The 72089-nt window shown below is 41.0% G+C and overlaps 1 protein-coding gene across 1 annotated transcript; it reads left to right on the top strand.

The window, feature by feature from the left end:
* Positions 1–36383: 36383 nt before the first annotated feature.
* Positions 36384–64062, top strand: LOC311001472 (uncharacterized protein; the record flags this gene model as incomplete). The annotated part of the gene is made up of 7 exons (XM_083992560.1): positions 36384–36466; positions 45855–45894; positions 46319–46511; positions 48505–48676; positions 48778–48852; positions 50573–51298; positions 63920–64062. The coding sequence occupies exons 3-7, from the start codon at positions 46320–46322 to the stop codon at positions 64060–64062; spliced, it is 1308 nt and encodes a 435-aa protein (XP_083848686.1). The 5' UTR covers positions 36384–36466; positions 45855–45894; position 46319.
* Between the last annotated feature and the right edge of the window lie 8027 nt (positions 64063–72089).

Genomic DNA, 72089 nt, shown 5'->3' with positions numbered 1-72089 from the left:
GTCTAGTGTGTAGATTCTAGATTTTAAATCAATAATAAAATAGAAAGAACACACATACTGAATACATTTTCCTTTCCTCTGAAACTGAAATCAGCCCCACTGTAACCCCTTAAATCCAGAATTTAGAAATTAGAAAAATGCCTGTGCACAGCGAACAGTTGAGGTGCTGGTAGTGTGGCGTAAAAGTACAATCAATAGAAAGAAAACAACAAAATGTGGCAACATACCGCACACTAAGACGGTATGGAGGATCTATGATTTATTTAAGCAACGCGTTACGCATGCGAAACGCGTTGATCCATACAGTCTTAGTGTGCGGTATGTTGCCACATTATGTGGTTTTGTTTCTATTGATTGTACTTTTAAATCCAGGTTAATAACATTTCTCTTTTCATGTGCTTATGGCTGAGCTCTTTTTAAGAACTTTAAACTTTATATTTTATTTTCTTCTGCCTTTTTTCCTCTTCTTTACTCTATGCTTAATGTTTACAACATTTTTATGCTGTTCTTTTTAAAGGTTTTTGTCTTTATGTAAAGCACATTATGGTCAACTCCTATCTCGTCATCTTCTAGTGTTTACCTGCAGTAGCAGTTTTAAATCCAGCAGATGGCGGTTTATTCCAACCACATGGCTAAGAAGAAGAGGAGGATAGGTTTCCGTTTCTAGTCGGACGACTTGAAGACACGCACTGACACCGGAAAAGGAGGAAGAGGAGGAGCAACACGCGGGTCTCGCTGGAGGAGATGAGAGATACCACGGCGTCCTGAACAGATAAGTTATCACACTAACCTGAGTCTGTGGTTGACGAAGCGTTTGTTGAAGTTGTCGCAGTTTCTACTCGGATGAGCCTATTTATTCATATCCAAACTGGAAGAGAGTCGCGGTTGGGGAAACAATAGAGTCATTTGGCGGGAACAACCGAGAGTTTGAGTAAAAATGTCTCCGGTGGAGTTTCTGAGAGGATTCGTTACCGAGAGACTCACCGCCGCCTCCCAGGAAATCTTAGCGGCCGTGGACAGAGTCGTAGCCGGCTACGAGGCGGAGGCTTCGGGCTTCAGACAGGAGATCGAGCGGCAGAGGAACCTGCTGGATGTTCTCCTGCAGCCTCGAGTCGTTCTCAACAAAACAGGTTGGTGATTCAGTTTTACATCCATGAACCTCAGAGTCTCGGTTTATAGAGAAAGGAGGAATAGCAGATTTCATGATTGGGGTTTTGCAGATTTATAATGCAGAATTTAACCACTCAACAAGTTCTACATAGAATAACAAGTGATTTATTTTCCTTATTCTGTAGATTTTTTCTCTACTCAGGACTCTGTATTGGTTAGAGTTCAATTGTTACAGTATTTAAGTACTAGTCAAGCTACTTTTATCGTAAAACTACATGTAGCAGTAATAGTGGCATTAGACAGTATACTATTTCTACCCCTGGAGAAATAAAATATACTTTGTAAAACTACAGCTAAAAAATTAGTTTTAACAATTACTTGTACTCATTATACTCATAGGGTTAAACAAATCAACGTGTGGTATAAGCTAATAGCTTACAAAAAAAAATCACAAGCCAGCAGAAACATGCCTCTCAATTAATTTTTTTTTTTTTTTTAAGAAAAAAAAAGCTGATATTTTTGGTCAACATACTGTAGGTTCACCATAGACATGTTGGGTATAGACAAAATATTGTAGTAAAAGATAGGCTACAAAGAGGTAGACATATTCTAGATGGGTGTGTCTTGAACAACAATGTTTAAAGGGATAGTTCACTCAAAATTGAAATTTTACCCATTATCTACTCACCCTCATGTCAACTAGGCTTGGGCGGTATCCACATTTTGATACCGTCAAACTTCCTCCACATTTTACCACGGTATACGGTATTACCATGACTAATTAAAAATTATGACGTAAGTGGCATTACCAAACATTGGCTTGTGTATTCACCATTCAGAAACTGAATACTAGGGCTAAACATTAGCAGACCAAAATCTCATTGGTCGATTGGTCACAGGAGAAAAAAAAACAAACATTTGGAGCCCTGTCTTGTCAAAATTAAGTCAAAATCAATATGACCGAACTGTATATGAAAGGCTATAGGGCTTTTATTTTGAAGGGCCAGATACAGGAAGTCATGACACGCACTCGCTGTCAGTTTTTTTTTTTTTTTTTTTTACACGGCACGGCAGGTCCGGTCCCTTTTTTTTTTTTTTTCTTGTCAAGAGCGACTTTTTCCAAGTTTCTGGTTTGGAGACGTATCACTGGTGTTTTCAACGATTAGCGGGATCCGTCCCACAGGCTCACCGGCGGTCTGTCTCACAGTGTCACGGAGCAGAGACATGGTAGTCCCCGCTGCAGTCAGAGTCCCGCACCGCTCCACGCCGCGAACCCCCCACCCCACCTGCCGCAGCTCAGTCACTCACGCTCATCTACTGTGTTTATTGGTGAAATAACAGGCATAACGGTAAAACCTGACCGACTTTTTGAAACTAATCAAGTTAATAAACTGTGTGCAGAGCGATCTGGCTGTGTGATGTGTGTGTGAGTGAGAGTGACTATGAGGAACGTGTCCGACGGGGGAGCGGACAGTGGAGGGGGGGGGGGGGGGGGTGTTTAAAAGTAGGCTAAAACATATTAAACTCACTTAAAATCCAACCACACATAAGTGCTACTGGACATATAATTAATTTTAGACATTAAATTACTTTTATTTAATATTTAATCCTTATCTCCTGTATAAGTGCATTGCATTTTTTCATGACGGTATTGAAACTGATACCGTTGCCATTTTTAAATACCTGCAGTATACGGTATTACCGTAATACCGCCCAAGCCTAATGTCAACTAAGGGTTGGGAGAAGTTTCAGAGTCCTCCATGCCTTCTCGGAGTTACAGGGGGGCTCGGCGCAGCACTGCATGTCCATATGATGGTAGCAAATGGGGCTCACTTTTCTTCGTCCAAAAAAACACACCAAAAAACATCCAAATACCTGTATGACCGACGACCAAAAAAAATTAAATAAGTCCATGTTTTAAGCTTGTTAGCAGAAGCTCCCAGTGTCTCAGTTCACTGCTTTGCCTGTGTCAGTCCACGGCTCCGCAAATCGTGTGGGCTATGGATGTTTTTTTGGTGTGTTTTTTTGGACGAAGAAAAGTGAAGCCCGTTCGCAACCGTCATATGGCAGTGCAGTGCTGCGCCGAGCCCCCCTGTAACTCCGAGAAGGCACGGAGGACTCTGAAACTTCTCCCAACCCTTAGTTGACATGAGGGTGAGTAGATAATGAGTGAAATTTTAATTTTGAGTGAACTATCCCTTTAAAACCATGTCAGGAACTTCAGAGGCACTAACACTTAGGAACGGCACTAGATGCCAGGGCAGAACTGCTTGTTGACACGATACATGAGCAGTGGCATTGGCCAAAATTGTAGTTTGTAAATTGAGTAGTTAAACTACAAAGTAAATGACTCAAAAAGTAGTTGAAAGCTCAAAATATGAATGTAGTTGAACTACCGCATGTTTCCCATTAATAAATGAGTCTGTGGCAGCCCGCCACTCTCTCTCCCTCGTGATGGCGCACACATACGCACTTACACACACAAACACAGGCACGTGGACGGGTCTCGTTGTAACGGTAATAAACAAATGCGCTAAATCGTGCTAATGTTCAAATTGCACTTGTTATCTGCATACAAGGGGTGTCCCATTTCTAAGTCACAAAATAGCCCTTAACACTTGGTTTTGAGGACTATTAAGATTAAGAGTTGAGATTGAGGGTTAAGAAGATAGGAATTGGAATTCACCCTAAGTCTCTCCAACACTGCTACGAGTCATTCTCTATGGAGGTGTAGTTTGATGGTGGTAACTGGAGGGTTCTGTTTGATCAGGGTGACTTTATGGATTACTGATTGATGAATGGATGTACATGGCTGCAGGAGATGCTGTTGGTGTCCTCTGAGAAGATAATTGTGGTTGACATGAGATGAGTGACAGTATGAAGACACTGTTGTTCATGATGTGTTTCATTGTTTCTGCAGGTGATCAGCACCTGTTGATGATAAAAACAGAGGATCCTCCTGAGTTGACCACTAGTCTGGATCAGGAGAACCCAGAGAGTCTACATATTAAAGAAGAAAAGGGAGAACTATTGACCACTCCAACGTTCTCCCTTGCTTTTCTTCATGTGAAGAGTGAGGATGAGGAGGAGGAACCTCAATCCCTACAACCTCATCAAAGACAGACTGAGGCAGAACCTCCATCCAGCAGCTCAGCTGAACAGATGGAGGCTGATGGAGGCGACTGTGGAGGATCTGAATCAGCCAGGAACTCAGATCAACCTGAAGATCTTCAACCAGATACAGACGATGAGGCCTCAGAGTCGTTCTCTGAAGCTGAAGACAGTGATGATGACTGGAGAGAAACCAGAGCACCTGAGTCAGGTTTGAACAGTGAAGCTGTTCATGTAGGTGATGAAGAATGTAACACTGGTAAGAAGTCTAACCGCTGTTCAGAGTGTGGGAAAACATTTAGCACAACCTGGGTTTTGAAGAGACACATGAAAATCCATACAGGAGAGAAACCATTTGACTGTGCTTCCTGTGGGAAAAAATTTGGCAGGAAAGCGCATTTGAAGATACACATGAAAATCCATACAGGAGAAAAACCATTTGGCTGTGCTACCCGTGGTGAAGAATTTAGTCAAAGAGAGAGTCTTAAACTCCACATGAGGATCCATACAGGAGAAAAACCATTTGACTGTGCTACATGTGGTAAAATATTTAGTCGAAGAGGGCATCTTCAACGCCACATGAGAATTCATACAGGAGAAAAACCATTTGGCTGTGCTACCTGTGGTCAAAAATTTAGTCTGAAAGCGAGTCTTAATGACCACATGAGGATCCATACAGGAGAAAAACCATTTGACTGTGCTACCTGTGGTAAAAGATTTAGTCTGAAAGTGAGTTTTAATGACCACATGATGATCCATACAGGAGAAAAACCATTTGACTGTGCTACATGTGGTAAAAAATTTAGTCAAAGAGGGCATCTTCAACGCCACATGAGAATTCATACAGGAGAAAAACCATTTGGCTGTGCTACCTGTGGTCAAAAATTTAGTCTGAAAGCGAGTCTTAATGACCACATGAGGATCCATACAGGAGAAAAACCATTTGACTGTGCTACATGTGGTAAAAAATTTAGTCGAAGAGGGCATCTTCAACGCCACATGAGAATTCATACAGGAGAAAAACCATTTGGCTGTGCTACCTGTGGTCAAAAATTTAGTCTGAAAGCGAGTCTTAATGACCACATGAGGATCCATACAGGAGAAAAACCATTTGGCTGTGCTACCTGTGGTAAAAAATTTAGTCGAAGAGAGGGTCTTAAACTCCACATGCGGATCCATACAGGAGAAAAACCATTTGACTGTGCTACCTGTGGTAAATAATTTAGTCTGAAAGGGAGTCTTAATGACCATATGACAGTCCATACAGGACAGAAGCCATTTGTTTGTGCTATTTGTGGAAAAAGATTTACCAAAAAGTCAAATCTTTTGTTTCACACAAGAGTCCATTCAAAAGTGAAGCCATTTGGTTGCAGTGTTTGTGGGAAAACATTTATGGAGCTGGAGAATTTGACAATGCACATGAAATCCCATAAAGGAGGGAATGTTCAGTTGTTGTCTTGAGAGGAACATGAAAGTCCATACAGAAGTTAAACCATTTGCTTGTAGTGTGTGTGGAGTAGATACAATATAGCAGATATATAGCAGTCGGTAGTCTTAAAAGACACCTTAAATCATTTAGTTGCAGTTATTTGATGAGATTTTGTCAACAAGAAGATCTTTACGTGCACACAAGAATGTGGTATAAATGAATAATGGTTTCAAGCGCTTTGGGTGACATGAAGAGCGCTATATAAATGTAAGCGAGTGAGTGTTGAGTATATGTAAACTCAGAATTGTTACTGAAAGCTGCAGCAGTTTGTGAGGTTGCAGTTACAAGTTGATAATAATAAATTGTGTTAAATTTTTATAGTTGTCATCAAAGGGTAACAAATTCTGTAAAATCTCTTTCTGGTATTGTTGTACTTTGTGGAAACATCTTTTGTCTTGTTACTAAACAAATTGAGGGTTCATTCATTTTAAATTGGAATACCATTTTCTCTTAAGTTTTGGGTTTAATGATTAAAACTGGTTGAGGATCAGTTTTTATATTTTAAGTTATAATTGTCACTTTGCTTATGAATCCTCCACGGTTTCTTGTTTAGCAAATTACAGTTGCAAATCTATACAAAAAAGTCTGAAACATCATAATGTCTATTATTTTTCAGTGCCTTCAAGTAGGATTTTTGTTGCATCAGTATCTGTGTCTAGTGTGTAGATTCTATATTATAAATCAATTATAAAATAGACGAAAGAACACACATACTGAATACATTTTCCTTTCTTCTGAAACTGAAATCTGCCCCAACTGTAAACACTTACAGCTTAATAACATTTCTCTTTTCATGTGCTTATGGCTGAGCTCTTTTTTAAAGAACTTTAAACTTGATCTATTTTCTTTTCTTCTGCCTTTTTTCTTCTTCTTTACTCTATATTTTTATGCGGTTCTTTTTAAAGGTTTTTGTCTTTATGTAAAGCACATTACTGCCTTGGTCAACTCCTAGCTCGTCATCTTCTAGTGTTTCCCTGCAGTAGCAGCTTTAAATCCAGGTTTATTCCAATCACATGGCTAAGAAGAAGAGGAGGATAGGTTTCAGTTTCTAGTCGGACGACTTGAAGACACGCACTGACACCGGAAAAGCATCGAGACGAGCGATATCACGGAGTCTTCTAAGATGTAGTGTGCCTGAATTATTCTTACAATTATTTTCAAGCCTTTTTAACCCCACAGAAGAACAACAGCAAGACTGAAGAAAGTCCTGTAAGATTAGTAGAGGGCAGTAACACGGCTGAACGAGTCTACGCTGCCGGAAACAACAAAGCAGAAGCGGAAGGAGGAAGAGGAGGAGCAATACGCGGGTCTCGTTGGAGGAGATGAGAGATACCGAGGCGTCCTGAACAGAATTCTGTTTAGGACGCCTCGGCATCTATAAAAATAAAATAAAAAAATAAAACATGTAGAGCAATTTAAATACTTGGGGGTAACTCGAGATCCAACACTTAGTTTTAAAGCGCATGTCAAAAAGTTGAGTAACACACTGAAATATAATTTAGTAAATTTCAGACACATGAGAAACTCTCTCACCTTTGAGGCATCAACAATATATTTGACTTCTAATGCATCTCTGCATTCAGAGCATATTCACAAAAGTGAATAAATATCAAATTGCACAAAATAAAGACCCACAAAACAAAACAAGATTCACTGCATTCAGGCCACATTAATAAGAAACTGATATCTTTGCATTCAGAGCAAATAATAAGAAAGTGAGGAGGACCATTACAACTGCATGTGTTCACGTGACGCGTGTGCCTTTCAAAATAAGTTATTTTTCAAAATAAAAGACATGTCCAACATCAGATGTGCATTAAATATTATTTACTTTTTTGACCAGCTGTCCGCGACCCATCCAGAACGGGTCCACGACCCACTTTTGGGTCCCGACCCACCAGTTGAGAACCACTGGTTTAAGTTATTAGTATTACTGTTATATTTATTTATTATTGTTGTTATTATTGTTAATTTATTTTCTCCTTGTTTGATTGTTTGTTCTTTGAAAGATTATGGTCTGTAACAGCTGCCCACTAGACTCCCGCTCAGTAGGTGGCAGTAATGCTCCCTGTAACGTGTAGCAAGCTGCCATAAAACCCAAAGGAAGAAGCAGAGAGTCGCGGTTGGGGGGAAGCAGCCATGGATGGAGCAACAGAGTCGCACGGCGGGAACAACCGAGAGTTTGAGTAAAATGTCTGAGGTGGAGTTTCTGAGAGGATTCGTTACCGAGAGACTCACCGCCGCCTCCCAGGAAATCTTAGCGGCCGTGGACAGAGTCGTAGCCGGCTACGAGGCGGAGGCTTCGGGCTTCAGACAGGAGATCGAGCGGCAGAGGAACCTGCTGGATGTTCTCCTGCAGCCTCGAGTCGTTCTCAACAAAACAGGTTGGTGACTCAGTTTTACATCCATGAACCTCAGAGTCTCTCGGTTTGTAGAGAAAGGAGGAATAGCAAATGTCATGATTGGGGTTTTGCAGATTTATAATGCAGGATTTAACCACTCAACAAGTTCTACATAGAATAACAAGTAGCCTAATTGTTTTTCCTTATTCTGTAGATTTTTTTCTCTCAGTCTGAATGTAGCTCAGGACTCTCAGGGTATTGGTTAGAGTTCAATAGTTACAGTATTTAAGTACTAGTCAAGCTACTTTTATTGTAAAACTACATGTAGCAGTAGTAGTGGCAGTAGACGGTAGTTTGAACAAACTATTTCTACCCCTGGAGAAATATAGTTTGTAAAACTACAGCTAAAAAAATTATACTCATAGGGTTAAATAAATCAACGTGTGGTATAGGCTAATAGCCTACAAAAACAAAAAAAACACAACCCAGCAGAAACATGGCTCTCAACTCAATTTTATTCTTTTTTTAAAGAAAAAAAAAGCTGACAGTTTTGGTCAACATACTGTAGGTTCACCATAGGCATGTTGGGTATATACTAAAAATTGTAGTAAAAGATAGGCTACAAAGAGGTAGACATATTCTAGATGGGTGTGTCTTGAACAACAATGTTTAAAGGGATAGTTCACTCAAAATTGAAATTTTACTCATCATCTACTCACCCTCATGTCGACTAAGAAGTTTCAGAGTCCTCCGTGCCTTCTCGGAGTTACAGGGGGGCTCGGCGCAGCACTGCATGTCCATATGATGGTAGCAAATGGGGCTCACTTTTCTTCGTCCAAAAAGACACACCAAAAAACATCCAAATACCTCCATAGTGCTCGTCTGTGATGTCCCTCTTGTATTGAAGCCCACACGATTTGCGGAGCCGTGGACTGACACAGGCAAAGCAGTGAACTGAGACACTGGGAGCTTCCGCTACAAACAAGCTTAAAACATGGACTTATTTAATTTTTTTTTTTTTTCGGAACAATTTCTCATGTCGGGGCTTCAATACAAGAGGGACATTACAGACGAGCACTATGGAGGTATTTGGATGTTTTTTGGTGTGTCTTTTGGACGAAGAATAGTGAACCCCGTTTGCAACCGTCATATGGCAGTGCAGTGCTGTAACTCAGAGAAGGCACGGAGGACTCTGAAACTTCTCCCAACCCTTAGTCGACATGAGGGTGAGTAGATAATGAGTGAAATTTCAATTTTGAGTGAACTATCCCTTTAAAACCATGTCAGGAACTTCAGAGGCACTAACACTTAGGAACGGCACTAGATGCCAGGGCAGAATCACTTGTTGACACGATACATGAGCAGTGGTATTGGCCAAAATTGTAGTTTGTAAATTGAGTAGTTAAACTACAAAGTAAATGACTCAAAAAGTAGTCGAAAGCTCAAAATATGAATGTAGTTGAACTACCGCATGTTTCCCATTAATAAATGAGTCTGTGGCGGCCCGCCACTCTCTCTCCCTCGCGATGGCGCACACATACGCACTTACACACACAAACACAGGCACATGGACGGGTCTCGTTGTAACGGTAATAAACAAATGCGCTAAATCACGCTAATATGTTCAAATTGCACTTGTTATCTGCATGGGGTGTCCCATTTCTAAGTCACAAAATAGCCCTTAACACTTGGTTTTGAGGACTATTAAGATTAAGTAGATCAGATTAGTTGAGCTTGAGGGTTAAGATAGGAATTGGAATTCACCCTAAGTCTCCCCAACACTGCTACTAGTCATTTTCTATGGAGGTGTAGTTTGATGGTGGTAACTGGAGGGTTCAGTTTGACTTTATGGATTACTGATTGATGAATGGATGCACATGGCTGCAGGAGATGCTGTTGGTGTCCACTGAGAAGATAATTGTGGTTGATACAGACATGAGTGACGGTATGAAGACACTATTGTTCATGATGTGCGTTTCATTGTTTCTGCAGGTGATCAGCACCTGTTGATGATAAAAACAGAGGATCCTCCTGAGTTGACCACTAGTCTGGATCAGGAGAACCCAGAGAGTCTACATATTAAAGAAGAAAAGGGAGAACTATTGACCACTCCAACGTTCTCCCTTGCTTTTCTTCATGTGAAGAGTGAGGATGAGGAGGAGGAACCTCAATCCCTACAACCTCATCAAAGACAGACTGAGGCAGAACCTCCATCCAGCAGCTCAGCTGAACAGATGGAGGCTGATGGAGGCGACTGTGGAGGATCTGAACCAGCCAGGAACTCAGATCAACCTGAAGATCTTCAACCAGATACAGACGATGAGGTCTCAGAGTCGTTCTCTGAAGCTGAAGACAGTGATGATGACTGGAGAGAAACCAGAGCACCTGAGTCAGATTTGAACAGTGAAGCTGTTCATGTAGGTGATGAAGAATGTAACACTGGTAAGAAGTCTAACCGCTGTTCAGAATGTGGGAAAACATTTAAAAAAGCCTCAGCTTTGAAGATACACATGAAAATCCATACAGGAGAAAAACCATTTGACTGTGCTACATGTGGTAAAAAATTTAGTCAAAGAGAGAATCTTAAAGTCCACATGAGGATCCATACAGGCGAAAAACCATTTGACTGTGCTACCTGTGGTAAAGAATTTAGTCGAAGAGGGAGTATGAAACTCCACATGAGGATCCATACAGGAGAAAAACCATTTGACTGTGCTACCTGTGGGAAAAAATTTGTCCAGAAAGCGCATTTGAAGATACACATGAAAATCCATACAGGAGAAAAACCATTTGGCTGTGCTACCTGTGGTCAAAAATTTAGTCTGAAAGGGAGTCTAAATGACCACATGAGGATCCATACAGGAGAACAACCATTTGACTGTGCTACATGTGGTAAAAAATTTAGTCAAAGAGGTAGTCTTAAACTCCACATGAGAATCCATACAGGAGAAAAAACATTTGGCTGTGCTACCTGTGGTAAAAAATTTAGTCAAAGAGGGGCTCTTCAACGCCACATGAGAATCCATACAGGAGAAAAAACATTTGGCTGTGCTACCTGTGGGAAAAAATTTGTCCAGAAAGCGCATTTGAAGATACACATGAAAATCCATACAGGAGAAAAAACATTTGGCTGTGCTACCTGTGGGAAAAAATTTGTCCAGAAAGCGCATTTGAAGATACACATGAAAATCCATACAGGAGAAAAACCATTTGGCTGTGCTACCTGTGGTAAAAAATGTAGTCGAAGAGAGAGTCTTAAACGCCACATGAGGATCCATACAGGAGAAAAACCATTTGGCTGTGCTACCTGTGATAAAAAATTTAGTCAAAGAAGTAGTCTTAATGACCATATGACAGTCCATACAGGACAGAAGCCATTTGTTTGTGCTATTTGTGGAAAAAGATTTCCCAAAAAGTCAAATCTTTTGTTACACACAAGTGCCCATTCAAAAGTGAAGCCATTTGGTTGCAGTGTTTGTGGGAAAACATTTATGGAACTGGAGAATTTGACGATGCACACGAAATCCCATAAAGGAGGGAATGTTCAACTGTTGTCATGAGAGGAACAGGAAAGTCCATACAGAAAAAACAATTTGCTTGTAGTGTGTGTGGAGTAGATATATAGCATATATATATATAGCAGTAGGTAGACTTAAAAGACACCTTAAATGATTTAGTTGCAGTTTTTTGATGCGATTTTGTCAACAAGAAGATCTTTACGTGCACACAAGAATGTGGTATAAATGAATAATGGTTTCAAGTGCTTTGGGTGACATGAAGAGCGCTATATAAATGTAAGCGAGTGAGTGTTGAGTATATGTAAACTCAGAATTGTTACTGAAAGCTGCAGCAGTTTGTGAAGCTGCAGTTACAAGTTGATAATAATAAATTGTGTTAAATGTTTATAGTTTTTATCAAAGGGTAACAAATTCTGTGAAATCTCTTTCTGTTTTGTTGTACTTTGTGGAAACATCTTTTGTTTTGTTACTAAACAAATTCATCATTCATTTTAAATTGGAATACAATTTTCTCTGAAGTTTTGGGTTTTATGATTAAAACTGGTTGAGGATTAGTTTTTATATTTTAAGATATATTGTCAATTTGCTTATGAATCCTCCACGGTTTCTTGTTTGTCAAATTAAAGTTTCAAATCTATACAAAAAAGTCTGAAGCATCATGTCTATTTTTTTCAGTGCCTTTAAGTAGGATTTTTGTTGCATCAGTATCTGTGTCTAGTGTGTAGATTCTATATTTTAAATCAATTATAAAATAGACGAAAGAACACACATACTGAATACATTTTCCTTACTTCTGAAAATGAAATCTGCCCCAACTGTAAACACTTTCAGGTTAATAACATTTCTCTTTTCATGTGCTTATGGCTGAGCTCTTTTTTAAGAACTTTAAACTTCATCTATTTTCTTTTCTTCTGCCTTTCTTCTTCTTCTTTACGCTATGCTTAATGTTTACAATATTTTTATGCTGTTCTTTTTAAAGGTTTTTGTCTTTATGTAAAGCACATTACATTACTGCCTTGGTCAACTCCTATCTCGTCATCTTCTAGTGTTTACCTGCAGTAGCAGTTTTAAATCCAGCAGATGGCGGTTTATTCCAATCACATGGCTAAGAAGAAGAGGAGGATAGGTTTCAGTTTCTAGTCGGACGACTTGAAGACACGCACTGACGCCGGAAAGGCATCGAGACAAGCGATATCACGGAGTCTTCCAGGATGTAGTGTGCCTGAATTATTCTTACAATTATTTCAAGCCTTTTGAACCCCACAGAAGAACAACAACAAGACTGAAGAAAGTCCTGTAAGATTAGTAGAGGGCAGTAACACGGATGAACGAGTCTACGCTGCCAGAAACAACAAAGCAGAAGTGGAAGGAGGAAGAGGAGGAGCAATACGCGCGTTTCGTTGGAGGAGATGAGAGATACCACGGCGTCCTGAACAGAATTCTGTTTAGGATGCCTCGGTATCTATAAAAATAAAATAAAACATGTAGAGCAATTTAAATACTTGGGGGTAACTCGAGATCCAACACTTAGTTTTAAAGCGCATGTCAAAAAGTTGAGTAACACATTGAAATATAATTTAGTAAATTTCAGACACATGAGAAACTCTCACCTTTGAGGCATCATCAAGTACCTAAATGCAATGATCATGCCCCATTTTTTGTACTGTATAACGTACTGGTCTCAGGCAAGTAAAACAGTTATAAAACCACTAGAGTCATTGTATAAAAGTAGCCTCAAGACCCATGCTAAAAAACCACGGCATTACCATCATTGTCATGTACTTGCTAAATATGATATTTTGAGTTTTGAAAACCTGATTATACACTCAAATGTATGTTTACTTCATAAAATCATTTACAGTGCTTATGCCCCCCCTCTGAAAAATGTTGGCCATAAGTAAGTGGAATGTCCTTCCCACAGAATTTATCTTATGTACAAATTCCTATTCATTTTCATGCTTATCAAAGCGCTGGTTACTTAGTAAGCAAGCTTGCACACATTGTTGAGTTACATGTGAGTGTGTATGTAAATGTGACTTATTAATATGTGCAAGTGTATTAAATGAGGGCAAGGATGGGGATGGAGATAGTTGGACTGTTGTCTCTGTATGTGCTTGTGTTTGAATGTGTGATGAGAATAAGAGAGAGTATGTGCTGTTCATTTAAACTCTATTGTACATTTCATGATTTGGTGCTCTTGTTCCCTGCTTTTGCTAGTTAGTGTGAATGCTGGAAGCATTCACACTATTGTTATTCGGTTCGGCCATTTTCTGCCTTTCTTCGTCATGTAACTAGTCCTTCATACTTTGTGCTATTTCAACAATTCAAATATCAAAATGTTCAGCCTTTTCGGGACAGGTGTGCTATGTCTTTTCTCTTTTCAACTATTCATACTTTTTGCAATATATAACTATTTCTGATTTTTTTTTCCCCATAGAGAATGCATTGGAACAGTCTTGAAACTCTTCAAATCTTCTTACTTCTTTCAGCCTTTAAAGCGTCCACATACTTTCAGCTAGAGACTTCATTCAAATCCTGAGCTGTAGACAAACTTCTAATGTATTCATCCTGTATGTACAACTTTTTCATAGCTTGTACCGTTTTTGAGATAAATCCTTTAAAAGCACATGAGGATTTCTGACAAATTTCACACTTTTCAATGAGTGTGTATGGGGTTGGGTCAGAGTGAGTGACGTCATCGTTAGAGTGAGAGGGATCGAAAAAACATTCAGGATTTTTTCTGGATAAATTGCCAGCACGGCCACAAATTAAACTCTAGACATATGATTTCCTCACTGGTTTGTAGCCACACTTGTCGTCTCTCATCTGATGTGCTCAAAACAGCAGACAGACTTACAGAATTGTCTCTATGAGCCTAATTGTGCAGCTAGACCCGCTCCAGTGGCTCATCCACTTCAATATAAAAGTAGGAGCTGATTTTTTTAGAAAAGCAGAAATGCCCCCCTTTTCTACCTTGCGACCCTGAGAAAAGTTTTTGCCCTACAAACATTTAATGCACATCAATGTGCTCAGGAAGGTCTCCTTGCCCAGATGGTCAGGACCACATTCTGATAAGAGGTACGGTTCTCTTTTTCTGGGCTGTTTTCGGAAGCTGCACAGAGCTCAAATCTCTCTGCTCTGCTCTGCTCTGTGTGCAGTTGGTCCAGCTGTAGGGGCCAGCTCGTTATCATGTCTATAAATAGAACAAGTGCAGGTGCAGCCTGGCCGCTCGTTAAGATGTTTTTAAACACAGCCCCACACACACACATGATAAACCAGACTGACAGAGGATGTCCACGCACAAACACAGGCATCACACTCACACACAGACACACACAGACACTCACACACAGTCACACATGCACGCATACACAAACAAACAATTCCATTCCATTCTTCATTCTTCCATTCTTAGATAATAATTTAAAATATTTTTTAAATGCAGCCAGCAGGAGAAGGAGCTCAACTTTGTAACTTGCTGTTAAGTGCTTTTTAATTCATTTTAATTCACCAAAAAATAGTCACAGGTCACAAAAAAGTCCTCTTCTTGCTTGGTGTGGCTAATTTCTGCACTTTCCTTACTGTTTTTTTAAGCATCATTGAAATATCTCACATTCATGAAAGTCTCAACCTCTTTTGCACAACTCCACTGTAGTGTAGGGGGTAGGGTGGCTGCTTGCCAACCCCAAGGTCACTGGTTCGAATCCAAGGGAAGAACTCTTGTTATGTTATGTTGAATTCTGCTCTCCTCCACCGCCTTCAATTGGTTACAGGTGTTTGTTATCTCCTTGATTACTCATACCAGTTTGCAGCACATCATCACATTACAATGAATGACAACAGTCTTGAAAGCAGTGTGCTCTCTGTAGCCGAGTGGCAGAGTGAAGGCTTTATGATCATAAGGTCATAGGTTCGATTCCTGCCTCAGGCATTTCACATCATTGCTTGACTTTTGATTCCAATTATTCAGCTGTCATTGGACAGTCTTTGATTCCTCATAGTATAAAGCTCATTGTAACTCAGGTTCTCTGTGGCCGTATGGTTAGTGTGTTAGGTTACCACTCATGGAGTTGTGGGTTCAATTCCTTCCATGGACATGTTTCTTGTATGCCATTCCGCATGTCTATGTCAATTTATTCTGCTAATTCAGCATGGTTCAGCATTGGGTTTCAGCATTCACACGCATGTTCCGTTAGGAAATGCTGTTTCTAGTTTACTCTATTTGTCAAAATATTATATCAGATCATATCACTTTTATTCAACGATCATAATATTGTATTCTGTCTGTCTCTTACGTGGAAATCGCCTTACAAGATTCATGTTTTTTAATATTATCAACCCTATTCAAAAAATAACAAGAAAATGTGGTGCCAGATTTATTTGATTTACATCTATACAGATTTAAAGCAGAAGTAAGCGATCCGGTCGTTTTCGCTAATGCTGCGTTCCAGGCCGGCTTTTGAAACCGTAAATTACAGCTTCAAGTCACGACTTGAGACTTTGCAGCGTTCCAGGCAACCCACTCGTGTTTTTCCAACCTGTTTTACCTGTGAAAGTCACTATAACGGCCACTCGTAACTTCCGACCCGTGAACTGGTACGACTTCACAGGTCGGTAAAATACGAGTTTCCTTGAACGCACCATAACAGTCCTCGTCCCTCCGTCACCACATTCACGGCGTCCCTTGGCTGCACACACAGCCCTTCATGCCGTTCTCTCTCCTCATTGGATAAAAACTGTAGGATACGATAATTGTTTTCTCCTGGGCTCAGAGCAGAGCAGAGGGACTGACAGACCCGTGTTTCAGACCAAACACTCTATGTAAGTGATTGCTGTTGGAAGATATAACTATTTAAGACTTATATTAACACAAATATATCACTTACTTCTGCTTAAAAAAAAAAAAAAAACGACACAGTGGGCCCCATCTCTGCACCTCTGACTTTGCAGCTAACAGAAATGTTTCAAGGTGATTTAAACGGTTGGCAAAACACAGTGGGTGAGTTTCAAGTCTGGAGCCATGAAGGGGTCCTTGAAAAATATGAATACCAGCCTTTTTTACTTAAAGCAAAAGTAAGTGATATATTTGTGTTAATATAAGTCTTAAATAGTTATATCTTCCGACAGCAATCACTTACATAGAGTGTTTGGTCTGAAACACGGGTCTGTCAGTCACTCTGCTCTGCTCTGAGCCGAAGAGAAAACATTTATCGTATCCTACAGTTTTTATCCAATGAGGAGAGAGAACGGCATGCAGGGCTGTGTGTGCAGCCAAGGAACGCCGTGAATGTGGCAACGTAGGGACGAGGACTGTTATGGTGCGTTCAAGGAAACTCGTAACTCGTGTTTTTCCGACCTGTGAAGTCATACCAGTTCAATCTGGTACGAGTTCACGGGTCGGAAGTTACGAGTGGCCGTTATAGTGACTTTCACCGGTAAAACAGGTCGGAAAAACACGAGTGGGTTGCCTGAAACGCTACAAAGTCGTAAGTTGTGACTTGAAGCTGTAATTTACGATTTCAAAAGCCTGCCTGGAACGCAGCATTAGCGAAAACGACCGGACCACTTACTGAAGCTTTAAGACTGGCTGCAGGTCAGTGATCTACACCAGGGGTTCTCAACTAGTCTCACTCTGGGATCCACATTTTCCCATGGTCATTAAAGCAGAAGTGAGTGGTCCGGTCGTTTTCGCTAATGCTGCGTTCCAGGCAGGCTTTTGAAATCGTAAATTACAGCTTCAAGTCACAACTTACGACTTTGTAGCGTTCCAGGCAACCCACTCGTGTTTTTCCGACCTGTTTTACCGGTGAAAGTCACTATAACGGCCACTTGTAACTTCTGACCCGTGAACTCGCACCAGATCGAACTGGTACGACTTCACGGTCGGAAAAATACGAGTTGCCTTGAACGCACCATAACAGTCCTCGTCGCTACGTCACCACATTCACGGCGTTCCTTGGCTGCACACACAGCCCTGCATGCCGTTCTCTCTCCTCATTGGATAAAAACTGTAGGATACGATAAATGTTTTCTCCTCGGCTCAGAGCAGAGCAGAGGGACTGAGAGACCCGTGTTTCAGTCCAAACACTCTATGTAAGTGATTGCTGTCGGAAGATATAACTATTTAAGACTTATATTAACACAAATATATCACTTACTTCTGCTTTAAGTCGCGACCCACTTTTATAGAATTCAAACCAAGATTTTTTTTTAAAGCCTTTAAAAACTCATTTAGCTCTTTATTGAGCAAAGTGCATTTCAGAGCACATGGAACTGAGGAGTTACCATGACAACTGCATGTACGGAAGTGAATAAAAAAATATCAAACTGCACAAAATGGAGACCAACAAAACGATATATTTGACTTCTAATGCATCTCTGCATTCAGAGCATGTTCACAAAAGTGAATAAACAACAAATTGCACAAAATAAAGACCCACAAAACAAAACAAGATTCACTGCATTCAGAGCAAATGATAAGAAACTGAGGAGGACCATTACAACTGCATGTGTTCACGTGACGCCTGCCTTTCAATAGGCTACAAGTTATTTTTCAAAATAAAAGACATGTCCAACATCAGATGTGCATTAAATATTATTTACTTTTTTGACCAGCTGTCCGCGACCCATCCAGAACAGGTCCGCGACCCACTTTTGGGTCCCGACCCACCAGTTGAGAACCACTGGTTTAAGTTATTAGTATTACTGTTATATTTATTTATTATTGTTGTTATTATTGTTAATTTATTTTCTCCTTGTTTGATTGTTTGTTCTTTGAAAGATTATGGTCTGTAACAGCTGCCCACTAGACTCCCGCTCAGTAGGTGGCAGTAATGCTCCCTGTAACGTGTAGCAAGCTGCCATAAAACCCAAAGGAAGAAGCAGAGAGTCGCGGTTGGGGGGAAGCAGCAGCCATGGATGGAGCAACAGAGTCGCTCGGCGGGAACAACCGAGAGTTTGAGTAAAATGTCTGAGGTGGAGTTTCTGAGAGGATTCGTTACCGAGAGACTCACCGCCGCCTCCCAGGAAATCTTAGCGGCCGTGGACAGAGTCGTAGCCGGCTACGAGGCGGAGGCTTCGGGCTTCAGACAGGAGATCGAGCGGCAGAGGAACCTGCTGGATGTTCTCCTGCAGCCTCGAGTCGTTCTCAACAAAACAGGTTGGTGATTCAGTTTTACATCCATGAACCTCAGAGTCTCGGTTTATAGAGAAAGGAGGAATAGCAAATGTCATGATTGGGGTTTTGCAGATTTATAATACTGGGTTTAACCACTCAACAAGTTCTACATAGAATAACAAGTAGGCCTAATTGTTTTTCCTTATTCTGTAGATTTTTTCTCTCAGTCTGAATGTAGCTCAGGACTCTCAGGGTATTGGTTAGAGTTCAATAGTTACAGTATTTAAGTACTAGTCAAGCTACTTTTATTGTAAAACTACATGTAGCAGTAGTAGTGGCAGTAGACGGTAGTTTGAACAAACTATTTCTACCCCTGGAGAAATATAGTTTGTAAAACTACAGCTAAAAAAATTATACTCATAGGGTTAAATAAATCAACGTGTGGTATAAGCTAATAGCCTACAAAAAAAAAAAACACACAACCCAGCAGAAACATGGCTCTCAACTCAATTTTATTCTTTTTTTAAAGAAAAAAAAAGCTGACATTTTTGGTCAACATACTGGAGGTTCACCATAGGCATGTTGGGTATAGACTAAAAATTGTAGTAAAAGATAGGCTACAAAGAGGTAGACATATTCTAGATGGGTGTGTCTTGAACAACAATGTTTAAAGGGATAGTTCACTCAAAATTGAAATTTTACTCATTATCTACTCACCCTCATGTCGACTAAGAAGTTTCAGAGTTCTCCGTGCCTTCTCGGAGTTACAGGGGGGCTCGGCACAGCACTGCATGTCCATATGATGGTAGCAAATGGGGCTCACTTTTCTTCGTCCAAAAAGACACACCAAAAAACATCCAAATACCTCCATAGTGCTCGTCTGTGATGTCCCTCTTGTATTGAAGCCCACACGATTTGCGGAGCCGTGGACTGACACAGGCAAAGCAGTGAACTGAGACACTGGGAGCTTCAGCTACAAACAAGCTTAAAACATGGACTTATTTAATTTTTTTTCGGAACAATTTCTCATGTCGGGGCTTCAATACAAGAGGGACATTACAGACGAGCACTATGGAGGTATTTGGATGTTTTTTGGTGTGTCTTTTTGGACAAAGAATAGTGAACCCCGTTCGCAACCGTCATATGGCAGAGCAGTGCTGTAACTCAGAGAAGGCACTGAGGTCTATGAAACTTCTCCCAGCCCTTAGTCGACATGAGGGTGAGTAGATAATGAGTGAAATTTCAATTTTGAGTGAACTATCCCTTTAAAACCATGTCAGGAACTTCAGAGGCACTAACACTTAGGAACGGCACTAGATGCCAGGGCAGAATCGCTTGTTGACACGATACATGAGCAGTAGCATTGGCCGAAATTGTAGTTTGTAAATTGAGTAGTTAAACTACAAAGTAAATGACTCACAAAGTATTCGAAAGCTCAAAATATGAATGTAGTTGAACTACCGCATGTTTCCCATTAATAAATGAGTCTGTGGTGCGGCCCGCCACTCTCTCTCCCTCGCGATGGTGCACACATACGCACTTACACACACAAACACAGGCACATGGACGGGTCTCGTTGTAACGGTAATGAACAAATGCGCTAAATCATGCTAATGTTCAAATTGCACTTGTCATCTGCATACAAGGGGTGTCCCATTTCTAAGTCACAAAATAGCCCTTAACACTTGGTTTTGAGGACTATTAAGATTAAGTAGATTAGATTAGTTTAGCTTGAGGGTTAAAATAGGAATTGGAATTCACCCTAAGTCTCCCCAACACTGCTACTAGTCATTATCTATGGAGGTGTAGTTTGATGGTGGTAACTGGAGGGTTCAGTTTGACTTTATGGATTACTGATTGATGAATGGATGCACATGGCTGCAGGAGATGCTGTTGGTGTCCACTGAGAAGATAATTGTGGTTGATACAGACATGAGTGACGGTATCGTTCATGATGTGTGTTTCATTGTTTCTGCAGGTGATCAGCACCTGTTGATGATAAAAACAGAGGATCCTCCTGAGTTGACCACTAGTCTGGATCAGGAGAACCCAGAGAGTCTACATATTAAAGAAGAAAAGGGAGAACTATTGACCACTCCAACTTTCTCCCTCACTTTTCTTCATGAGAAGAGTGAGGATGAGGAGGAGGAACCTCAGTCCCTACAACCTCATCAAAGACAAACTGAGGCAGAGCCTCCATCCAGCAGCTCAGCTGAACAGATGGAGGCTGATGGAGACGACTGTGGAGGATCTGAACCAGCCAAGAACTCAGATCAACCTGAAGATCTTCAACCAGATACAGATGATGAGGTCTCAGAGTCGTTCTCTGAAGCTGAAGACAGTGATGATGACTGGAGAGAAACCAGAGCACCTGAGTCAGGTTTGAGCAGTGAAGCTGTTCATGTAAGTGATGAAGAATGTGACACTGGTAAGAAGTCTCACCGCTGCTCAGAGTGTGGGAAAACATTTAGCACAACCTGGGTTTTGAAGAGACACATGAAAATCCATACAGGAGAGAAACCATTTGACTGTGCTACCTGTGGGAAAAAAATTGGCAGGAAAGCGAGTCTTAATGACCACATGAGGATCCATACAGGAGAAAAACCATTTGACTGTGCTACCTGTGGGAAAAAATTTAGTCTGAAAGCGAGTCTTAATGACCACATGAGGATCCATACAGGAGAAAAACCATTTGACTGTGCTACCTGTGGGAAAAAATTTAGTCTGAAAGCGAGTCTTAATGACCACATGAGGATCCATACAGGAGAAAAACCATTTGACTGTGCTACATGTGGTAAAAAATTTAGTCAAAGAGGGCATCTTCAACGCCACATGAGGATCCATACAGGAGAAAAACCATTTGGCTGTGCTACCTGTGGTAAAGAATTTAGTCGAAGAGGGTGTCTTAAACTCCACATGAGGATCCATACAGGAGAAAAACCATTTGACTGTGCTACCTGTGGTAAAAAAAATGTAGCCAAAGATAGAGTCTTAAACTCCACATGAGGATCCATACAGGAGAAAAACCATTTGACTGTGCTACCTGTGGTAAAACATTTAGTCGAAGAGATAATCTTAATCTCCACATGAGGATCCATACAGGAGAAAAACCATTTGGCTGTGCTACCTGTGGTAAAAAAAAATGTAGCCAAAGATAGAGTCTTAAACTCCACATGAGGATCCATACAGGAGAAAAACCATTTGGCTGTGCTACCTGTGGTAAATAATTTAGTCTGAAAGGGAGTCTTAATGACCATATGGCAGTCCATGCAGGACAGAAGCCATTTGTTTGTGCTATTTGTGGAAAAAGATTTCCCAAAAAGTCAAATCTTTTGTTACACACAAGAGTCCATTCAAAAGTGAAGCCATTTGGTTGCAGTGTTTGTGGGAAAACATTTATGGAGCTGGAGAATTTGACGATGCACATGAAATCCCATAAAGGAGGGAATGTTCAGTTGTTGTCATGAGAGGAACATGAAAGTCCATACAGAAGAAACTATTTGCTTGTAGTGTGTGTGGAGTAGATATATAGCAGATATATAGCAGTAGGTAGTCTTAAAAGACACCTTAAATCATTTAGTTGCAGTTTTTTGATGAGATTTTGTCAACAAGAAGATCTTTACGTGCACACAAGAATGTGGTATAGATGAATAATGGTTTCAAGCGCGTTGGATGACATGAAAAGCGCTGAGTACATATAAACTCAGGAATGTTACTGAAAGCTGCAGCAGTTTGTGAGGTTGCAGTTACAAGTTGAAAATAATGAACCGTGTTACATTTTTTAGTTATTATCAAAGGGTAACAAATTCTGTAAAATATCTTTCTGGTATTGTTGTACTTAGTGGAAACATCTTCTGTTTTGTTACTAAACAAATTGAGGGTTCATTAATTTTACATTGGAATACGATTTTCTCTTAAGTTTTGGTTTTAATGATTAAAACTGGTTGAGGATCAGTTTTTATATTGTAAGTGTCACTTTGCCTATGAATCTTCCACGGTTTCTTGTTTAGCAAATTAAAGTTACAAATCTATACAAAAAAGTCTGAAACATCATAATGCCTATTATTTTTCAGTGCCTTTAAGTAGGATTTTTGTTGCATCAGTATCTGTGTCTAGTGCGTAGATTCTAGATTTTAAATCAATAATAAAATAGACGAAAGAACACACATACTGAATACATTTTCCTTTCTTCTGAAACTGAAATCAGCCCCAACTGTAAACACTTACAGGTTAATAACATTTCTCTTTTCATGTGCTTATGGCTGAGCTCTTTTTTAAGAACTTTAAACTTTATCTATTTTATTTTCTTCTGCCTTTTTTCTTCTTCTTTACTCTATGCTTAATGTTTACAACATTTTTATGCTGTTCTTTTTAAAGGTTTTTGTCTTTATGTAACGCTATTCATACCCAAACTGGAAGAGAGTCGCGATTGGGGAAACAATAGAGTCATTTGGTGGGAACAACAACAGTAAAATGTCTCAGGTGGAGTTTCTGAGAGGATTCGTTAGCGAGAGACTCACCGCCGCCTCCCAGGAAATCTTAGTGGCTGTGGACAGAGTCGTAGCCGGCTACGAGGCGGAGGCTTCGGGCTTCAGACAGGAGATCGAGCGGCAGAGGAACCTGCTGGATGTTCTCCTGCAGCCTCGAGTCGTTCTCAACAAAACAGGTTGGTGATTCAGTTTTAATTCCATGAACCTCAAAGTCCTTGTTTGTAGAGAAAGAGCACATGTTGTACTACATTTACTGCAGAAAGTTACAAAGTTACAAGAAGGTATTTTTGTTGAGGCGACTTTGCAAATCAAAGCTTTTGACTATAAAGTTAAAAAAGAATCATCCTTTCTATTTGAATTCATGCCTGTAGTTCTGTTTCTGGAGTCATCGCCACAATCTACAGGTTTTTTTTTATTGCAGTTAACTGTTCCTTTTTTATTTAATTTTGATTACTAAATGAAATTTTAAGGCCGAATTTACCTCAGCCTAAGACACCAGTGTTTAAGGTTCAGGAGTTCAATCATGTCTTCATCACACAGACTTAAATTTTTAGAAACATTTTAGTCGTAAATTTTATCATTTGAGTTATATTCAGGATTGAACCACTAGTAGGAGATTCTCCACACACTAACCCTATTCTTATTAATTGGTAGCGGGAACTGAGGCACTCAGAGTAGGAGAGTGATTTAAAAAGCCTTTATTGCAGCATGGCCACACAAATTAAAAACAAGCCAACGCATTGCGGCCACAGGCCTTCATCAGGGCTGATATAAAATGGCCACCCATATGTAACCTCCTATATATAGGGAAAGGTCACATGTCTGGGTGGGCCTTATAGTAGAAACGCAGATTGTGGTGTATATCAGTAGAATACAATATACTGTACATCCACATTTAAACAGACATGAAAGAAGAACAATACAAAATATAAGTAAGAAAAATTCACATGCCAGCAGAAATATGCTGCTCTTCAATTTTATTGTTTTAAAGAAAAAAAAAAGACATTTTTGGTCAACATACTGTAGGTTCAACATAGACATGTTGGGTGATATAAAGAGGAAATGAAAATCCTACCTCAATACCCACTTGTAAATCAGAAATGTAAACCAGTCAACAAAAAATGTAGTAGAAAATACTAGGGCTGACCCGATTATCAAAATATGATAATTGGGTCAGCCCTAGAAAATACAGAGAGGTAGACATATTCTAGATGGGTGTGTCTTGAACAACAATGTTTAAAACCATGTTGGGAACTTCAGAGGCACTAGATGCCAGGGCAGAACCACTTGTTGACACGACACATGAGCAGTGGCATTGGCCAAAATTGTAGTTTGTAAATTGAGAAGTTAAACTACAGAATAAATTACCCATAAAGTAGTTGAAATACTTGACGCAGCTCAAAATAGTAGTAGTAAAACTATGAAGTTTAACTACATGTAGTTTAAGTCTCCACAACACTGCTACTAGTCATTTTCTATGGAGGTGTAGTTTGATGGTGGTAACTGGAGGGTTCAGTTTGACTTTATGGATTACTGATTGATGAATGGGTGAACATGGCTGCAGGAGATGCTGTTGGTGTCCACTGAAAAGATAATTGGGATTCATGATGTATTTCATTGTTGATGATGACTGGAGAGAAACCAGAGCACCTGAGTCAGATTTGAACAGTGAAGCTGTTCATGTAAATTATGAAGAATTTAACACTGGTAAGAAGTCTCACCGCTGCTCAGAGTGTGGGAAAACATTTAAACCATTTGACTGTGCTACCTGTGTTAAAACATTTAGACATAAAATGAATCTTGAAGACCATATAAAACTCCATACAAATGAAAACAACATGTGGTTGAGCTATTTGTGGACAAAGATTCACCCTGCAGACATATTGTTTCTTGCACACAAGTGTCCATTCAATAGTGAAGCCATTTGGTTGCAGTGTTGATGAATGGATACACATGGCTGCAGGAGATGCTGTTGGTGTCCACTGAGAAGATAATTGGGATTCATGATGTATTTCATTTTTTCTGCAGGTGATCAGCAATTGTCGATGGTTAAAGTAGAGGATCCTCCTGAGTTGACCACTAGTCTGGATCAGGAGAACCCAGAGAGTCTACATATTGAAGAAGAAAAGGAGGAACTATTGACCACTCCAACGTTCCCTATCACTTCTGTCCATGTGAAGAGTGGGAATGATCAGGAGAAACCTCAGTCCCTACAACCTCATCAAAGACAGACTGAGGCAGAGCCTCCATCCAGCAGCTCAGCTGAACAGATGGAGGCTGATGGAGACGACTGTGGAGGATCTGAACCAGACAGGAACTCAGATCAACCTGAAGATCTTCAACCAGATACAGATGATGAGGTCTCAGAGTCGTCCTCTGAAGCTGAAGACAGTGATGATGACTGGAGAGAAACCAGAGCACCTGAGTCAGGTTTGAACAGTGAAGCTGTTCCTGTAAATGATGAAGAATGTGACACTGGTAAGAAGTCTCACCGCTGCTCAGAGTGTGGGAAAAAATTTAGCCTCAAGGGGAGTTTGAAGAGACACATGATAACCCATACAGGAGAGAAACCATTTGACTGTGCTACATGTGGTAAAAAATGTAGGCATAAAGATCATCTTAAACACCATATAAAACTTCATACAGGAGAGAAACCCTATGAATGTGCTACCTGTGGTAAAAAAATTTAGGCAACATTCAACCATTAAAAACCACATGAGAACCCATACAGGAGAGAAACCATTTGACTGTGCTACCTGTGGTAAAAAATTTAGACATGAACCTAATTTTAGACAGCATGTAAAACTCCATACAGGTGAGAAACCATTTGGTTGTGCTATTTGTGGACAAAGATTTGCCCTGCAGATAAATCGTTTCTGGCACACAAGTGTCCATTCAAAAGTGAAGCCATTCGGTTGCAGTGTTTGTGGGAAAACTTTTATGAAGCTGTGGGATTTTGGTTTGCACATGAAATCCCATAAAAGAGGGAAAGTATTCAGTTGTGATGATTGTGGAAAAATATTTTTCCGACATAAAGCTTTTAAGAGCCACATGGAAGCTCACACAAGAGAGAAACCATTTGATTGTGCAACTTGTGGCAAAAAGCTTGAGTCCCGAAAGAATTTGGTGTTGCACATGAAATCCCATAAACGTGATGATGTTGAGAAGCACAAGAAAATCCAAACAAAAGTGACACCATTTGTTTGTAGTGTGTGTGGGGGTACATATTCGACAGCAGGGAATCTCAGAAGACACATGAAATCCCATTAAGGAGAGAAATCATTTGTATGTAGTCTCTGTAGGAAAAGATTTGTTCAAAAGAAATATCTTCAGACACACACGGGAAAAAAAATATACAGCTGCATAAATTCTCATATATTTCTGTCAAGAGGACACGCATTACTGTATGTAATGTAAAATATTTTGTTAAAGTTTGTATGATTTTAAAATGGTATAAAACAGTGTGTTCATGGATTCAATGCTACAAATACATGTTACAAATCTGTTGTACATGGAAACACATGTATGTTATTGAGGCAGCATGAGGCTACCTGTGGCTGCAGAGTTGTTGGTTGAGCTGAACTGTAACAGGTTATTACAATAAAAGTCTCTTTCTGTTATAATTGTACTTGGTGGAAAAATATTTTGTTTTGTTACTAAATAAATTCAAGGTTCATTTATTGCGTAAATATCGTAACAAGTTTAAACACATTTTTCTCTGAAGTTTCTTGTATGTTTTAAATTGGTCGTGGACAAAAGTTGACATTTTGAAATGTGTTTATCTCTACTTTTAAATCTTCCACTGTTGCTTGTTTACTAAGTTAAAGCTGCAAATCTATAAAAAAAAATCATCACTCCGTTTTTGACATCCATTTTGTTACCAGTGATATCAGAGTTTATGTAAAACACTTGACTAGAATATATGATGGTTAAATGTTATAATTAAAGAAGAGCTTTTATGTTAAATAACTACAGACTGGTGGCTTCCTCTTTATTTCTTCTTCTTCTGCAGAGTCATTCAGAGAAGCGAAGTACAGAAGCACAGAATTTGTTGCCGCCATTATTACCGGTGTCGTGTCGAGTCTCCCTGCTCCTCTCCCCCACACACAGCGCTCTGTTTTGGATAAATATATCGTTTTGTCTCTATCGTTATTTTGTTATTATTAGTGGTGGCGGAAATGTTGGGCGAGCTGACCAGCGTTTCCTTACCTTCGGTTTCGCGGCGAGTCATGAGAATAACGCCGCCGAATCGCCGTTTATGGTCGGAACTACAACGGTATGTGATCGTCTTCGGACTTCTGACTTTAATTCTTGATGAAAGAAAACATGAGTATGTCTAGGTAGGTCAAAGAATTTCACGGTGCGCGTAGGCTCATAAATGTAGTGTGAAAACGCTTCGCTTTTCCAAAACTCCTTGTTGTCCCTTTAATTTTAAGTAAAAACTACGTAGTGGGGCTGGAAAGATGAGGAAGAGGTGATGGGACAAAACAAAAGTAAACCTGGGAACATCATTTGACTGATGAAGAGAAAGCTCCACCAAGATATGAGCCTGAAAAGCGATGCTGCTGATACAGCAGAGTTTATGTTGAACAGGTAATGTTTGGTTTTTATTGTGGAAGTTGTGATTGTATTGTGTGAATCCGACATTGTCAGTCTGCATTCAAAGCTGGCGCCGTGTTTGGTTTCTGCTGGCAGGCTTGTTGCTCTGCTCTGCTGAAGGGGGTGTGTCGTTAGGAGGCTCCGAGGGGAGGGACATAAGCCTTTTCAAATCTTTCTCATCGTCTTTCAGGACGTAGACCATAGCTTTACACCCCACAGAAAAGGAAGAGTGAAGAAAGTCCTGTAAGACTGTCCAGTAGTATTTTTTATTATTATTATTTTTTAGTATTAGTTGAAGTTGTCGCAGTTTCTACTTGGATGATATCCACGTACCCAAACCAAAAGAGAGTCGCGGTTGGGGAAACAATAGAGTCATTCGGCAGGAACAACCGAGAGTTAGAGTAAAATGTCTGAGGTGGAGTTTCTGAGAGGATTCGTTACCGAGAGACTCACCGCCGCCTCCCAGGAAATCTTAGATGCTGTGGACAGAGTCGTAGCCGGCTACGAGGCGGAGGCTTCGGGCTTCAGACAGGAGATCGAGCGGCAGAGGAACATGCTGGATGTTCTCCTGCAGCATCGACTCTTTCTCAACAAAACAGGTTGGTGATTCAGTTTTTCAATCCATGAACCTCAAAGTCCTTGTTTATAGAGAAAGAGAACGTGTTGTACTACATTTCTAGGCTACTGCAGGAAGTTACAAAGTTACAAGAATGTATTTTTATATTTGTTGAGGCGACTTTGTAAATCAAATGTGCTATTATTGACTAAGTAAAAAAGAAAAGAAAAAAGCATCCTTTTTATTTTAATTCATGCCTGTAGTAGCCTACTGTTTCTGGAGTAATTGCCAACATCTACAGGTTTATGTCTTTTTTTTGTTTATTTGTTGGTTTTTTCAGTTTCTGTTCTTTTTTTAATTTAATTTTAATTATTAGCCTACATTTAATTTCAAAGCCGAATTTACAGCAGCCTAAGACACCAGTGTTGAAGGTTCAGGTGTTGAATCATGTCTTCATCACACACAGTCTTCAATTTTAATTTTCAAACATTTGAGACGTATTTGATCATTGGAGTTATAGTATATGTTTCTGATTCAGGATTTAACCACTATAGTAATGATGTAACAGGACATGTTGGACCCACTCAACAAGTTCTACTAAGTAGTGAGAATGGTGGGCGTTTTATTAAATTGGATCTTGAAAATAAAACTTATATAAGTCCTTATACAGTACATAAGGACCGTCTCTGTTTAGGAAATCACAGTCTGCAAGCAGTAAGCTGTAATCACCTTCCCAGAGAAAGATTAAAAAAAACATTACAGTTGCTTAATATATTTTTGCTGTATGTGTGTAATTCACTGTATTGGCTAAAAAGGGGTGAGGGGCGGCTGTGGTTTAAACTTAGATATCCCTTCAGGGGAGCACGAGCTGGGCACATGATCCATTCAACCACAGCACCGTGAAAAGAGAATCTCCCTTCGCTGCATAACTAACATTCTTTATTAGGAGTTATTGCTTCCGACTCTTAAGTCTCCTGATCTCAGTGGTATTTACGACGCTCCTTTCCTTTTTCATTCACAATGCTTCTTTTGCTTCTGGTTGAAAGCGAACTGGTCATTTGAGCTACCCCCCTTCTTGTGTTCATACAATAGCATAGTGTTCAAGTTCCCTGTAGAACAGATACCACTATTGTGTTCGAGTTGAGTGCAAAAATAGATTCTTGTGCTTTAACTTAAAGGGACAGTTAAACATTTTGGCAAATTCGCCTATTGCCATAATCTCTATAGTCATATAGGGTAGGTTCTCTACTACGGAGGAATTTCATACAATGTTTATATCAAAATGTTGTTAATGCAGGTTTAACTGATTTCACAATTAACCGTTAATGTTTCAACAACAGTTCAACATTTTGTCAAATTCACCTATTGCCATAATCCCTATAGCCATAGGGGTGGTTCCATAGACTGTTAAAAAAAATGTACGTAGCATCCGTGACGTCACCCATTGGTTTTGGGGAGTCGTTTTTGTGACTCAAATATGGCGGCCTGAACAGCGCCATGTTGGATTGGCCGGCCGAGAACCCGCCCACTGGCCTCGAAGCAGCGGTCTCCGGACCTGTCACTCAACGTTTCTGCGCCATAATTGGCCAGAATTTCAAACCTAATAATAGTAAAACGGTAGAGTTGAAAAATATTCGCCCCCTCAGAGTGTGTGCGGGGGTAGAAACTATCGGTTGAGACCAAAAACGTGCTGACACCAGGCTTTGATCATGTTTATTGAGGATGTAAAATCGGCGATTTTAACATGGGGGTCTATGGAGAATGCTCCATAGACACCAGCCCCCAGAGGAAGCCGAGAGGATTGCAGTTTTTTGAACGCGGAAGTGACCTTCACTTCTCAGACCAACATTATTATTGGATTATGGCAATAGGCGAATTTGCCAAAATGTTGAACTATTGATTTAACTACTCTTATTAAAGCAGAAGTAAGCGGAATGTTTGTGTTAATATAAGTCTTAAATAGTTATATCTTCCGACAGCAATCACTTGCATAGAGTGTTTGGTCTGAAACACGGGTCTGTCAGTCACTCTGCTCTGCTGTAAGCCGAGGAGAAAACTTCTTGTATACTTCCTTGTATCCTACAACCTTTATCCAATGAGGAGAGAGAACGGCATGAAGGGCTGTGTGTGCAGCCAAGGGATGCGCGTGAATGTGGTGACGTAGGGACGAGGACCAATAGATCCAAGACGAGGGCGGGGACTGCTAACTCCATCGGCTGACAAGAAGTCAGCCAAAACGACCAGATCGCTTACTTCTGCTTTAATTGGTAGCAGGAACTGAGGCACTCAGGAGAGTGATTTAAAAAGCCTTTATTGCAGCATGGCCATACAAAACAAGCCAACGTGTTGCGGCCACAGGCCTTCATCAGGGCTGATATAAAATGGCCGCCCATATGTAACCTCCTATAGGTATACTGTAGGTATATATAGGAAAAGGTCACATGTCTGGGCGGGCCTTATAGTAGAATCATATTCTAGATGGGTGTGTCTTGAACAACAATGTTTTAAAACCATGTTGGGAACTTCAGAGGCACTAGATTCCAGGGCAGAACCGCTTGTTGACACGACACATGAGCAGTGGCATTGGCCAAAATTGTAGTTTGTAAATTGAGAAGTTAAACTACAGAATAAATTACCCATAAAGTAGTTGAAATACTTGATGCAGCTCAAAATATCCAGTTATGAGTGACTGGTCGAAGACACTAATGTTCATGATGTGTGTTTCATTGTTTCTGCAGGTGATCAGCAATTGTCGATGGTTAAAGTAGAGGATCCTCCTGAGTTGAGCACTAGTCTGGATCAGGAGAACCCAGAGAGTCTACATATTGAAGAAGAAAAGGAAGAACTATTGACTACTCCAACGTTCTCCCTCACTTCTTTTCGTGTGAAGAGGAGGAATGAAGAGGAGAAACCTCGGTTCCTACAACCTCATCAAAGACAAACTGAGGCAGAGCCTCCATCCAGCAGCTCAGCTGAACAGATGGAGGCTGATGGAGACGACTGTGGAGGATCTGAACCAGCCAGGAACTCAGATCAACCTGAAGATCTTCAACCAGATACAGATGATGAGGCCTCAGATTCATCCTGTGTAACTGAAGACAGTGATGATGACTGGAGAGAAACCAGAGCATCTGAGTCAGGTTTGAGCAGTGAAGCTGTTCATGTGAGTGATGAAGAATGTGACACTGGTAAGAAGTCTCACTGAGCTCAGGTTGTGGGAAAACATTTAGTGGAAAGGGGAGTTTGAAGAATCCATACATTAGAGAAACCATTTGACTGTGCTACCTGTGGTAAAACATTTAGACAAAATGAATCTTGAAGACCATATAAAACTCCATACAGATGGAAAAACATTTGGTTGTGCTATTTGTGGACAAAGATTTGCCCTGCAGACATTGTTTCTTGCAGACATATTGTTTCTTGTACACAAGTGTCCAATCAAAAGTGAAGCCATTTGGTTGCAGTGTTGATGAATGGATGCACGTGGCTGCAGGGGATGCTGTTGGTGTCCACTGAAAAGATAATTGTGGTTCATACAGACACCAGTTGTGAGTGACTGATTGAAGACACTGTTGTTCATGATGTGTTTCATTGTTTCTGCAGATGATCCCCCTGAGTTGACCACTAGTCTGGATCAGGAGAACCCAGAGAGTCTACATGTTGAAGAAGAAAAGGGATTGACCACTCCAGAGTTCCCCCTCACTTCTGTTCATGTGAAGAAGGGGAATGATCGAGAGAAACCTCAGTCCTTACAACCTCATCAAAGACAAACTGAGGCAGAGCCTCCATCCAGCAGCTCAGCTGAACAGATGGAGGCTGATGGAGACGACTGTGGAGGATCTGAACCAGCCAGGAACTCAGATCAACCTGAAGATCTTCAACCAGATACAGATGATGAGGTCTCAGAGTCGTCCTGTGTAACTGAGGACAGTGATGATGACTGGAGAGAAACCAGAGCATCTGAGTCAGGTTTGAACAGTGAAGCTGTTCGTGGAAGTGATGAAGAATGTGACACTGGTGAGAAGTCTCACCGCTGCTCAGAGTGTGGGAAAAAATTTAGCCTCAAGGGGAGTTTGAAGAGACACATGAGAGTCCATACAGGAGAGAAACCATATGACTGTGCTATCTGTGGTGGAAAATTTGGATATAAAAGTAGTCTAAAAAGCCATATGAAACACCATACAGGAGAGAAACCATATGGCTGTGCTACCTGTGGTAAAAAATTTAGACAAAGAGGGCATCTTCAACGCCACATGAGAATCCATACAGGAGAGAAACCATTTGACTGTGCTACCTGTGGTAAAAAATTTAGACATAAACATATTTTTAGACAGCATGTAAAAGTCCATACAAGTGAGAAACCATTTGGTTGTGCTATTTGTGGGCAAAGATTTGCCCTGCAGACACATCGTTTCTACCACACAAGTGTCCATTCAAAAGTGAAGCCATTTGGTTGCAGTTTTTGTGGGAAAACTTTTATGAAGATGGAGAATTTTGGTTTGCACATGAAATCCCATAAAAGAGGGAAAGTGTTGAGTTGTAAGGATTGTGGAAAAATATTTTTCCGACAGGAAGTTCTTAAGACCCACATGGAAGCTCACACAAGAGAGAAACCATTTGATTGTGCAACTTGTGGGGAAAACTTTAAGGCACGAGGGAATTTGGTCTTCCACATGAAATCCCATAAACGTCATGATCTTGAGAATCACAAGAAAATCAAAACAAAAGCGAAACAATTTGTTTGTAGTGTGTGTTGGAGTAAATATTCGACAGCAGCGAATCTCAGAAGACACATGAAATCCCATTAAGGAGAGAAATAATTTGTATGTAGTCTCTGTAGGAAAATATTTGTTCAAAAGAAATATCTTCAGACACACACAGGAACAAAAATGTTGTGTGTAAAATGTAAAATATTTTGTTAAAGTTTGTATGATTTTAAAATGGTATAAAACAGTGTGTTCATGGATTCAATGCTACAAATACATGTTACAAATCTGTTGTACATGGAAACTACACATGTATGTTATTGAGGCAGCATGAGGCTACCTGTGGCTGCAGAGTTGTTGGTTGAGCTGAACTGTAACAGGTTATTACAATAAAAGTATCTTTCTGTTATAATTGTACTTGGTGGAAAAATATTTTGTTTTGTTACTAAATAAATTCAAGGTTCATTTATTGCGTAAATATCGTAACAAGTTTAAACACATTTTTCTCTGAAGTTTCTTGTATGTTTTAAATTGGTCGTGGACAAAAGTTGACATTTTGAAATGTGTTTATCTCTACTTTTAAATCTTCCACTGTTGCTTTTTTACTAAGTTAAAGCTGCAAATCTATAAAAAAAATCATCACTGATTTTTTGACATCCATTTTGTTGCCAGTGATATCAGAGTTTATGTAAAACACTTGACTATAATATGTGATGGTTAAATGTTGATAATTAAAGAAGAGCTTTTATGTTAAATAACTACAGACTGGTTCCTCTTTATTTCTTCTCCTGCCAAGATGTTACTCTACCTCCATGTAGTTTGCCTGAATACGTCCCGCCTCGTTTTAGAAACTACAAGTGGTTTGTAACCGCCCCCCCATGCAGGTCTGCCGCTGAAAGCCCTCCTAGGATTCAGAGAAGCACAGAATTTGTTGCAGCCACTATTACCGGTGTCATGACGGCAACGCTAATGGCACCATCGCCGCCAACATTACCGGTAGCCTAACTGGCGCACGGTGGCGGGAACGGGACCACGGGTGTCTGGAATGCAGTTCCGGCTATGCATTTGCCATGGAAACAACTCCTTCTCGTAATGTTGCATTATTATTTCATATAATCATATATTATGTCATTTCATGTATTTATAATAATACAGTATAATGCTGAGTCCAGATTTGCTGTATATAAAACTCAAAAATGTCCCAAAATGCCTCTATATTAAAGGGACAACGAGGAGTTTCTATTTGGTTATAAAAAAGTCTCATATTAATGTGGATGAATCTGCGTTACCCAAACTTGTTAATGGTCCATTTTCGATAAATATATGGTTTTGTCTCTATGGTTATTTTGTTATTATTAGTGGTGGCGGAAATGCTGGTCGAGCCGACCAGCGTTTCTTTACTTTCGGTTTCGTGGCGAGTCATGAGAATAACGCCGCCGAATCTCCGTTTATGGTCGGAACTACGACGGTATGTGATCGTCTTCCAACCTCTGACTTTAATTCTTGATGAATGAAAACATGAGTCTGTCTTGCGCCGGTCAAAGAATTTCACGGTGCGTGCGGAGGCTCATAAATGTAGTGTGAAAACACTTCGCTTTTCCAAAACTCCTCGTTGTCCCTTTAAGAAATCCAATGTGGCCACCACACACTAGGCTGAAATCTATTTTCTTTTGTATTTCTTATTCATTTTTCTTTGTTTCTGTTTGTTGAAGTTATCACAGTTTCTATCACAAAATCGTGCAAACAAGAGCATGTTTTTGAAGTCCATAATATGATTTATAAGATCCAAAAGAGAGGGTTGGGGAGTGTGTTTTGTTTGGGTTCCGGCACATGTAGGAATAGAGGGGAATGAGGATGTTGATATTTTAGCAAAGCCGTCACTAAGGTCTCAAGCAGTAGATGTTCATAGCCAGTTAAACAAAACTGAAGGAAAATCACTCATCCGGAAACATATCCAAAGACGGTGGCAAGAGTATTGGGAGTTTTCTAGACACAGGCAGACATTTAATACACTATTCAGAGACATGTGGGGGAGGGAAGGAGGCAGTAATAACAAGGCATAGGATCGGGAATATTTGGCAAAACGGAAAATTGCACAATTGGCCTCCATCTGGATGGGAAGTGTGAACAGTGTGGGGAAACTGAATCTGTGCAGCGTGTATTGATGGGATGCAGGAGATATGGGGATTGAGGGGAGGAGACTATTAAAGGCAGCGATGGAGGAGGTGAAAGTAGAGTTTAACTTAGAAAAGCTTCTGAGAGTGGAATCAAAGGGAGTTTAACACTGGAATAATGGGGAGGATTTAAGTTATTAGTATTACTGTTATATTTATTTATTATTGTTTACGTCAGGGGTTCTCAACTAGTCTCACTCTGGGCTCCACATTTTCCCATGGTCATTAAGTCGCGACCCACTTTTATAGAATTCAAACCAATAATGTTTTTTAAGCCTTTAAAAACTCATTTAGCTCTTTATTGAGCAAAGTGCATTTCAGAGCACATGAATGAAACTGAGGAGTTACCATGACAACTGCATGTACGGAAGTGAATAAAAAAATATCAAACTGCACAAAATGGAGACCAACAAAACGATACATTTGACTTCTAATGCATCTCTGCATTCAGAGCATATTCACAAAAGTGAATAAATATCAAATTGCACAAAATAAAGACCCACAAAACAAAACAAGATTCACTGCATTCAGGCCACATTAATAAGAAAGTAATCTTGCATTCAGAGCAAATAATAAGAAACTGAGGAGGACCGTTATAACTGCATGTGTTCACGTGACGCCTGCCTTTCAATACAAGTTATTTTTCAAAATAAAAGACATGTCCAACATCAGATGTGCATTAAATATTATTTACTTTTTTGACCAGCTGTCCGCGACCCATCCAGAACGGGTCCGCGACCCACTTTTGGGTCCCGACCCACCAGTTGAGAACCACTGGTTTAAGTTACTAGTATTACTGTTATATTTATTTATTATTGTTATTATTATTGTTAATTTATTTTCTCCTTGTTACATTGTTTGTTCTTTGAAAGATTATGGTCTGTAACAGCTGCCCACTAGACTCCCGCTCAGTAGGTGGCAGTAATGCTCCCTGTAACGTGTAGCAAGCTGCCATAAAACCCAAAGGAAGAAGCAGAGAGTCGCGGTTGGGGGGAAGCAGCAGCCATGGATGGAGCAACAGAGTCGCTCGGCGGGAACAACCGAGAGTTTGAGTAAATAAAATGTCTGAGGTGGAGTTTCTGAGAGGATTCGTTACCGAGAGACTCACCGCCGCCTCCCAGGAAATCTTAGCGGCCGTGGACAGAGTCGTAGCCGGCTACGAGGCGGAGGCTTCGGGCTTCAGACAGGAGATCGAGCGGCAGAGGAACCTGCTGGATGTTCTCCTGCAGCCTCGAGTCGTTCTCAACAAAACAGGTCGGTGATTCAGTTTTACATCCATCAACCTCAGAGTCTCGGTTTATAGAGAAAGAGGACATGTTGTTCTCCATTTAAATCTTCTTTTTTGTGGCTATCAAACTACATAAAGTTACAAAAAGAAGGTCTTTGTGTTGAGGTGACTAAAGTCACTAACGCAAATGAGGTTCTGTTGTTTTTTTTGTGTTTTTTTTTCTCAAGGAAGACCGAGACAGACCGAGTTTGTGTGTGTCTGTGTGTGTATGAGAGAGTGAGAGAGAGGAGAGAAGGAGACGTTTACATGACACTTGGTGTCCCCTTGGTAGACATCTCTAGTGAACAGTTTGGCATGATAACCATTGCAAACAGGTAGCTTAGTGGTGGTTTTCATGTGTTGAATAGGTGGACCGGTAGAGTGTAGACTTGAAAACTGTGTATAGTGCTTGTTCAGTATTATGCTGTTTGTTGACCACTCAGGGTGCCTAAATCACTTCAAGGATTTTTTTCCCTTTATCAACACCCTACTGTAATAATAATAGACTTACCTCAGGAATATGTGAATGAAAATGTGATAAAAATTTGAATATACACATGAAATAGCCTACGTTTTTAGAGTGTTTTACTTCATGTAATTACTTACTTCAATTACTTCATGCAATAACAAGAACAAACAAATATTTTTTTACACAATTAAAATCAACTAAAGAGCTTGCTCCTTCTGTCACAAATAATGTGGAGCATACTGCCAGTACAGTATTTCAAGTGTCCCTCTGTCAACGACCTACGCCTGGCCAACAGCCTGAACGAGTTCTACTGCCGCTTAGAAAGACAATGGGACAGACCTGATATCCCCCACACCTCCGACCACCAGCCATCGATCAGCAACAGCTCCTCCACACCTGGATCACCTACACAGCCCCACACCCCAGAGCCACCCTCCCCCACACCTCTCACACCTCTCTCCATCATAGAAATCAAATCAAAGAAGGAGAGGTTAAGAGACTGTTTAAACGGCTGAACCCCTGCAAAGCTGCAGGCCCAGACTATAACCGCTTTCTCACTAAAATTAGCGGGTCGACGCAAGTTTTTTCAACACGGGTCAACCCGCTAACAATCGGCATTTGGCTCCTTTCTCATTGACCAAAATGAGCCGGGTCTGTCTGTCTGACCCCCGCATAAACCAGTCGCCCCGCTTTCATCTGCAGTGCGAGAAACACTGTGTCATGCCACAGCCACCCGCCGCGGAGGACAGCGAGTCTGCCGCCGCGGCCGCCCTTATGACAGACGTCCGCGGCACAACACGTCAGTTAAACAGACTGTCGCTTCTTTTTTTTTCAATCTTTTTTGGTCAGTGTTCTTTGATCTTTTGATCAAATCCCAGTCTCAAATGCGAGCAGAGCTTTGTTTTGGTACGTGAGACACAACTGGTGCTATGACGTGGCGTCACGTAGCCTAACCCTCAACGTCATCACGTAAATTAGCGGGTTGACCCGGGTCTGGCGTTCCCACTGCAAGCCGATCAGAGCCGAGCCGATTGAAGGCGATTTTAACCCGCGTCACTTGCCGAGTCGTTTGACACGAGTCGGTGCACCCGATTGTTAGCGGGTTTAAACGGGTTTTTTGGCCAGTGGGAAAGGGGTATAAGTCTCCCCCTCCACCCTGAAGCACTGCGGCAATCAGCTGTCTCCGGTGTTCACACACATTTTTAACACCTCACTGAGAGACCTGTCATGTGCCAGCTTGCTTCAAGGCCTCAACCATTGTTCCAGTTCCCAAAAAGACAAGGATCACAGGCAATGACTACAGACCCGTTGCTCTGACTTCTGTGGTCATGAAGACTTTTGAGTGCCTCATCTTGACCCACCTTAAGGACATTACAGTTCACCTACAGAGCCAACAGGTCTGTAGATGATGCTGTAAACATGGCCCTCCACTAGCACCTGGACTCCCCAGGATCCTACGCCAGGATACAGTTTGTGGACTTCAGCTCTGCCTTCAATACGATCATCCCAGCTCTGCTCTGTGACAAGCTCTCCCAGCTTAATGGGCCTGACTCCATGTACAGGTGGTTTACGGACTTCCTGACAGACAGACGGCAGTTCATGAGGCTGGGGAAGCATGTCTCTGACACCCGGACCATCAGCACTGGATCCCCCCCAAGGCTGCGTCCTTTCTCCTCTGCTGTTCTCCCTGTACACCAACAGCTGCACATCTGGACACCAGACGATAGTGCTGACGACACCACCCTCATCGGCCTCATCTCTGATGGGGACGAGTCGGCCTACAGCAGCGAGATGGACCGCCTGGTGTCATGGTGCAGCATGTACAACCTGGAGCTCAACGCTCTGAAGACAGTTGAGATGATAGTGGACTTCTGTCATCCTCTGTGACTCTACAGTGACCCTGGTTGAGTCCTTCCGCTTCCTGGGCACCACCATCTCCCAGGAGCTCCAATGGGAGCAGAACATTAGCTCCCTCACCAAGAAGCCTCAGCAGAGGCTGTACTTCCTGCGGCAGCTGAAGAAGTTTCACCTCCCTTTGAAGATGCTGGTGAACTTTTACACTTCCACCATTGAATCCATCCTCACATCCTCCATGTCAGTCTGGTGTGCTGCAGCTACGGCCAGAGACAAGGCCAAACTGCAGCGTGTCATTCACTCTGCCCAGAGGGTGATCGGCTGCAGCCTCCCATCTCTTCAGGAGCTGTACATCTACAGGACCCGGAGACCAGAGCCAGAATAGCTGCTGACCCCTCTCACCCTGGACACACACTCTTCCAGTCCCTCCCCTCTGGCAAAAGGCTCCGGTCCATCCGGACCAGGACCTCACGCAACAAGAACAGTTTCTTCCCCTCTGCAGTCAGCCTAATGAACAATGCCCCAGTTCCCCCTACATAACCCTAAACCTATGGATGTAATATAAAACCCATATGCACCCACTGCAACCTAACTACACAGCTGCTGAATGATTGGCTGTTTCCGCACGCTGGGTCCGCCCGTCTGTTCTCTGATTGACTGTCCGTGTTCATGCCGGCAAGAACGGACTCCATGAAGACAGCGGAGACAGCTCCGCTTCCATAGAAATTCGCTTCAAAACAAACAACGAGCTAAAGTTCTGTCTCGCCCAGACGCGTGCATGTTACATTACAGTCACAAACACGAGACAACACACTCACCACGGCAGAAGCACCGGGCGCGAGTGGCGGGTCTGCTGCGGCGTCGTCGTCAGTGGCACTTAATTAATTTAGCTCTGTTTATTTTCTCATTGGCTAATATCAGGCTATATGCTCCATGTACAGGCTGAGGAATAAAGAGTTAAAGGATGTCCAAGTATAAAGCACCTAGAAAATGCATAAAAAATATAGTTTTCACAGGGAATCAGTTCCTGTTCATTGTATTCTGTCCTCTATGATTTATTATGTTGGAGAAGAAGCATTATTGTCAAATAGATTTTTTTAAAAGACAGTGGATCTGTTTTTATCCTAAGTTGATTATTTATATGTTAAACATAAATGAATGTGCAAGAGACTGAATGGTTATTTATTTTCAACCATATAAATTCTAACTTCATTTATTTGTTTTTTATTGCTTATTTAAAAATATTTGTTTCAGTCTAATTCCTACTTCACCAGTATTATGTTTATCATGCACCAAACAACATAAGTAATTAATAAGTATTTATAACTTGTACAAATACATTGCATTTCATAAAAATAATAATAATAAAAAAAGGTTGCAGTATCGTGATATTACCCGGAACCGTGATACTTTGTCTGGTATAGTACCGTGGTTACTCATTTTGGTATCGTGACAACTCTAGTCTGGTAACAGAAACGGAGTTACTGATTTAAAAAAACAACGTGTTACGTTATTAGTTACTGAAAAAAGTAATGGCATTACTAATAACGCGTTACTACCCAACACTGGTGTTTATGTCCCGGCGGTGGCTTCTGACAGTTAGCTTTATGCTACTAGCGTCTTTCCTCATAGCTTTAAAAACTCTGTCGAAGTGACGGTTATGTTTCAGGACTGATCAGGTTTGAAGTATTAGCCTAAAGCTCGCACTATGTTTCCCTCCTCCTGGGAGTTGCTTGGAACATTTATTACAAATATCCAGCGAACTGTCTTCTTTATTACCGAGTTCCCACATTAGCGCCCGTCATGCTCTCTGTTCACAAACGTTTGCACGTTGTGCTGCGTTCACGGGTTGACGGAAGTTCCCAGTTCCTGGTTTGCGAGTCGTTCTTCCGACGTTTTCATGTTCATATTTCTATGGTTTATGTGTAACATGGGTAATGGGTAAAATACTGTGGATAAGACGTTGATATCAAGTCAAGTCGGCAACTACCCAAATTTTGACCGAGTTCCGAAGTGATCTTCCGGGAGTATTTTGATTTTATTTTTATTTTTTCAGTCAGAAAGTCGTTTTTCCGATTATTTTTTGATTATTACTTGAACGCAGCATTCACTGCAGGCCGTTCAGGTCTCACGTAGGAGTGAGAGCGCTTCGTTAAAAAAAAAACGACCCACACAGCAATGCTGACAAAAATATATCTTATCGGGCCGATAAGTTTATGATATCGGACTTTTACTTTATTTACTTTTAATTTATCGTTATTACCGCAAGATGACAAATTCTTACCGTGGGGAAATTTTTGGACGGTATATCGCAAACGGTAAAATATCGCCCATTCCTAGACTGTCCTCTGGGAAGATAATGGGGTTCATACAGACACCAGTTATATGAGTGACAGTATGAAGACACTGTTGTTCATGATGTATGTTTCATTGTTTCTGCAGGTGATCAGCACCTGTTGATGATAAAAACAGAGGATCCTCCTGAGTTGACCACGAGTCTGGATCAGGAGAACCCAGAGAGTCTACATATTAAAGAAGAAAAGGGAGAACTATTGACCACTCCAACGTTCTCCCTCGCTTTTCTTCATGTGAATAATGAGGATGAGGAGGAGGAATCCCTACAACCTCGTCAAAGACAAACTGAGGCAGAGCCTCCATCAAGCAGCTCAGCTGAACAGATGGAGGCTGATGGAGACGACTGTGGAGGATCTGAACCAGCCAGGAACTTGGATCAACCTGAAGATCTTCAGCCAGATACAGACGATGAGGTCTCAGAGTCATTCTCTGAAGCTGAAGACAGTGATGATGACTGGAGAGAAACCAGAGCATCTGAGTCAGGTTTGAACAGTGAAGCTGTTCATGTAAGTGATGAAGAATATAATACTGGTAAGAAGTCTAACTGCTGTTCAGAGTGTGGGAAAACATTTAGCACAACCTGGGTTTTGAAGAGACACATGAGAATCCATACAAGAGAGAAACCATTTGACTGTGCTACATGTGGTAAAAAATTTAGTCAAAGAGGGGATCTTCAACGCCACATGAGAATCCATACAGGAGAAAAACCATTTGACTGTGCTACATGTGGTAAAAAATTTAGTCAAAGAAGGGAACTTCAACGCCATATGAAAGTCCATACAGGAGAAAAACCATTTGACTGTGCTACATGTGGTAAAAAAATTAGTCAAAGAGGGGATCTTCAACGCCACATGAGAATCCATACAGGAGAAAAAACAATTGGCTGTGCTACCTGTGGTAAAAAATTTAGTCAAAGAGGGCATCTTCAACGCCACATGAGGATCCATACAGGAGAAAAACCATTTGGCTGTGCTACCTGTGGTAAAAAATTTAGTCAAAGAAAGAATCTTCAACGCCACATGAGGAGCCATACAGGAGAAAAACCATTTGACTGTGCTACATGTGGTAAAAAATTTAGTCAAAGAGGGGCTCTTCAACGCCACATGAGAGTCCATACAGGAGAAAAACTATTTGGCTGTGCTACCTGTGGTCAAAAATTTAGTCGAAGAGAGAGTCTTAAACTCCACATGAGGATCCATACAGGAGAAAAACCATTTGGCTGTGCTACCTGTGGTAAGAAATTTAGTCTGAAAGGGAGTCTTAATGACCATATGGCAGTCCATACAGGACAGAAGCCATTTGTTTGTGCTATTTGTGGAAAAATATTTCCCAAAAAGTCAAATCTTTTGTTACACACAAGAGTCCATTCAAAAGTGAAGCCATTTGGTTGCAGTGTTTGTGGGAAAACATTTATGGAGCTGGAGAATTTGACGATGCACATGAAATCCCATAAAGGAGGGAATGTTCAGTTGTTGTCATGAGAGGAACATGAAAGTCCATACAGAAGAAACTATTTGCTTGTAGTGTGTGTGGAGTAGATATATAGCAGATATATAGCAGTAGGTAGTCTTAAAAGACACCTTAAATCATTTAGTTGCAGTTTTTTGATGAGATTTTGTCAACAAGAAGATCTTTACGTGCACACAAGAATGTTGTATAAATGAATAATGGTTTCAAGCGCTTTGGGTGACATGAAAAGCGCTGAGTACATGTAAACTCAGGAATGTTACTGAAAGCTGCAGCAGTTTGTGAGGTTGCAGTTACAAGTTGAAAATAATGAATCGTGTTAAATTTTTATAGTTATTGTCAAAGGGTAACAAATTCTGTAAAATCTCTTTCTGGTATTGTTGTACTTTGTGGAAACATCTTTTGTTTTGTTACTAAACAAATTGAGGGTTCATTAATTTTACATTGGAATACGATTTTCTCTTAAGTTTTGGTTTTAATGATTAAAACTGGTTGAGGATCAGTTTTTATATTGTAAGTGTCACTTTGCTTATGAATCTTCCACGGTTTCTTGTTTAGCAAATTAAAGTTGCAAATCTATACAAAAAAGTCTGAAACATCATAATGCCTATTATTTTTCAGTGCCTTTAAGTAGGATTTTTGTTGCATTAGCATCTGTGTCTAGTGCGTAGATTCTAGATTTTAAATCAATAATAAAATAGACGAAAGAACACACATACTGAATACATTTTCCTTTCTTCTGAAACTGAAATCAGCCCCAACTGTAAACACTTACAGGTTAATAACATTTCTCTTTTCATGTGCTTATGGCTGAGCTCTTTTTAAGAACTTTAAACTGTATCTATTTTCTTTTCTTCTGCCATTTTTTCTTCTTCTTTGCCCTATGTTTAATGTTTACAATTTTTATGCTGTTCTTTTTAAAGGTTTTGTCTTTAAAGCACATTGAGTTCGCCATGGTATTAAATGCGCTACATGAATAAAGATGCCTTGCCATACTTTCGCATTCAGACTTGATTCAACTTTTTTCATTAAACTCCTAGCTCGTCATCTTCTAGTGTTTCCCTGCAGTAGCAGTTTTAAATCCAGCAGATGGCGGTTTATTCCAACCACATGGCTAAGAAGAAGAGGAGGATAAGTTTCAGTTTCTAGTCGGACGGCTTGAAGACACGCACTGACACCGGAAAAGGAGGAAGAGGAGGAGCAATACGCGGGTCTCGCTGGAGGAGATGAGAGATACCACGGCGTCCTGAACAGATAAGTTGTTATCACACTAACCTGAGTCTGTGGCTGACGAAGCGTTTGTTGAAGTTGTCGCAGTTTCTACTCGGATGATAGCCTATTTATTCATATCCAAACTGGAAGAGAGTTGCGTTTGGGGAAACAATAGAGTCATTAGGCGGGGTCAACGACAGTAAAATGTCTGAGGTGGAGTTTCTGAGAGGATTCGTTAGCGAGAGACTCACCGCCGCCTCCCAGGAAATCTTAGCGGCCGTGGACAGAGTCGTAGCCGGCTACGAGGCGGAGGCTTCGGGCTTCAGACAGGAGATCGAGCGGCAGAGGAACCTGCTGGATGTTCTCCTGCAGCCTCGAGTCGTTCTCAACAAAACTGGTTGGTGATTATTATCTTCCAACTTTTTTGTGGCTATCAAAAATTTGACTACATAAAGTTACAAAAAGAAGGTCTTTGTGTTGAGGTGACTAAAGTCACTAAAGCAAATGAGGTTCTGTTGTTTTTTGTGTGTTTTTCTCTCAAGGAAGACAGAGACAGACCGAGTGTGTCTGTGTGTGTGTGTATGAGAGAGAGAGAGAGAACGAGACAGTGTGTGTGTTTTTGTCCGGTGGCTTTATGCTGTTAGCGTCTTTCCTCGTAGCTTTAAAAACTCTGTCGAAGTGACGGTTTTGTTTCAGGACTGATCAGGTTTGAAGTATTAAAGCTCGCACTATGTTTCCCTCCTCCTGGAAGTTGTTTGGAACATTTATTACAAATATCCAGCGAACTGTCTTCTTTTGTAGCGGCCCTTGGTTCCCCAAGAAAGGAGGCGGAGAGTTCCTTACGGGTCAACACAGTCTCACCCCTTTGCGTCAAACGGTTGACGCTTGGTCAAGGCCCCTTACGTCAATATACTGACGTGGAGGGGGTACCCTCGAGGTCGTTTCTCGACGAACAGGGCCACTCATAGACTTGAATGCGAATCCCTCATCGTCGGATTTTGACGAAGGGGGGCGGGACCGTTTCTCCCTCGACGTTGCTCCAGAACGCAAAGGGCCACTCATAGACTTGAATGCGAATCCCTCATCGTCGGATTTTGACGAAGGGGGGCGGGACCGTTTCTCCCTCGACGTTGCTCCAGAACGCAAAGGGCCACTCATAGACTTGAATGCGAATCCCTTATCGTCGGAATCTGAGGAAGTGGGATAGGAGTCTGTATTTTTTTTTTATTTTTTTTTTTTGTGTAGTTGGGTTTTGTATCTGCAACTCAAAACAGTTGGGTGTCATAAATAAAACATAAATTAAATCATAAATTAGATATCCTACTGCAGACATGTTTTGGGGGCTATTTTGGCCAAGTAGGTTAATGTTGAATTCTGTGATTAATGCAAATCACCGTTTCCTTCACTAGGACTGTTATTTATGCTGATTCCTTTCTGTTTTTGAGCAAGCCAAGCATATAAAGACTGTCTTTTTCACCGTGAACGTATTTTTGGCCTGTGCGACGCGTGACGTCACTGTGTGCGTTGCGACGCACTGATATGGACGCACCAGATTCAGTTCCCCGCGCGATTCACTGATAAGTACAGCACAGTCTACTACCAAGAGAAATAATAAGCATTAACACCTCCAAATCGATCAAGTTGTTGGCAGAAAAAACATGTTCTTGTATTTGCCCATTTCGGACCACACTGAATATGACTGACATAATACGAAGAGTCTGGTTTATGCCACTCGAAGCTCTCTCTTTCTCTCCACCCGCGTGCGCGCGCACACACACACACACGCACGCACGGACACACACACACGCACGCACGGACACACACACACACACACACACACACACACACACACACTTCGTGAGAGAGACTTCATGTAGTTAAATGTTTGGCAAGGCAATAGCTTTGTTTTGTTGTGTTGTGTGTTGCATGAATGAACAAAAGCTGAGGTTATGCATAGTATTGTAGTATAATATCTAGTTACTGTGATCTATTCAGATTTGATTTGTTTTTCTCTGCAGGTTCCTTATCCCTATCTCCAATCCAAGTGTAGGCCTACAGGTTGGGATCAAATAATACACATACATTTGTTTGTTGATTTTGTTTTGTCACTAAATCATGGATATAATATGATATACTTGGTTGTTGCACCAAATGAAATACGCCTAAATATGCATTTGGCATTAATTCTAAAAGTTAGGTTTTGTGAGGAATGCCTGTATTTTTAAAATGGTTTATGACAGTGGGAAAACAAACAGGTCACTTTATGGCACCTTTAGGTTTTGCGTGTTTTCTGCATCTAAATGACTTGACCAGCTAGCAAACATCCAGAGCTACTACTGTACTACCTTTTTATAATCTTAGAATTCTGTTAAGCATAACTTACTTCTTTCTGACATATGCTAACATGCTGACTAGCCATGTCTTCCTTGTTCATATTGTAAGTATGTTTAGATCCCTGTATTCTATATTGTGTCCATTTCAGAATGACAAGACCCAAATTCCAGCCCTGCCCAAGCTGCCAGGTGCCTCAGCAGGCCAACAGGAAAACCTGTGGGTCCTGTTTTGCAGCTCTGCCGGGCAAAAAGGAAAAGAAAAAAAATATTCCAGATGACTGGGCCCCGAGGGTCATCCAGAATAGAAATGTGTCACGGGTGGTGGCCTCTGCCCAAATAGCGGTGAGTAAATACTCATGCTACACTTATTGTGGCAATCATTGTGGCAATCAATATTAATCTCCAAAGTACATTAAGTATTTACATAAAATGCACAACCATCTGACTGTCAAGGGTATTCTTTCCATCAGTCCAGAAAAATCAATTTCTCCCCCTTTTAAAAGTAAGCCCACCATATTTCCTGTGTCTCTGAATGTATGTCTGCAAACAAATATCTGGAATACACATGCTTGAATTTAAAGATAATTGTGGAAACTTTTATTGAGTGCAGTGTCTGTTGACAGACAGAAGGCATAGCACCCATGCTGTGTATTGTGTCACTCACCACCCACACCAACCCACACCATACATCCATATTAAAGGTACAGTATGTAAGAAATCTAAAGCAACTGGCTGTAAAATCGTCCTAATATGTAACAGAGACTCAGGAATAATGTTCATATAACATACTGAACTCACCAACAACAATCCTACAGCCAAGATATTCGCATTAAAATTTTTTTTTTGCGGACCGCAAATCATGTTTATGTTTTGAATTTCTATGGTTGGCTTGTGTCGCCACCCAGCGCTCTCTCCCTGTCACAGCGTCTGTGGCGTTTCAGCCTCCGGGTTGCCAGTTAGCTTCCACTGAGCTGCAAATACGGCTGGGAGATAAAACGAGATCATGAAAAAAAAGATTGTGTTCTATTATCGGTTATTGGTCATATTTGCTTGATATCACACGGTAGAAGCGGCTTGTCGCTCTGTCGTTTAATAGGCTACAGCTTGCTGTTGTGAGCATGTAGCCTAGTTAGTTTGAGCTGCTGCTAACGCTAAAGCTAAAGGGAAGAATTACAAAGTGAAAGTTAGAAAAGAGGGAGGAAATGTGGCGAAATGGAGCCGATGGTAAATGAAGTGATTGTGAACGTGTGGAGCCAGCGGTTCATGAGAGGAGTCTGTCCCGGTCAGGTCGCCTGTCTCCGGTCCTCATGTTTTATGATCCGACGTCAGAAAGTGGAGGAGAACCGGAGCGGCTCGCGTCGTTTATTCTGCGGTAAGACGTCTCATATGTTGGCTCATCTACGGCGTGATTAACACGCACTACGGCTCCGGTAGATGCGGGGTCACAGTGTGTGTGTGTCTGTGTGCGTGTCTGTGTGTGTGTGTGTGTGTGTGTGTGTGTGTGTGTGTGTGTCAGCTGCAGACACAGCGTCGGAGCGGTGAATGTAACAATAACTTGCAGATCACCTGAGTGACGTGAACTCCGCTCGTAGTTACTGTGAGTCAGAGCAATAAAACAGTGAGGTTGTTGATGAATATTTATCTTTTTACTCTGCTTTGAGACTGACTGAGTGAGCAGAGCGGAGGTTAGCGCGTCGCTGTCTGGCAACCTGGAGTCTGGTGGGTAGGGGAGGGGGGGACAACGCGCTGCTGTGTTTTGAATTTGACTGCAGCAACAATTTTGGCCACATTCTTACATATCGTACCTTTAAATTGCTTCACACATGACCATCAAGTGATAATACATAATACAAAATGATAATTTCATTTTATGCAGGCATGCTTATGGGCATGCATGTGTGTCCATAAGTAGGCAACATTCCAGACTACACATGAGATAATCTTTTAAAAAAAACTTCTGTAACAGCAGGAACTATGAATCAAGTACTACTTTAAGAAATCAAGATTTTTATGCAGACAGGAAGTTATTGTTCAAAGTTGATGTCGAGTGGACACCATCTTCATTCCAATCACTACGTCTGATAAATTATTTTACAACAAAATTGAGCACCGGTAGTTGAAATGTAAGAAATCTTCATGAATGAATATTTCTCTGTATATATTTTATATGTCATTAATAACTTGGTTGACATTTGTTGAAAATGTTGAAAACTTTATGTGTGTGTATGTTTTCTTTGCCAGCTTGGGTCTTTAAATAGTAGATGGACTGCCACATCGGGAGCAATGTAGTAACATAATGTATTGGAAAAGTGCTAATTAATTTGTTTAATTTCAGGTCCGAAAACTCTCGGCCTTGGGCTATATGCCAATATTGTTTCTTAGCAGGAAACATAAAGGCACAGGCAAGTTTGAGGCAGATGTGTATACACATCTGCCTCCAACACAGTCAAATAAAGAATTGCTGTCCAGCATGAAGATGGCGTATACCTTTCTGATCCAACAAGATGGTAAGATACGTTTTTTGCAGAGTTCATTCTTGTTTTCCGCTGATTTTGATTGATTGATTCTGACAATGTGGATATACTTTTATTTGCTAACTTCATGGCAGATGTGCCCCAGTCCCAGCACCAGGCCCAGCCAGAGCAAGACCAACACCCTCCCCAAGACCAACACCCTTACCGAAGTAAGTGTTTTTTTTGTAAATCTGTTACATGTTTTGTAATCTGTGCAAAATACAAAACAGGTTAGACATGGAAGATTTGGAATATTTATTTCTTAAAGCAGAAGTAAGTGGTCCGGTCGTTTTCGCTAATGCTGCGTTCCAGGCAGGCTTTTGAAATCGTAAATTACAGCTTCAAGTCACAACTTACGACTTTGTAGCGTTCCAGGCAACCCACTCGTGTTTTTCCGACCTGTTTTACCGGTGAAAGTCACTATAACGGCCACTCGTAACTTCCGACCGGTGAACTCGCACCAGATCGAACTGGTACGACTTCACGGTCGGAAAAATACGAGTTTCCTTGAACGCACCATAACAGTCCTCGTCCCTACGTCACCACATTCACGGCGTCCCTTGGCTGCACACACAGCCCTGCATGCCGTTCTCTCTCCTCATTGGATAAAAACTGTAGGATACGATAAATGTTTTCTCTTCGGCTCAGAGCAGAGCAGAGCGACTGACAGACCCGTGTTTCGGTCCAAACACTCTATAGAAGTGATTGCTGTCGGAAGATACAACTATTTAAGACTTATATTAACACAAATATATCACTTACTTCTGCTTTAAGGAATTAAAATATAATGTGAACGGCATCACCCCAAAACAAAAAATAAAACAAGACATCAAAAATAAAGTAATAGCCCAAAATTCAGATACACACCTTGTTCCACAAACCAAGGGGCTAATAGAGGATGGAAGGTGCCGTCTATACTGTTGTGTGTCTCCTAATAACAGAACAAAACCAAACTATAAGGGAACCTGCACCAACACAAAGATTACAAATAATTCAACAAAGAAAACTCACTCAACGAGCCACGGACATGGTCCAAACAAAGCCAGCAGCACAAACACTGAGCCAGCCAGGGGAGAACAAAGGGATGATGGTGGTGATGCGCACAGGTGAGCGCACACACCCACAGGAAGAGCTTACAGGTGACAGTGGCCTCCTCCATTTTATACCCCGCTCCCTTGACCAGAAAACTGACCACTAGATGGCAGTAATACACTGACCTTTACATCTTTATTACCGAGTTCCCACATTAGCGCCCGTCATGCTCTCTGTTTACAAACGTTTGCACGTTGTGCTGCGTTCACGGGTTGACAGAAGTTCCCAGTTCCTGGTTTGCGAGTCGTTCTTCCGACGTTGTTATGTTCATAATTTCTATGGTTTATGTGTAACATGGGTAATGGGTAAAATACTGTGGATAAGACGTTGATGTCAAGTCGACAACTACCCAAATTTTGACCGCGTTCCGAAGTGACCTTCCGGGAGTATTCTGATTTTATTTTTATTTTTTCAGTCAGAAAGTCGTTTTGCCGATTATACCGAGGCCACTTGAACGCAGCATTCACTGCAGGCCGTTCAGGTCTTACGGAGGAGTGAGAGCGCTTCGGTAAAAAAAAAAAACGACCCACACAGCAATGCTGACAAAAATATATCTTATTGGGCCGATAAGTTTATGATATTGGACTTTTACTTTATTTACTTTTAATTTATCGTTATTACCGCAAGATGACAAATTCTTACCGTGGGGAAATTTTTGGACGGTATATCGCAAACGGTAAAATATCGCCCATTCCTAGACTGTCCTCTGGGAAGATAATGGGGTTCATACAGACACCAGTTATATGAGTGACAGTATGAAGACACTGTTGTTCATTATGCATTTCATTGTTTCTGCAGGTGATCAGCACCTGTTTAAGATAAAAACAGAGGATCCTCCTGAGTTGACCACTAGTCTGGATCAGGAGAACCCAGAGAGTCTACATATTAAAGAAGAAAAGGAAGAACAATTGACCACTCCAACGTTCTCTCTCGCTTTTCTTCATGTGAAGAGTGAGGATGAGGAGGAGGAATCCCTACAACCTCGTCAAAGACAAACTGAGGCAGAGCCTCCATCCAGCAGCTCAGCTGAACAGATGGAGGCTGATGGAGATGACTGTGGAGGATCTGAACCAGCCAGGAACTCAGATCAACCTGAAGATCGTCAACCAGATACAGATGATGAGGTCTCAGAGTCGTCCTCTGAAGCTGAAGACAGTGATGATGACTGGAGAGAAACCAGAGCATCTGAGTCAGGTTTGAACAGTGAAGCTGTTCATGTGAGTGATGAAGAATGTAACACTGGTAAGAAGTCTCGCCGCTGCTCAGAGTGTGGGAAAACATGTAAAAAAGCCTCAGATTTGAAGGTACACATGAAAATCCATGAAGGAGAGAAACCATTTGACTGTGCTTCTTGTGGGAAAAAATTTGGCAGGAAAGTGCATTTGAAGGTACACATGAAAATCCATACAGGAGAAAAACCATTTGGCTGTGCTACCTGTGGTAAAGAATTTAGTCAAAGAGGTCATCTTAAACTCCACATGAGGATCCATACAGGAGAAAAACCATTTGACTGTGCTACCTGTGGTAAAGAATTTAGTCTGAAAGGGAGTCTTAAACTCCACATGAGGATCCATACAGGAGAAAAACCATTTGACTGTGCTACCTGTGGTCAAAAATTTAGTCAAAGAAAGAATCTTAAACACCACATGAGGAGCCATACAGGAGAAAAACCATTTGACTGTGCTACATGTGGTAAAAAATTTAGTCAAAGAGGGGCTCTTCAACGCCACATGAAAGTCCATACAGGAGAAAAACTATTTGGCTGTACTACCTGTGGTCAAAAATTTAGTCGAAGAGAGAGTCTTACACTCCACATGAGGATCCATACAGGAGAAAAACCATTTGACTGTGCTACCTGTGGTAAGAAATTCAGTCTGAAAGGGAGTCTTAATGACCATATGGCAGTCCATACAGGACAGAAGCCATTTGTTTGTGCTATTTGTGGAAAAAGATTTCCCAAAAAGTCAAATCTTTTGTTACACACAAGAGTCCATTCAAAAGTGAAGCCATTTGGTTGCAGTGTTTGTGGGAAAACATTTATGGAGCTGGAGAATTTGACGATGCACATGAAATCCCATAAAGGAGGGAATGTTCAGTTGTTGTCATGAGAGGAACATGAAAGTCCATACAGAAGAAACTATTTGCTTGTAGTGTGTGTGGAGTAGATATATAGCAGATATATAGCAGTAGGTAGTCTTAAAAGACACCTTAAATCATTTAGTTGCAGCTATTTGATGAGATTTTGTCAACAAGAAGATCTTTACGTGCACACAAGAATGTTGTATAAATGAATAATGGTTTCAAGCGCTTTGGGTGACATGAAAAGCGCTGAGTACATGTAAACTCAGGAATGTTACTGAAAGCTGCAGCAGTTTGTGAGGTTGCAGTTACAAATTGAAAATAATGAATCGTGTTAAATTTTTATAGTTATTGTCAAAGGGTAACAAATTCTGTAAAATCTCTTTCTGGTATTGTTGTACTTTGTGGAAACATCTTTTGTTTTGTTACTAAACAAATTGAGGGTTCATTCATTTTAAATTGGAAAATGATTTTCTCTTAAGTTTTGGTTTTAATTATTAAAACTGGTTGAGGATCAGTTTTTATATTGTAAGTGTCACTTTGCTTATGAATCCTCCACGGTTTCTTGTTTAGCAAATTAAAGTTGCAAATCTATACAAAAAAGTCTGAAACATCATAATGCCTATTATTTTTCAGTGCCTTTAAGTAGGATTTTTGTTGCATCAGTATCTGTGTCTAGTGTGTAGATTCTATATTATAAATCACTTATAAAATAGATGAAAGAACACACATACTGAATACATTTTCCTTTCTTCTGAAACTGAAATCTGCCCCAACTGTAAACACTTCCAGGTTAATAACATTTCTCTTTTCATGTGCTTATGGCTGAGCTCTTTTTTAAGAACTTTAAACTTTATCTATTTTCTTTTTTTCTGCCTTTTTTTCTTCTTCTTTACTCTATGCTTAATGTTTTCAATATTTTTATGCTGTTCTTTTTAAAGGGTTTTTTCTTGATCTAAAGCACATTACTGCCTTGGTCAACTCCTATCTCGTCATCTTCTAGTGTTTACCTGCAGTAGCAGCTTTAAATCCAGCAGATGGCGGTTTATTCCAACCACATGGCTAAGAAGAAGAGGAGGATAGGTTTCAGTTTCTAGTCGGACGACTTGAAGACACGCACTGACACCGGAAAAGCATCGAGACGAGCGATATCACGGAGTCTTCTAAGATGTAGTGTGCCTGAATTATTCTTACAATTATTTAAAGGAGCATTATCGCAAATACAGCAGTAATAGCATAAAATAAGCTGACATATGTAAAAGATGGGTTGGGGGGAGCCATAACTAAATTTACAAAAAAAATCGCCAACAGTATAGTGTCCGTGGGGCAAATGCAGCATTTGTCTTTGTTATGATCCAAGCCGGCCCGGCGCTTGCTGCGTTAAAATGCACTCGGAACTCGCAAATCAGACCTCCGAACCGGACAAATATGCAACAGTAAGTAATGTAGCAGTGTTAGGGTGCTCACAGTCACTGAATCGCTGGTAGAACACTTTGTCTCCACGTCCCTGTGATTTTCTTCAGCTGTCCTCTCAGCGTTATTAAGGAGGAGGACGTTTCAGTTGTTGTTGTTGTCGTTGTTGTGGTTGTGCGCGACGTAGAGCTGCCGCTTCCACTAGCGAGTTTTCTTTTTCCCGCGATTGCACGTTCATTCAGCCTGGCGAGGGAGGAGGAGGGGCGGGGGGGGACTAAACGAGGCTGCTCTCTCTCTCTGACAGCTGCCCACTTGTCTGATAAGCTCCGCCTGGCTCCATCTAGTGGCCGAATTTTGCGATAATACTCCTTTAAAGCCTTTTGAACCCCACGGAAGAATAACAACAAGACTGAAGAAAGTCCTGTAAGATTAGTAGAGGGCAGTAACACGGCTGAACGAGTCTACGCTGCCGGAAACAACAAAGCAGAAGCGGAAGGAGGAAGAGGAGGAGCAATACGCGGGTCTCGTTGGAGGAGATGAGAGATACCGAGGCGTCCTAAACAGAATTCTGTTTAGGACGCCTCGGCATCTATAAAAATAAAATAAAAAAATAAAACATGTAGAGCAATTTAAATACTTGGGGGTAACTCGAGATCAAACACTTAGTTTTAAAGCGCATGTCAAAAAGTTGAGTAACACACTGAAATATAATTTAGTAAATTTCAGACACATGAGAAACTCTATCACCTTTGAGGCATCAACAATATATTTGACTTCTAATGCATCTCTGCATTCAGAGCATATTCACAAAAGTGAATAAATATCAAATTGCACAAAATAAAGACCCACAAAACAAAACAAGATTCACTGCATTCAGGCCACATTAATAAGAAACTGATATCTTTGCATTCAGAGCAAATAATAAGAAACTGAGGAGGACCATTACCACTGCATGTGTTCACGTGATGCCTGCCTTTCAATACAAGTTATTTTTCAAAATAAAAGACATGTCCAACATCAGATTTGCATTAAATATTATTTACTTTTTTGACCAGCTGTCCGCGACCCATCCAGAACGGGTCCACGACCCACTTTTGGGTCCCGACCCACCAGTTGAGAACCACTGGTTTAAGTTATTAGTATTACTGTTATATTTATTTATTATTGTTTTTATTATTGTTAATTTATTTTCTCCTTGTTTGATTGTTTGTTCTTTGAAAGATTATGGTCTGTAACAGCTGCCCACTAGACTCCCGCTCAGTAGGTGGCAGTAATGCTCCCTGTAACGTGTAGCAAGCTGCCATAAAACCCAAAGGAAGAAGCAGAGAGTCGCGGTTGGGGGGAAGCAGCAGCCATGGATGGAGCAACAGAGTCGCTCGGCGGGAACAACCGAGAGTTTGAGTAAATAAAATGTCTGAGGTGGAGTTTCTGAGAGGATTCGTTACCGAGAGACTCACCGCCGCCTCCCAGGAAATCTTAGCGGCCGTGGACAGAGTCGTAGCCGGCTACGAGGCGGAGGCTTCGGGCTTCAGACAGGAGATCGAGCGGCAGAGGAACCTGCTGGATGTTCTCCTGCAGCCTCGAGTCGTTCTCAACAAAACAGGTCGGTGATTTAAGCAATATATCACTCCAGTCCGTGGTATATGCTCATATACCACTCTAAGGGGGCTGTCGTCCCGATAAAACGGTTACCAATAATGACAATATGAAAGAGCGATCGATTTCATGTAGTTTTATTCAACCAGAAATACATAGGCTATTATTCAATAAAATAGCCTCACTGTGAAAAAACTAGTCCCACCTCTCCAGACGTTAGCTCCAAGTAGCTCTGCATCTCGTCTTTTACTCCGCTTTTCTTCAGGTGAAAGTCACTGCTCAGTCCCCTCTACCGTTGTTAACCCTCTGGAGGTGAAAGTTCACCTTAAACATGTCAATTCAACTACTTTAGTCCATTTTTTTTAACATCGTAAAAACATCAACTGTCTTTTGCTACGGAATGCAACAGTCCGTTGTCATGGATACATGACAACAACTTCCATTCACCAGTCATACGTGCCTGACGCGGAGTGATAGCTTACGCTGTGATGAGGCTTTAGTATATGCTCATTTAACAATGACAACGATTAACAACCAATCAGATCGCCGGATTTCACCTTTCTGTTTTATAATCAGTTTTAAATCCATGAACCTCAAAGTCTCGGTTTATAGAGAAAGGAGGAATAGCAAATGTCATGATTGGGGTTTTGCAGATTTATGATGCAGGATTTATTAACCGCCTGTTGCGTAACAGTGCACATGTTGGAGCCACTCAACAAGTTCTACATAGAGTCTCTCCAACACTGCTACGAGTCATTTTCTATGGAGGTACTTTGATGGTGGTAACCAGTGGCGTAGGCAGAATTTAAATTTTGGGTGGGCCAGTACAAAATCGGATGGGCCATCTTTTCTCAGGACAGTGCATTTCATCTAGCGCACATCACTGTTAACCATTTTATTGCACAAGTTTTTTCTTCTTTTTTTTTTTGTAACTAGCTCTTGACCAACACAATATTTGATACATACAGATGAAATTATCTTTCCTGCCACTATGATGATAAACTGTATTTAACCGTACCTATGTAAACAATAAAACTCAATCACACAGGCAGCTCCATGTTGTCCCTGTGTGATGTTCAGGGACAGGTCAGGACAGTCTGAGGACAGACAGCTTTGAGGGTGAAGTCCTATAAAAACGAAATGCACCTTTGACTATGAAAGGTCTGTAGCTGCGTCTTGACCACATGTCAGCTGATCAGCTGCAGTAGAGGAAACTCCGCTCCACCGTGAGGAGCGCTTTTTTTTCTTCTTTTTTTTTAAATTAAGCGCCGGTTAACCAGCGCAGATCCGCTGTAGGCTATTTATCAAAGGGTCACCCTGCTGAAGCACCGGGTCTGTTTGAGCTGCGTTCATGAAGTTAGAGGCTACTTTCAAACTGTTCAGGCAGTGATCAGTGTCTGCAGCTTTTTGACTCGTTACTCACAGGTCTCGGTGTTTTAGCGACCGTGCTACATGGCTGAGTCCAGTATTATACAACAGGTAGCCTAACATTGTCTCTTTTCACCTCCTCTCTCCCTTGCTGGCTGCACCAACGTTTTAAACAGAGATCCGCTACATCTATCGGCTTTGTTTGTTTATATTTCACAGAACAACTCCCATTGAAAACGGTATGCAGTTAATTTAATTTAATCAATAAAATGTTTCTTCTTATGAAACGTGGATGGGCGGGCCAGTGATTCGTCTGGGCGGCACTGGCCCGGCCAGGCCCACTCCTGCGTACGCGCCTGGTGGTAACTGGAGGGTTCAGTTTGACTTTATGGATTACTGATTGGTGAATGGATGCACATGGCTGCAGGAGATGCTGTTGGTGTCCACTGAGAAGATAATTGTGGTTCATACAGACATGAGATGAGTGACAGTATGAAGACACTGTTGTTCATTATGTGTTTCATTGTTTCTGCAGGTGATGAGCACCTGTTGATGGTTAAAGTAGAGGATCCTCCTGAGTTGACCACTAGTCTGGACCAGGAGAACCCAGAGAGTCTACATATTAAAGAAGAAAAGGAAGAACTATTGACCACTCCAACGTTCTCCCTCGCTTTTCTTCATGAGAAGAGTGAGGATGAGGAGGAGGAACCTCAGTCCCTACAACCTCATCAAAGACAAACTGAGGCAGAGCCTCCATCCAGCAGCTCAGCTGAACAGATGGAGGCTGATGGAGACGACTGTGGAGGATCTGAACCAGCCAGGAACTCAGATCAACCTGAAGATCTTCAACCAGGTCCAGATGATGAGGTCTCAGAGTCGTTCTCTAAAGTTGGTGACAGTGATGATGACTGGAGAGAAACCAGAGCATCTGAGTCAGGTTTGAACAGTGAAGCTGTTCATGGAAGTGATGAAGAATTTAACACTGGTAAGAAGTCTCACCGCTGCCCAGAGTGTGGGAAAACACTTAGTGGAAAGGGGAGTTTGAAGAATCCATACATTAGAGAAACCATTTGACTGTGCTACCTGTGTTAAAACATTTAGACATAAAATGAATCTTCAAGACCATATAAAACTCCATACAAATGAAAAAAACATTTGGTTGTGCTATTTGTGGACAAATATTTGCCCCGCAGACCTATTGTTACTTGTACATAAGTAAGTGTCCATTCAATAGTGAAGCCATTTGGTTGCAGTGTTGATGAATGGATGCACATGGCTGCAGGAGATGCTGTTGGTGTCCACTGAGAAGATAATTGTGGTTCATACAGACACCAGTTACATGAGTGACAGTATGAAGACACTGTTGTTCATGATGTGTGTTTCATTGTTTCTGCAGGTGATCAGCAGCTGTCGATGATTAAAGCAGAGGATCCTCCTGAGTTGACCACTAGTCTGGACCAGGAGAACCCAGAGAGTCTACATATTAAAGAAGAAAAGGAAGAACTATTGACCACTCCAACGTTCTCCCTCACTTCTCTTCGTGTGAAGAGTGGGAATGATCAGGAGAAACCTAAGTCCCTACAACCTCATCAAAGACAAACTGAGGCAGAGCCTCCATCCAGCAGCTCAGCTGAACAGATGGAGGCTGATGGAGACGACTGTGGAGGATCTGAACCAGCCAGGAACTCAGATCAACCTGAAGATCTTCAACCAGGTACAGATGATGAGGTCTCAGAGTCGTCCTCTGAAGCTGAGGACAGTGATGATGACTGGAGAGAAACCAGAGCATCTGAGTCAGGTTTGAACAGTGAAGCTGTTCATGTAAGTGATGAAGAATGTGACACTGGTAAGAAGTCTCACTGCTGCTCAGAGTGTGGGAAAACATTTAGCACAACCTGGGTTTTGAAGAGACACATGAGAATCCATACAGGAGAGAAACCATATGACTGTGTTACATGTGGTAAAACATTTATACGTAAAAGGAATCTTGAAGGACACATGATAACCCATACAGGAGAGAAACCATATGAATGTGCTACCTGTGGTAAAACATTTGGATATAAAAAGAGTCTAAAAAGACATATGACACACCATATAGGGGAGAAACCATTTGACTGTGCTACCTGTGGTAAAACATTTACATGTAAAAGCAATCTTGAAGAACATATGAGAACCCATACAGGAGAGAAACCATTTGACTGTGCTACCTGTGGTAAAACATTTAGCCACAGTTCGACCTTTAGAGTCCACATGAGAACCCATACAGGAGAGAAACCATATGACTGTGCTACCTGTGGTAAAAAATTTAGTCAAAGTTCAGCCATTAAAGTCCACATGAGAATCCATACAGGAGAGAAACCATTTGAGTGTGCTACCTGTGGTAAAACATTTAGACATGGAAATCGTTTTGGACGGCATGTAAAAGTCCATACAGATGAGAAACCATTTGGTTGTGCTATTTGTGGACAAAGATTTGCCCTGCAGAAATATTGTTTCTACCACACAAGTGTCCATTCAAAAGTGAAGCCATTTGGTTGCAGTGTTTGTGGGAAAACTTTTATGAAGCTGAAGAATTTTGTGTTGCACTTGAAATCCCATAAAAGAGGGAAAGTATTCAGTTGTAATGATTGTGGAAAAATATTTTTCCGACATGAAGCTTTTAAGACCCACATGAAAGCTCACACAAGAGAGAAACCATTTGTTTGTAGTGTGTGTGGGAGTACATATTCGACAACAGGGAATCTCAGAAGACACATGAAATCCCATTAAGGAGAGAAATCATTTGTATGTAGTCTCTGTAGGAAAAGATTTGTTCAATAGAAATATCTTCAGACACACACACAAACCCATACATGGAAATTAAGTTGGTATAATAAAAGTCTCTTTCTGGTATAATTGTACTTGGTGGAAAAATCTTTTGTTTTGTTACTATATAAATTCAAGGTTCATTTATTGCGGGATCATAACAAGTTTAAACACATTTTTCTCTGAAGTTTCATGTATGTTTAAAATTGGTCGTAGACAAAAGTTGACATTTTAAAATGTGTTTATCTCTTTACTTTTAAATCTTCCACTGTTGCTTGTTTACTAAGTTAAAGCTGCAAATCTATAAAAGAATCATCACTGAGTTTATCAACATCCATTTTGTTGCCAGTGATATCAGAGTTTATGTAAAACACTTGACTAGAATATATGATGGTTAAATGTTGATAATTAAAGAAGAGCTTTTATGTTAAATAACTACAGACTGGTGGCTTTCGTGTGACACATCATGATGCAACTGGCTTCCTCTTTATTTCTTCTTCTGCCAAGATGTTACTCTGCCTCCATGTAGCCTACCTGAATACGTCCCGCCTCGTCTCAATCCCCTTCCGCTTTAGAAACTACAAGTGGTTTGTAACCGATTTTTTCAGATGAACTGGTTTGGAGACTCCGGCGTGAAAGCACGTGTCACTGCTGTTTTCGGTTTTTAGCGATTAGCGGACCTGTCGTGAGCCCCGGTCCCACAGTGCTCAGTCTCACAGTGTCATGGAGCAGATCCATGGTAGTCCCCGCTGCTGTCAGAGACCCGCACCGCACCGCCGCTCCGTCACACTGCCTGAGCTCAGTCAGTACCCTCCTCATCTACTGTGTTTATTGGTGATATTGGTTTTATCAGTAGAATATACATGAAAGAAGAACAATACAAAATATCACTAAGAAAAATTCACATGCCAGCAGAAATATGCTGCTCTTCAATTTTATTGTTTTAAAGAAAAAAACCTGACATTTACCTCAATACCCACTTGTAAATCAGAAATGTAAAGGAGGATTCCGTTTGACTTTATGGATTACTGATTGATGAATGGATGCACATGGCTGCAGGAGATGCTGTTGGTGTCCACTGAGAAGATAATTGGGGTTCATACAGACACCAGTTATATGAGTGACAGGTTGAAGACACTGTTGTTCATGGTGTATTTCATTGTTTCTGCAGGTGATCAGCACCTATTGATGATAAATGCAGATGATCCTCCTGAGTTGACCACTAGTCTGGATCAGGAGAACTCAGAGAGTCTACATATTGAAGAAGAAAGGCAAGGCAAGGCAAGGCAAGGCAATTTTATTTGTATAGCCCGTTTTTACAAACAGTTTGTCTCAAAGGGCTTTACATGGCATCGTAACAACATCCTCTGTCCTTAGACCCTCACATCGACTGAGGAAAAACTCCATGGAAACCCTTTTAACAGGGAAAAACAGGAGAAACCTCAGGGTGAGCAACAGAGGAGGGATCCCTCACCCAGGACGGACAGACGTGCAATAGATGTTGTTACAGACAAGAAAACAGTTTACAGTTTGTCACAGAATGTGCGGAATATGGAAATGTTAGCAGGGGTTGATGAGGGCAGTCTCTAGTGAGGGGAGGGGGGGGGGCAGGGAGAGCCGGTCAGCTCGATGGGAGGACTGGGTGGCAGACTGGTCCATGGGAAGGGAGGGGAGGCCGGTCTAACGGCAGGGGAAGGGGTGGGAGGGGGGCGATGTAGGCGGCGGCTGGTGCAGAGAGATGGAGCTCCGGTGGATCTGCGGAAACACAGAGAGAGAGTGCGAGACACCAAGGCCAAACTACAAAGTGCAACAGAAAATGACAGTTCAAAAATATACTGAGGAGAGGAGAGGAGAGGAGAGGAGAGGAGAGGAGAGGAGAGGAGAGGAAAGGAGAGGGCTCTGTGTGACCAGATGTGTCCCCAGCAGTCTAAGCCTATAGCAGCGTAGCTATAAAATGGTTCAGAGCTACCTGAACCAGCCCTAACTAAAAGCCCTGAAAGGGGATTGACCACTCCAGAGTTCTCCCTTGCTTCTGTTCATGTGAAGAAGGGGAATGATCGGGAGAAACCTCAGTCATCACAACTTGATCAAAGACAAACTGAGGCTGATGGAGACGACTGTGGAGGATCTGAACCAGCCAGGAACTCAGATCAACCTGAAGATCTTCAACCAGATACAGATGATGAGGTCTCAGAGTCGTTCTCTGAAGCTGAAGACAGTGATGATGACTGGAGAGAAACCAGAGCACCTGAGTCAGGTTTGAACAGTGAAGCTGTTCATGTAGGTGATGAGGAATGTGACACTGGTAAGAAGTCTCTCAGCTGCTCAGAGTGTGGGAAAACATTTAAAAAACCCTCATGTTTGAAGAGACACATGAGAACCCATACAGGAGAGAAACCATATGACTGTGCTACCTGTGGTAAAAAATTTAGTCAAAGAGAGAATCTTAAACTCCACATGAGGAGCCATACAGGAGAAAAACCATTTGGCTGTGCTACCTGTGGTAAAAAATTTAGACGAAGAGAGGGTCTTAAACTCCACATGAGGATCCATACAGGAGAAAAACCATTTGACTGTGTTACATGTGGTAAAAAATTTAGTCAAAGAGAGAAACTTCAACGCCACATGAAAGTCCATACAGGAGAAAAACCATTTGGCTGTGCTACCTGTGGTAAAAAATTTAGTCAAAGAGGTAGTCTTAAACTCCACATGAGGATCCATACAGGAGAAAAACCATTTGGCTGTGCTACCTGTGGTAAAAAATTTAGTCGAAGAGAGCATCTTAAAATCCACATGAGGATCCATACAGGAGAAAAACCATTTGACTGTGCTACCTGTGGTAAAAAATTTAGTCTGAAAGGGAGTCTTAATGACCATATGACAGTCCATGCAGGACAGAAGCCATTTGTTTGTGCTATTTGTGGAAAAAGATTTCCCAAAAAGTCAAATATTTTGTTACACACAAGAGTCCATTCAAAAGTGAAGCCATTTGGTTGCAGTGTTTGTGGGAAAACATTTATGGAGCTGGAGAATTTGACGATGCACATGAAATCCTATAAAGGAGGGAAAGTTTAGTTGTTGTCATGAGAGGAACATGAAAGTCCATACAGAAGAAATTATTTGCATGTAGTGTGTGTGGAGTAGATATATAGCAGATATATAGCAGTAGGTAGTCTTAAAAGACACCTTAAATCATTTAGTTTATAGTTATTATCAAAGGGTAACAAATTCTGTAAAATCTCTTTCTGGTATTGTTGTACTTTGTGGAAACATCTTTTGTTTTGTTACTAAACAAAGTGAGGGTTCATTCATTTTAAATTGGAAAACGATTTTCTCTTAAGTTTTGGTTTTAATGATTAAAACTGGTTGAGGATCAGTTTTTATATTGTAAGTGTCACTTTGCTTATGAATCTTCCACGGTTTCTTGTTTAGCAAATTAAAGTTGCAAATCTATACAAAAAAGTCTGAAACATCATAATGCCTATTATTTTTCAGTGCCTTTCAGTAGGATTTTTGTTGCATTAGCATCTGTGTCTAGTGTGTAGATTCGATATTATAAATCAATTATAAAATAGATGAAAGAACACACATACTGAATACATTTTCCTTTCTTCTGAAACTGAAATCTGCCCCAACTGTAAACACTTCCAGGTTAATAACCTTTCTCTTTTCATGTGCTTATGACTGAGCTCTTTTTAAGAACTTTAAACTGTATATATTTTCTTTTCTTCTGCCTTTAAAAAAAAAAATACTCTTCTTTGCCCTATGTTTAATGTTTACAATTTTTTATGTTGTTCTTTTTAAAGGTTTTGTCTTTATGTAAAGCACATTGAGTTCGCCATGGTATTAAATGCGCTACATGAATAAAGATTCCTTGCCTTGCCATACTTTCGCATTCAGACTTGATTCAACTTTTCTCATTCAACTCCTACCTCGTCATCTTCTAGTGTTTCCCTGCAGTAGCAGCTTTAAATCCAGCAGATGGCGGTTTATTCCAACCACATGGCTAAGAAGCAGAGTAGGATAGGTTAAAGTTTCTGACGACTTGAAGACACGCACTGACACCGCAAAGGCATCGAGACGAGCGATATCACGGCGTCTTCCAGGATGTGGTGTGCCTGAATTATTCTTACAATTATTTCAAACCTCTTGAACCCCACAGAAGAACAACAACAAGACTGAAGAAAGTCCTGTAGTCCCCCCCCCCCCCCCAAACTTTATTGTGTTCAAAATGTACATACATTCTCAAACAGGAAAACTGTTGCATTCTTTTCTTTTTTTTCCAAAGACATTACTTTTCTTACAATAAAAATAGAAAATTAAATCTACAAGGCTTGGCACTGAATAAGTAAACAGCTATTTTAAATGTGTGAAAAAAAAACACAAGTTGAAGGCATTGTACTTATTGGGACTCTTCACAAATAAACAAATTACATCGTATTGCAATTTCCATCATACCATTAATTTTTTCATTTCCATCTGCCAGTAAATATAAGGAACTAAAATATTTGTTTAGTTCATTTTTAAAACAGATTATTGACGGGGATTTATTTTTCCATTTACAACAGTGTATATAGTATTTGCCCAAAAGTAATACTATATTCAACAAATTTGACATTCCTGAGGGGGCATCATCTTTGAAAAGAAGGATGTGTTCTTTATTAAAGGGTGTGACATTTTCTATTTCATTTTTTAACCAATCAAACACATTTTTCCAAAATAGTGTGACTACTGGACAAGAGTAAAAAAGATGTTCAATAGTTTCACTGTCTATATGACAGAAATCACATGGCTCCACCTCAAAACCAAATCTCTTTTTCAGTGTTTCTGCAGCTGGATAATAATTATCATTAATCTTAAATTGTAACTCTTTTGCTTTTGGAGAAACTGGCCATTTCATAGAGGGCAGTAACACGGCTGAACGAGTCTACACTTCCGGAAAGAAGAGGCAGAAGGAGGAAGAGGAGGAGCAACACGCGGGTCTCGCTGGAGGAGATGAGAGATACCACGGCGTCCTGAACAGATAAGTTAATCACACTAACCTGAGTTTGTGGTTGACGAAGCGTTTGTTGAAGTTGTCGCAGTTTCTACTCGGATGAGCCTATTTATTCATATCCAAACTGGAAGAGAGTCGCGATTGGGGAAACAATAGAGTCATTTGGCGGGAACAACAAGCAGTAAAATGTCTGAGGTGGAGTTACTGAGAGGATTCGTTACCGAGAGACTCACCGCCGCCTCCCAGGAAATCTTAGCGGCCGTGGACAGAGTCGTAGCCGGCTACGAGGCGGAGGCTTCGGGCTTCAGACAGGAGATCGAGCGGCAGAGGAACCTGCTGGATGTTCTACTACAGCACCGACTCTTTCTCAACAAAACAGGTTGGTGATTCAGTTTTAATTCCACGAACTTCAGAGTCCTTGTTTATAGAGAAAGAGCACATGTTGTAGCCTACTACATTTCTAGGCTACTGTAGAAAGTTACAAGAAGGTGTTTTTGTTGAGGCGACTTTGCAAATCAAATCAAAGCAATTGACTATCAAGTTAAAAATCATCCTTTCTATTTGAATTCATGCCTGGAGTCATCCCCAAAATCTACAGGTTTATGTTTTTTTTTTTAAATTCCAGTTTACTGTTCCTTTTTTATTTAATTTTAATTACTACATTAAATTTTAAAGTCCCTGGAAAATGAAATTTGAGTTTTGTTTCAAAATATATTAAAAGTGTTCGAAATTTATTGATAAAAACATGCAAAAATACTAATTTCTGTGTAGTGCTTAATTTTAGAGGTTAGGGTTTCACAGTTTCACTCTGCTTCAGTGGTCTTTGTTTTTAAGGGCAGGCTTACAGAGGGCCTTATCAATCAGCCTTGATAAGAAAACATTACGCTTATCAAAGTAATTCCAGGTAGTCTACTACGAACGAACAGTTGACAGACTATTATTAGTAGAATTCAATAATAATCTAACCTTGATGCGACAGGTTGATTGTCGGGGTCAACTATCCAAATTCCATATGAACGTCTTTTCCGAAAATCGTTTGTTTTTCCCGCAGATGAGGTTGATTGAATGATGATAGATGGCACAAATGACATACCACCAGAGGCCGCTGTTCGCACGCATAGGCCCATTTAAAAAAGTTTATTCGAGGGTTTGAATGAAAGGGAGAAAACATGACAGAGTAACACGGCGAATATCGCTAGTATAGCCTATAGATTTTTTATTTATTTATTTATTTTTTGAAGACGTTAGTTTAGGCGGCAGCTCTGTGTTGTTAAGGCGGCCGCCTTAACAGGAAAGCGCTGCAGGAAACCCTGTTGACGCAGCTCAAAATATGAATGTAGTTGAACTACCGGTAAGTTACAGCAAACTGTTGTAAAACTATGAAGTTTAACTACATGTAGTTTAAGTCTCTCCAACACTGCTACTAGTCATTATCTATGGAGGTGTAGTTTGATGGTGGTAACTGGAGGATTCAGTTTGACTTCATGGATTACTGATTGATGAATGGATGCACATGGCTGCAGGAGATGCTGTTGGTTTCCACTGAGAAGATAATTGGGATTCATGATGTATTTCATTGTTTCTGCAGGTGATCAGCAATTGTCGATGATTAAAGTAGAGGATCCTCCTGAGTTGACCACTAGTCTGGACCAGGAGAACCCAGAGAGTCTACATATTGAAGAAGAAGAAGAACTATTGACCACTCCAACGTTCTCCCTCGCTTCTCTTCATGTGAAGAGGGGGAATGAAGAGGTGAAACCTCAGTCCCTACAACCTCATCAAAGACAAACTGAGGCAGAGCCTCCATCCAGCAGCTCAGCTGAACAGATGGAGGCTGATGGAGACGACTGTGGAGGATCTGAACCAGCCAGGAACTCAGATCAACCTGAAGATCTTCAACCAGATACAGATGATGAGGTCTCAGATTCGTCCTGTGTGACTGAAGACAGTGATGATGACTGGATAGAAACCAGAGCACCTGAGTCAGGTTTGAACAGTGAAGCTGTTCATGTAGGTGATGAAGAATTTAACACTGGTAAGAAGTCTCACCGCTGCCCAGAGTGTGGGAAAACACTTAGTGCAAAGGGGAGTTTGAAGAATCAATACATTAGAGAAACCATTTGACTCTGCTACCTGTGTTAAAACATTTAGACATAAAATTAATCTTGAAGACCATATAAAACTCCATACAGATGAAAAAAACATTTGGTTATGCTATTTGTGGACAAAGATTCACCCTGCAGACATATTGTTTCTTGCACAAAAGGGGCCATTCAATAGTGAAGCCATTTGGTTGCAGTGTTGATGAATGGGTGAACATGGCTGCAGGAGATGCTGTTGGTGTCCACTGAGAAGATAATTGGGGTTCATACAGAAACCAGTTATGAGTGACAGTATGAAGACACTATTGTTCATGATGTGTGTCATTGTTTCTGCAGATGATCCACCTGAGTTGACCACTAGTCTGGATCAGGAGAACCCAGAGAGTCTACATATTGAGGAAGAAAAGGGATTGACCACTCCAGAGTTCCCCATCACTTCTGTTCATGTGAAGAAGGGGAATGATCAGGAGAAACCTCAGTCATCACAACTTGATCAAAGACAAACTGAGGCAGAGCCTCCATCCAGCAGCTCAGCTGAACAGATGGAGGCTGATGGAGACGACTGTGGAGGATCTGAACCAGCCAGGAACTCAGATCAACCTGAAGATCTTCAACCAGATACAGATGATGAGGTCTCAGAGTCGTCCTGTGTGACTGAAGACAGTGATGATGACTGGAGAGAAACCAGAGCATCTGAGTCAGGTTTGAACAGTGAAGCTGTTCATGTAAATGATGAAGAACTTAACACTGGTAAGAAGTCTCACTGAGCTCAGGGTGTGGGAAAACATTTAGTTGAAAGGGGAGTTTGAAGAATCCATACATTAGAGAAACCATTTGACTGTGCTACCTGTGGTAAAACATTTAGATATAAAATGAATCTTGAAGACCATATAAAACTTGATACAGATATAAAAAAAAAACATGTGGTTGTGCTATTTGTGGACAAAGATTCACCCTGCAGACATATTGTTTCTTGCACACAAGTGTCCATTCAATAGTCAAGCCATCTGGTTGCAGTGTTGATGAATGGGTGCACATGGCTGCAGGAGATGTTGTTGGTGTCCACTGAGAAGATAATTGGGGTTCATACAGACACCAGTTGTGAGTGACAGTATGAAGACACTGATGTTCATGATGTGTGTCATTGTTTCTGCAGATGATCCACCTGAGTTGACCACTAGTCTGGATCAGGAGAACCCAGAGAGTCTACATATTGAGGAAGAAAAGGGATTGACCACTCCAGAGTTCCCCATCACTTCTGTTCATGTGAAGAAGGGGAATGATCGAGAGAAACCTCAGTCCCTACAACCTCATCAAAGACAAACTGAGGCAGAGCCTCCATCCAGCAGCTCAGCTGAACAGATGGAGGTTGATGGAGACGACTGTGGAGGATCTGAACCAGCCAGGAACTCAGATAAACCTGAAGATCTTCAACCAGATGATGAGGCCTCAGATTCGTCCTGTGTGACTGAAGACAGTGATGATGATGATGATGATGATGACGGGAGAGAACCCAGAGCACCTGAGTCAGGTTTGAGCAGTGAAGCTGTTCATGTAGGTGATGAAGAATGTGACACTGGTGAGAAGTCTCTCAGCTGCTCAGTGTGTGGGAAAACGTATAGCACAAGGGGGAGTTTGAAGAGACACATGGGAGTCCATACAGGAGAGAAACCATATGACTGTGCTATCTGTGGTGGAAAATTTGGATATAAAAGTAGTCTAAAAAGCCATATGAAACACCATACAGGAGAGAAACCATATGGCTGTGCTACCTGTGGTAAAAAATTTAGCCAAAGAGGGAAACTTCAACGCCACATGAGAACCCATACAGGAGAGAAACCATTTGAATGTGCTACCTGTGGTAAAAAATTTAGACATAAAAATAATTTTAGACAGCATGTAAAAGTCCATACAAGTGAGAAACCATTTGGTTGTGCTATTTGTGGGCAAAGATTTGCCCTGCAGATAAATCGTTTCCTCCACACAAGTGTCCATTCAAAAGTGAAGCCATTTGGTTGCAGTATTTGTGGGAAAACGTTTATGAAGATGGAGAATTTTGGTTTGCATATGAAATCCCATAAAAGAGGGAAAGTGTTGAGTTGTAATGATTGTGGAAAAATATTTTTCCGACAGGAAGTTCTTAAGACCCACATGGAAGCTCACACAAAAGAGAAACCAACTTGTGGGAAAAAGCTTGAGGCTCGTAGGAATTTGGTGTTGCACATGAAATCCCATAAACGTGACGATCTTGAGAAGCACAAGAAAATCCAAACAAAAGTGACACCATTTGTTTGTAGTGTGTGTGGGGGTACATATTCGACAGTAGGGAATCTCAGAAGACACATGAAATCCCATTAACTCTTTGACTGCCAGCCATTCTCACAGCAGCTTCCTCCAGCTTGCCAGGCATTTTCCAGCTTTTTGACTGATTTGCGTAGACCCACCATATATTATGTACTGTTACTACATACACATTCAACCCATCAAAGGAAAGATGAGGGTCTCTACTTTCCAGCAAAAAAACCTGTTTGTTTCTATCTTGTTCCAGTCTTGTGAAATTGGTGGTTAAATATATGTTACTTTAGCCCAAAATGCCATTCTGGCACCAAAATCTTGAGAAAAAGAGGTTTTTGTGTCGGGTGTCATTTTCAGGTGAACCAGTACAATTTGCTCCTTTATATTTTGCTTTAGTGACGCCTCAGCATCTGTACAGTTGTTCTCTTGTAAACAACAACTAAATCAACACTGACAAATTACTTTTGATGACAAAAAACAAAACATTTAGCTACTGACACACACTACTGCAGCCTTTTTTCTTTCTTTTCTTTGAGTTACAACTTTTTCTTTCCTTTTTTTTAGTGTATGTGCGTACGTGACGTGTGTGTGTGTGTGTGTGTGTGTGTGTGTGTGTGTGTGTGTGTGTGTGTGTGTGTGTGTGTGTGCGCGTGTGCGCGGATCAGTTCGACAGGTTTTTGTAGCCGAAACACGGCACTTTAGATGAGATCCAGCTTCCTCTGGTCAGCAGGCAGCGGTCTCTCTCACTCTCTCTGTCTCACACACACATCTACACACAGCCTACAGCTCTGGCTGACGTCACGTGCCCCCTGAACGCAGCCACAGACAGTACGCTGACGCTCACAACAGACAGACACCATCTTTAGCTCTCGTCACGTTCGCCGGCGCCGTCCGCTCCTCATCCACACTAGATCGGGGATTTTCAAGCTGCTATCTGAGTGATTTCTCGCAAAATCTGGCGACTTTCCAAACGCCCTTGACGACTAACGACGAGCGATCAACGGGGTTGTTGTTACTAACGTTTGTGCTTTGTATCACGGAGCTGCACGGAGCTTCGACGAGCTGCCGAGCCGCCATGAGCCCCGCCGCCGCCCCCGAAGCTCTCCCCGGCGGCCAGAGTGTCACGGAGCGGCGCCGCTGCAGTCAGACACCCGCACCGCTCCGTGAGGGGGGAGAAACACGCTATATTTTTTATATCTCTCAATCCAAATGTGTTTTTCTGCACTTTATTTTGATGATACAAGTCTGATCTTCACAGAGGAGTAGGGCAAGACATTCAACATGGCGTTGCCATTAAAAAAACGCTAAGACGAGTTATCTCGTCTTTGGCAGACTACGCTTGGATTCGCTAAGACGAGATAACTCGTCTTTGGCAGTGAAAGAGTTAAGGAGAGAAATGTAGTCTCTGTAGGAAAATTTGTTCCAAACAAATATCTGAAGACACACGGGAAAAAATATACAGTTGCGGTTTTGTAGCCATAAATTCTATGATGTTTCTGCCAAGAGGAAACGCATGGTAAACTAAGGAATGATAGTGAAGGCAGCAGCACTGTGTGAGGCTGCAGTTATTGAACTGTAACAGCTCATCACTACATAGTGAAAATGAGTTTCACTTGTAAAATATTGTGTATGATTTTAAAATGGTATAAAACAATGACTTCATGGAATCAATGCTACACATACATGTTACAAATCTGTAGTACACAGAAACGCATGTATGTTAATGAGGCAGCATGAGGCTACCTGTGGCTGCAGTGTTGTTGGTTGAGCTGAACAGCAACAGGTTATTAGAATACAAAGTTTGAATACATTTTCTCTCAAGTTTATTAAAGTATGTTTAAAATTGGTAGTGGACAGAATTTTACATTTTGAAATGTTTTTATCTCTTTATTTTTAAATATTCCACTGTTGCTTGTTTGCCAAATAAAAGCTGCAAATCTATAAAAGAATCATGACTGAGTTTATCAACATCCATTTTAGTTACCAGTGATATTAGAGTTTATGTAAAACACTTGTCTATAATATGTGATGTTTAAAGGGACATTGTGTAACTGTTATCTATTCACGAAAATCGATTATTTCATTCAGTATGTTTTTCATTAACCAGTAATTAACCAGTAACCCCTGATGCTGCATTCACCTGCAGTCGGGCAACATATTGTCACGTGTATTGTTTTGCCTCGTGCTGACGGACCACTTGTTTACATAGAGGCTTGTTTATGCCGTTACCTGCAGCGGCTGTCCGTCTGCCGTCTGCCCAATTTCACGTGAATGCAGCATGAAAAATACGATTGAGTTGCTTGTGATATACAACCGCAACGCTAGATGGGAGTAATTCCTACACAATATACCTTTAAATATTGATGATTAATAACCCTGTAAAATCTAAATATAGTAAAACATATTTGAACCTGTTGTCTGAACAAGGTTCATGGTTCAAGGTTCATTTGCAGGGTTGACTGCATTTTGCTTTTGTCCCAGAACAGTATACAACATGAATAATAGCCTCAGTCATATTTTATGAAGTCATTTGTTACAAAAACATGAACTTTGATGTTAGTTTGCAATGATAATCCCAGAAGGCAAAGAGGAACATCACACTTAGTGTATAGATCTTACATTCTTTTGAACACTGTACTCATTTGTTTGTTGTCAAAGCTTAAATCATATGTTCAGACACAAACTTCCAGAAGTATTACAATGGTGTATGGAGAGAAATTACATCTTCTGTGAGAGCTGGGCCAGAAAACATAGTATTGGGACCAATTACCAGCGTGACTGGTCATGAAGCATGGTATGCTTTTTTGGTCAGGGCTCAATGTCCACATTGGCTGGGCAATAAGTGGCTTGTTGGCTTTCCCCAAAGAATTTAAGTAAAAAAGCAACTGGACTGGTCCCAGCCTGGTCAGATGCGTACATGAACTGATGAAGCCTCTTGGATGAGAGGTGAAACGTCTTCCTAGACAAATAACCAAGTCCAGTTGCTTTTTGACTTAAATTCTTTGGGGATAACGATGACCTGGACAAATGAGAATATTCACAGGCTTGTTGGTTTTCTTTGTCCACACACAGGCATTGACTCCTGACTCTGCATCACTTGCATCAGTGTCATCTAATCCAATGTGCACATCACATTCTCTATTTTGGACGATCACATCCTGCAAGGATCTCTCCGTGCTGGTGGCATTCTGAAATGGAAAAAATAAAATTGAAACAGATGTATATAGCACACATACTTATTAAGTTGCAGATAACCTGTAGGAAAAGATTGGGTAAGTGAGGAATGGTAGATTACAATTTAAAGTGTTTGTTACACATTCACACATTTCACTAGTCACACAATACTGTCTGGCCAACTTATTGTACTCTCTGATTTTCATCCAAAGGTATGCATGCAGCCCCCAATTTACCAACACACCCTACACTCACATTCATTCACTCAACATTCACAGCTGCTCCAGAACATTACCATCTCCAAGCTTCCCCCTACAACCGGTTTGACTATGAATTGATTAGAAAATGAGGCAAAATTTCTTTAAAGTCCTGCTTTGCTGTGATTAGAGGAAACTGCCAGCTCCATATAAAATCTAGGGAATGTCTTCTACAATAACTACAATTGTACATGTTCTAGACACTGTAATAAACACAAAAAAATATTCAA

The sequence above is a fragment of the Trachurus trachurus genome (genome assembly GCF_905171665.1).
Source record: "Trachurus trachurus genome assembly, chromosome: 18".
Lineage (NCBI taxonomy): Eukaryota > Metazoa > Chordata > Actinopteri > Carangiformes > Carangidae > Trachurus > Trachurus trachurus.
This window is presented reverse-complemented; position numbering and strand designations above follow the sequence as displayed.